Consider the following 72,089-nt stretch of genomic DNA (forward strand, 5'->3'; position numbering starts at 1 on the left):
ATATCATAAAGTAACCTATGCATCAATGTGTAAGTATTTTCTAATTACACATTGACATTTGCATTTGGTAAAAAAACCAAAAAGGAGCGTGCACCATTTTAGTTTGTTTGGCCTTTATTGTGATAATGGGTATTTCATGCAAACTAACTTTACAAATGTGTCCTCGCAGGAAATGGCTTCGAAGAAGCTTCCAGCCAAGAGGTCGAGAAAAGATGCCGCTGGAGAGGGTTCCAATGCGGCCCCACAGGTGGACATGAATTCTGATGGGCATAGGTTCTGGAGTGAGGAACACCAGCGACGCTTTGAGGCCATTAAAGGCTGGTCGTTCCTCAAAGAGAGAAGAGTCCGGCTGAGGGACGAAGAGTATGCTGAGTTTCAAGAGGAAATTGTCCGGAGGCAATGGGCTCAGCTTGTATCACCCATGGCTAAGTACGATCCTGAGATAGTCATGGAGTTTTATGCCAACGCCTGGCCCACAGAGGATGGAGTCAGAGACAAACGCTCCTAGGTGAGGGGCTAGTGGATCCCTTTCGATGAGGATGTCATTAATCAGTTTTGGGGGCATCCATTGGTCTTGGAGGAGGGCCAATGCTGTGAGTTTAGCCAGAGGAGGAGTTAGGCCTCGGGCTTTGACGAGGAGGCCATCAGCCAGTTGTTGTGCATTCTGGGGCAGGACTTTGCCCGAAGCGTAGAGGGGAGACGGGTGAGGATCATGCGCACTAGCATGACCACCCTTACATAGATTTGGATGGCGTTGTTGCTCAGCAACATTCTCCCTACCGACCATAATTCAAACCTCCCTTTGCCGAAGTGTCAGCTGGTCTACACCATCCTGACTCAGGTGAGTGTACATGTTGCCCAGCTGATCTCTGATGTTATGTATCAGTTTGCAGGGATCACGCCTTCTAGACACCCAGTGGACCCGAAGAAGTCCAACAGGGCCCTGGGATTTCCTGCTTTGATCATGGGCCTTTGCCAATTCTATGGAGTGCCGATCACTCCCACCAAGCTCATCCGGCCTCCCATCAGTAGAGCCTTCATAGAGAAATATTGCATGCCCAGGCAAGCACAACAACAAGAGGAGGGCCAGCAGCAGCCAGCCACAGGAGCACCGTCATTGCCTCTACAGGAGACGCAATCCTTAGAATCCATATCCGCTCACCTGAGAAGGATGGAGCTCCAAATGCATACGTACATGTAGCATGTGGCTAGCCAACAAGCGGCTAATCATGGTGGTCAGGAGCAGCTGAATGAGAGCTTCTACCAATACACCCAGCATCAGCAGAGCAAGGACCCCAGTCCTTTCCCGTGGTCTACCCCCAAGCAGTTCGGGGCTACGACTGCGTGGCCTGGAGATGAGCCCGATTTTGAGATAGGGGCAAGACCCATAGGGGCCACTGGGGACGACGATGGAGCTCTAGAGGATGACGACATGGCTAATGTGCTGGATTTCTTCACTTGACGAGGCAACGTTGCATGGCTGAGATCGCCCAAAAAAAATTGTGATTTCGTCGTTATTATGTTATTGCTTTCAGTTTTTATCTGTTATCTCATTTCGATAAAATTGTACTCTATGTTATCGCTTTCAGTTTTTTGTTATCTCATTGTGATAAACTTTATTGTTTCTAGCGTATTGTCATACTGTTGTGTTGCTATGGCTTTGTCTGAATAAAAAAAAACTAAGTAGAAAAGAAATAGGGCCTCGTGTATTTGTTTTCATTTACACGCCTTTTGTTCCTCAGATTACAAACTCTTTCTATAAAAAGAAAAGAATAAGAAAGAAAACTAAAAAAACCAACACGCTTTTGAAAAAGAATGACTGCAAGTTTTCTTTGGAAAATTCACGGATCAAAACACAAAAAGGTTTTTGAAAAGAATGAATATGCACCTAAGGGGTGAACACACTGAAAATTTTCCCAAAATGCCTAAATGGACTCGGATGTATGCGCAACTTGATGAAAGAGCAATTTTTGAAAACACTGGTTCGATTTGAATGGGGAAGCAAACCCTAAACCTTAGTGTTTACATGGCCACAAAAGCATTACGTTTGAGTGTCCACATGGATGTATGCAATGATTTACTTTGCATAAATTTCTAATTGTCATAATATGCATTTCATGGAAATAATTGGGGCATTCCCTTGTTCCTGAGCCATTTGCCAAACAGATACCTAACATATATCATGTCCCACCATTTGTAGGCCTTTTGAGCCAAGTGTCGATTTCTAGCCATGACCTTGACCTAGGATGGAAATTTCCAACCTTACCCTAGGAAAAAAAGATTGGAAGATTTTCCAATAGAAACTTCTCTTACCTTGGGTTAGAGATGTGCAAAAACAAAAAGAAAAAAGAAAAAAAGACAGAAAGAAAAAAAATCAATCAATCAAGATTGAAGAAAGGAAAATAGAAAAGAAGAAAAGGGGGTTCTTTGAACCAGACTATGGCTGAATAATGTGCAGAATTATAAAAAAAAGAAGGAAATATAAAAGAAAAGCAATGATAACTTGGTTAGACCCAATGGGTGTAAAGTAACCACCTATCTCAATTACAAACCGAATCTTCGTGTCCTCTCCTGTTCCACGTCGAACCAAAGAGAAAAGGAAATCGAAAAGGGAAAGGCCAGAATATCCAAAGCCAAATTCCCCACCAAAATCCCACCTCATAAAGCCCTATTGATCCATGATGATTGTGCATATTATGATTTGATGGGAAATGACTTGCAAAGTCAATTTATGACATGTCTGTGGTCTGGAATCAGGATGAAACACTTGCCTGTGTGAGATTTTATACACCTTGAGCAGTTTTCCCCTATTTGGTTCTGCCCAGTGTTTCTTCTAATGCTCTTTTAGAAATAAAATGCTAATATCTTAAATCTTATTTTGGTTATGAGAAATTCTATCTGCATGCTTTCATTCCCAAGTAGTCACATTCGTTTTTCTTCAAAAATATATGTTGTTATGACCGGTTTGGAGGTTTGTTTCTTTGCTAAGCATGTTCGCGTTTTAGTGAAAGATTTTCAAAGACTATCATGGTCTATAGTTTTGCAGAGACAATCATGGTCATCTACACCTCTACTTTTCCAAGACTATCATGGTCTGTAGTTTTGCAAAGACAATCATGGTCATCTGCACCTCTACTTTACCAAGACTATCATAGTGTGTAGTTTTACAGAGACAATCATGGTCATCTGCACCTCTACTTTTCCAAGACTATCATAGTCTGTAGTTTTGCAGAGACAATCATGGTCATCTGCACCTCTACTTTTTCAAGACTATCATAGTCTGTAGTTTTGCAGAGACAATCATGGTCATCTGCACCTCTACTTTACCAAGACTGTTACAGTTTTCTTTGCCTTCGAGACTATCAAGTCTGTTGGCATGCAGAGACAATCAAGGTCATCTACCTCTTTTCGAAGACTTCAATGTCTTTCAACCAAGACTATTACAGTCTTCTTTGGCTCAGAGACTACCAAGTCCATTGGCTTGTGGAGACAATCATGGTCATCCGCTTTTCTTTATTTTTCCAAGACTATCGAAGTTTGTCGTCAAGCAGAGACAATCATGGTCATCTGCTCTTTACATTTCAAAGACTTCAATGTCTTTTATCAAGACTATCACGGTCTTCTTTACATTTTCAAGACTAACAAAGTCTATCGTCATGCGGAGACAATCATGGTCATCCGCTTTTCTTTACTTTTTCAAGACTATCATAGTCTGTTGTTTTGCGGAGACAATCATGGTTATCCGCCTTTCTTTACCTTTCAAAGACTATCAAAGTCTGTTGTCTTGCGGAGACTACCAATGTCTTCCGCTCTTTATCTTTTCAAAGACCATCAGAGTCTTTTGTTTCAAAGACAATGTCTCCTTTTCTTTGCAAGACCTCGAGGTCTTTTATTGATATACCTGATGCCTCTTATGCTCTTTCTTTTGATAGGTTTCACTGCTTGGGCTTCCACTAGTGGCCGGTCGGATGGTAAGATCGCTGAACAAAATTAGTGTCTTTATCTTTACTTCCCTTTTATCTCCAATAAAAGATAAGTAAAGAGGGGCAACTGTCATACCTTAATTTTGTCCAGGGATGATCGTTTGCCAACATTTGGATTTTCACTAGCCGAATTGAGCTGCTTAACACTAATTGTTGCGTAATCCATAAGGTTTTGTGACATTTCGGAAGGAAATGTGCAAAATATTCAAAAGGAGGGCAAAATGGTCACTTTTGGGGCATTTTTCAGCCCCTGGTCTCACTAGGAAGCTTAGGGCTGAAGTAACCAGCTCGCCTGAGCGAGCAAGGTTACTTCTGGAGGAATCAAGCAGCTCGCCTGGGCGAGCTGCTTTGCAACCTCCTCCCCTCATTTCCTATAAATAGGCGTGAGGGGTTTGAGGAGAAGGGTCCAACATCATATATTGAGAGATTTTCACTGAAATTAGTGAGAAGAAGGAGAAAGAAGAAGAAAAAACAAAGTCGAGGTGCTTCCGTAACGTTTTCATAACGTTTCCATGATCGATTCCGTGATCGTTCTTCATTCATCGACCAATTAGTTTTAATTTTTGAAGTTGTGAATTCATTCTATGCACCCTTAGGGGTCCACTCTTGCTTTTCGCATCTTCATCTTCATTCTTCTGCCATCAGTAATTTTATTTCATTGTAAAGCAAGTTTCGATCGATTAATTATGTCGTAATCTCCTTTTTATCATTGTAAAGCGAGTTTCCACCGATTAATTGTGTCGTCATCTCACTTAATCAATGTAAAATAAGAATTCAACCGATCGTTTGTGCTATAACCTCGATTAGCCATTGAAAAATAAAGTTTCAACCGGTCATTTACTTTGCAAGTCCTCTTTTAATGAGTTTGAAAATAACCAAGTTAAACCAAAGCTAAAATCAACACATAAACAAGCTTTTATACACAAAAATCACTTGAATAAGTTCAAAGGTCCAACGCCTTAAACAGTCTCTTTTACTTTTATCAGTTAAAATGAACCTTTTAAAAGTTTAAAATCAACCCTACGTGTAAATTTCTTGCTTTCAAAGAACTACGTAGGTCTGAGTTCCTCATCACAATTAAGGATACGTAGGAGCAAGAGTCTTGCTCTTGTCGACCCCAAAAAGATAAAAACATAAAAAAGGGAAAATAAACAAAGGGAAAATAAACAAATATCAAAGTCATGAGATTTTGCACATTTGATTAAAGGGTACTGTTCCTTAAGGTAGACGCGTGGGGTGCTAATACCTTCCCCGCCCGTAAACAACTCCTGAACCTTTTATCCTTTAAATTCGTAGACCACTTTTTGGTTTTTCTAACGTTTTTCTTCTTTGGAAGACGCACCCGTGAGCCTCGCGTCGCCCTCCCACCAAAGGGTAGGTTGCGACACCATGATTTATTGTAAAAAAGGTAGCTTGATCACCTTTTTACCACTAGTTATCTTTAGATTTTCTAAATAGACTTCGTGAGTAGTTTCTTGGTCAACTTTCATTATAACTATCTTTCCTTGAACTTAGGAACTTCATTACTAAATGAGGTGATGAGATGACTACACCAAGCTCGTTTTGTGCTAGTTGACTAATCATTACACTTTAATATCAAGTGAATAGTTTAGCCTAATTTATTCTGTCTTTATATCTATCATTTTCAATATCTTTAATTCTAACTTGAATTTCAATATTTTTTAAAAGAATTTATTAATAATTAAAAAAATCTATGTTGGACAAAACTAACTTAAAAGCTAATGGGAAGTTGGAAAGCTAATGGGTAGCTAATAACTTGTAACTAGTAGCTAAAAGATGTTAAATTAACTTATTGATTCATAAGTGTTAGGTAAAAAAATCAATTGAAGTAATTAAAAAATAAAGTTAATTGATGTAAGTGTGTAATGGTTAAACAATAATAAAATATCACACTTTCATAAAGTTAATTGGTGTAATGGTTAAAATATCTTGAAGTATAACATTAAAAATAACAAAAAAATAAAGTGAATAGAGTAATAATTAAAATAAATAATTAAGATTAACATATTTACTGAAAAAATAGTAAAAAAAACAATATCAATATCTTGAACTATAAGTTTGGGATAATAAAATAAAATAAATAGTATAATGGTTAAAATAAATAGTGTAATATAAAAAATTCAAATAATAATAATAATAATAATAAATATGAATGTATTATCTATCATTATCAATATATTATATCTTATCTTATATAATAAAAATAAAAAATTGAGAAAATCCTATCTTAGTCTAAAATAATATAAAAATAATAAAATCCTAGTGGAATAAGAGAAAAGTATGATAGAGTCTTACCTTCTATGAAAAAGATTAAAAAGGAAAAATATAATAAATATTTAAGGAAAGAAAGAATAAATATACAAAGATATAACTAACATTTCAAAAAAGTGTTATTTTTTGAAAATAAACACAAAAAATGATATTTTTTTATAGATCAATTACTTTAATTATATTTTTTTTTACTTTCAATTATTATATAATTAAAATAAAATAAAATAAAATAAATATAATAAATAGTACAATGGTTAAAATAAAAAAAGGTAATATAAAAATAACCCACAAATAATAATAATAATAAAACAAAATAAAATAACTTGTTATATATCATTATCAATATCTTATATAATAAAAATGTGAAAATGAGAAAACCTTATCTTATGTAAAAGAAAGATAAAAAATATAAAATCCTACCTATATGAGTTGAAGAAGAAAAAAAATCATCCCTTATATAGAAAATATTAAAAATAAAATCTAATAAATGTTAAAGAAAAAAAGAAAAATAAATATTAAAAGTTAAAAATAATATTTTAAAAAAACTCTACTTCAACTAACACTACTAAAAAAAATTTGTTAATCAAACAGACAAAAATAATTTTGACTAGTAAAAAAATTAAAAATTAACTGAAATATTTTGTGAAATATAACCAAAATAACGCTCCAAAAAAAATTTAAAATTATTATAAAAATATTTATTTACTAAATAATTAAATTACTTTTTCATCTAGTAAAAAAAATTAAAAATTAATTAAATTATCTTATCAAATATAACCAATATCACAATATAAATTATTTTCATAAATATAAAATATAATTTATACTTATAAAAATATTTATTTATTATGAATTTTAATTAGAATAAAATTCATATATTTAGAAGTATCTATTTATGATAAAATTTAGTTATATAAAATAAATATTTATTCTGTACAATTTACAAGCTAAAATACTTTTATGTGTGTAATATATGTATATATCTGAAATAAACAAAAAATTAGATAGTTAAATTAAATTAAATGCTTTTAAAAATTAAAAAAAAATTTATTAGGTGTTGAATATTTCTTAGTAATGTACATTTTTAAAAATTAAAAAAAGTATCCAAAAAGGAAATGGGAGGAAACCGAGACCCGAAACCGGTTTGAAATGCATAGTAGGAGGGGCAAGACATAATAGGTTTTATGGAGGGTTTAGAGGCGGCTGGCTGGGCTGGATGTTTGTCTCAGATCTTTACCATAAACATAACATTTGCCTCTGTCTCTAAGGTCCATAATGTGGACGAACTTGGCCAAGCGAGCTTCCTCAACCCTAAGGAATAACTTCCGTGTTTCTTCTTTATCTCCGAGATTTTGTAAGCCCCAAACATGTAAAACATTTCAGGGTTTCCCTGAAGTCGGGGTGAGTCAGTCCAAGTTTGTGTTTCACGAGGGTTTTTCTTGTTCTTCTTCTTGGTCGTGGTCTTGGATGGTGCTGGGCAGAGGTCATGCTAGCGTTGCGGAGGCTATTGAGTCGACGGACACCGAAGATGACTACGATGAGGTTCAGAAATTGTTGGAGGAAATGGCGAAGGCAGAACACAAAGTGGACAGCAGCAGCTACAAGTACAAGTTGCTGAAGAGGAGGCAGATAGAATCGGAGACGGAGGCGTGGGCAGAAGCAGCAAGAGAGTACGGGGAACTGTTGGAGGACATGCGTGACAAGAAGCTTGCTCCCAATTTGCCGTACATGAAGTCACTCTTTCTGGGTTGGTTTGAGCCCCTAAGAAATGCAATTCTCGCTGATCAAGACCTTTGCAAGGATAGCAAGTGCAGGATGAGCCATGCTCCTTATTTCAATGACTTGCCCGCTGACATGATGGCTGTGGTCACCATGCACAAGTTGATGGCCTTGTTGATGACCAATGCTAATGGGGTTGGCACCGCTCGGGTCATTCAAGCCGCTTGTCAAATAGGTGAAGCTGTTGAGAACGAGGTATATCATTATCTTCAGTAAAAAGTGTTTGATTCCAGTTTTTATTGTTCTACTTGGACGTTGCTATCGCGAATTCACAATATCCAAGGGTTTATTAACTTAAATTCTAACCTTGTATGTATGTGGATCAGGCTAGGATATACCAATTTATGAAGAGGGAGAAGGAGAACAAATCATCTCATCTTGCACCGGTAGAACAAAGTGGAAAACTGACCGAAGAGAACGGGGAAATGGAACAAAAGCAGAGCAGACTTCGGAAAAGAGTTGCTGGTTTGATGAAAAAACAGAAGAAGCTACAAGCGATGGGAATAATCGGGAGACAAGATGATTGGAAAACTTGGGGACAAGAAGCTCAAGTAAAGGTTTGTAATGATTGTATTTGTACCAATGAACAGGGAAAGTTTCTTCTGTTTGTATTACAATGTATTTATGTATTTATTGTAAATACCAGGTTGGTTCTCGATTGATGCAACTGTTAATAGAAACAGCCTACATTCAACCGCCTACCAATCAGATTGGAGATGGTCCACCAGATATCCACCCTGCATTTAGACATACCCTTAGAACACTTTCAAATGAGTCACAGTGAGATTGATAGCACATTTTCACAATCAATGTCTATAAATTTGAACAATTTGTTTTTCTTTCTTAAATAATGGATGCTTTCTACTTGACTAGGAGGGAAACTAGGAGATATGGTGTTATTGAATGTGATCCTCTGGTGCAAAATGGCCTTGAAAAGTCTGTAAGTAACTCTAGAGAATGTTTGTACTTGAATTCATGTCCACATTTCATTAAGAGGGTTATTAGGCAGAATTATTATGGTCTTGTACTTTCAGCTATACATTTGTTTTCTCATGCTCAAGGTCATGAGATTGATGCTAACATCATAATGTGTTTATACTGACAGGCAAGGCACATGGTCATCCCCTATATGCCAATGTTGGTGCCACCTATAAACTGGACAGGGTACTGCAAATGTTTATACAATTCATTTTTTTTATTGTAAAGATTTAAATTTTTTCTTTCTATTTCATCTTAGTGCACTTGCCTTGTATAATGCCTACAATTTTGATAGTATAATTTGAATCATATGAACAAGTTCAAACATCTCATTACTTTGTTGTATGCTTTACTAAATTTATTTTTATGATGAGAACATATTGACATGAAGCTTGGAATTGTGAGTTATGACTAAGTTCTGTTATGTTTATTGCAATATTTTTGTAGGTATGACAAAGGAGCATACTTGTTTTTGCCATCGTATGTTATGAGAGTACATGGAGCAAAGCAGCAACGTGAAGCAGTTAAGAGGGCTCCCAAGAGTCAACTTGATCCTGTTTTTGAGGTTGGGATATTCTTTTCTAAAATGTATGTGCATTTGTAAGTCTGTTTGTGGTCTGCAGTTAATAGTTGTTGAAATTAATTCTGGTATTATTGTGTAACTAGGCCCTTAATACCCTTGGCAATACCAAATGGAGGGTAAACAAAAGGGTGCTCTGTGTGATAGATCAAATATGGGCTAATGGAGGACGCCTGGCTGATTTGGTGGATCGTGAAAATGTGAGTACTAAACAAACTTTCTTGCTAAATCTATCTGTTTGACTCCTAGATTCTCTCAAAACATAACCCATTATACTGGAAGAAATGATCTTCAAGTGTTTGAGTTGTGTAAAGGTGTCTGCTTAATTGTCTAAGCCAACAAAAAATCATTTTTAAATTGAAAACCTAATAAGAAGTGTTGGGCAAGTGTTGAACAAGTGTTGGTGTTCAAAACGTGTCTGACACAGTGACACTTCAGACATGGAAAGTGTCTGTGGTTCATAGGTTTTTGGATATCCGACAGCTTCAAGAGCCCAGTCAGACCTTCTTCAGAGACTTCTTTTGTGAAAGCAGAGCCCACTTTAGATCGGGAACTCTGATTCCATATGAGAAAATAAGGGAATTTTCTGAATGTGCTTGAGTGTTTTCCACTCAACTTCCTAAGAAAAGGAATTTTCAAGAGAACAATTAAAATATCATAACTTCCTAAGATACATTAAACTCAGCTAAACACTAACTAAGCTACTTGGAAGGGCAATAAACATTAAATACTCCTATTTCCAACAGATTTCTCTAATGTTTTTGTTGCAGCACCCCCCACCCCACCCCACCCCACCCCACGTAAAAATTCCAGAATCTTCCTTTGTTGGAAAGATGCTTTAATAGCTGTCTAAGGCTTCCAGCATCTTCAATGTGATGGGGTGTATTCACCACATCACCCAGATATATGACCTAAGTAGTGCTTATAATAAGGCCTAGGTGGTTCTCACCTTACAAGCTGGTATTCTGAGGTTGAGTTATTAGCCCAAATTCTAAGATCCTTTATTATTCCACAAAAGAAAAAAGAAAAGATTGAACAGGTCTTGAAAGAGACCTGAAACCTTCCCCCAAATTCTCACTGTTTCCCTATTTCCCCTAGATCTTTACACACAAAAAGGCATTTTTCAAACTTAAAATTATATGTTAAATTATTAATCCTAACATGGATGAAACAATCCTTAAATATTTTAATGAAGTGAATATTCACAATCTTATATCCTAAATTTCAGAAAATGTTGAATGCTTGTGTCTTGGTTATTTTGTATGTGCCTCCGAAATTATTTTTCTTTAAGTGCAATTTTCCATTTCAGTGGTGCCTCTTCATTTTCCATGGCTTTTTGATTGAGTTATCGTTTTATCTTAAAGGTTCCTAGCCCTAAGGAACCAGATACAATAGATGAAGCAGAAATCCGAAAATGGAAGTGGAAAGTCAAAGCTGTGAAAAAGGAGAATAGCGAGAGACATTCACAGCGATGTGACATAGAACTTAAACTTGCTGTAAGAAATCTCCTTCCCCTGAAGAGATTGAGTTATATATCAAATGCTTTCCAGGTGATGTTGCATTCTTCATTGTTGCACTGGCTTTTTTCGCTGTAGGTTGCTCGAAAGATGAAGGATGAAGAAGCCTTCTATTATCCTCACAATCTTGATTTTCGAGGGCGAGCTTATCCCATGCACCCATATTTGAATCATCTTGGTTCTGATTTATGCCGAGGCATACTTGAGTTTGCAGAGGGACGTTCACTAGGGAAGTCAGGCTTGCGCTGGTTAAAAATACATCTTGCAAATTTGTATGCTGGTGGTGTCGACAAGTTATCTTATGATGGCCGAATATCATTTACTGAGAACCACCTGGATGATATATTTGATTCTGCAGACAGGCCTCTTGAAGGAAAACACTGGTGGTTGCAAGCAGAGGATCCTTTTCAGTGCTTGGCGGCATGCATCAATCTTTCGGAAGCATTGAGAAGCCCAACTCCTGAGACTACCATTTCTCATATGCCAGTACACCAGGTACCTTGTGTGAGATGTCAGAAATTGCTATTTGGGAACAAATATATTGACTGATTTTGCATTTTATAATTAAAAGGAAAACCAAGCTACTATTTTAGATTGACATTTTTTCATCTAAACTGGAACAGTATGATAATTTCTTTCTGAAACAGGCATTAGCGGGAGGCTGAAGGCCTTTAAATTGGAGTTCTATCTGAATGGCATATATTTATATAGAAGTTTTTTTCATTTCCCTATTGGGAGAAACATGTAATATAATACTGCATTACTCACATGGTAGTTAAGAATGTGTCAATTATAATAATCACATCACAAGGCAGATTCTTATTTGTTTTACTTGTTTTTATTAAACTCTGTTTACTTGGATGTTTGCCCATGGCACATTTCAAAATTGAGTTGTGACAAATATCTAATCAATATCAATATTACATGTAAAATTATATTATAGCCGTATTTTCTTCTTGCATACTTGTCTCCATCAACATTGTGTTCATTCAATGAATAAGAACTTGAGCTTTCATTCAGTCCTACCTTGGAATATGTAATTGAAAACCCTGGCTGGTTTGGGCTTGGCTTGTTTTATAGCAAGCCTGGATGAGGTAATGCTCGATCATAATGCAAGGTTTTCAGGTATCCAATACCTTATTAATTTCAGAATTCAACAAAGTTGGTATACTTAAACTGCATCCCAAAACAGTATTGCTATGACATTTACGAGTCACTCACCATGAGCATGCATGCTGATGAAGTTGAGACTTGAAGGCCACTAATTGACGCTTTAATATTTCTCTACAGTCTCCTCATTTTAACTTTTCTCCATACTTGCTAGGATGGTTCATGCAATGGCTTGCAACACTATGCAGCACTTGGGAGGGACAAGGTAAAATGAACATCTAACTTTCTGTTTCATATTTTATTTTTCCAAGTTTTGGTTTGCATTTAGTGTATATCAGATAGGGTGGGAATTATATAGGAGTTTGATAAATGTTTAGTTGCAATGTTCTTTATGCCACAAATCTCATGATCCCACAATGACTATAACTATGGCCAAAGTGTAGAGCTTATAAAGGTTGGACAATGTTCACCTTATGAGCTAAATTTTGAGGTTGAGTTAGTCCCAACTCAAATTCAAGAAAAGTGAACCCTTCATGCGAAAATGGTTTTTTTAAAGCTCCTTTGTGTGATCTGTGAGAGTAAGACTTCATTTGTTGCATTTGATTGGTATTCAGTATAAGTTGATTGAGAGTATTAAAATATTATTAGTTTTACGTTTCTTTATTATTTTGTCTCAACTTCTTGAAAATTTCAGATTCATGCTAGAGACTGAAACCAATGAAATGCATTGAGCTAGTTCATTTTACAATTAACATAGTTCTTTGTGTATTTTATATGAATTTACATTTTATAGTGATTGCCAAAATAAAATTGACCTAAAGTAGAATTTGTCACCAGTCAAACTCAGATATTTTCCTTCACTTAGTTTGGAAGTGATATATCAAATTCAATAATATGGATTTTGAGGTAGTACTTGAAATCTGTTGAAGTTGGGACACTGAAATCATTTATGTCGCTATTGCTGGCTCAGTTCAGCATGCTACTGCTAGAGGGTTTTCTAGAAGATCGGGGGCAAATATAAGTATTTGAGAGGGAGGAAGAAAGCAAGGGAGGCCTAGGGATGGCAATGAGTAAGGTCTGGGTAGGGTCCTATAGTACCCACCCCCATACCCGTGTTTTTTTTTTTTAAATACCCATACTCAGCCCCATACCTGCACGGGTAATAATTTTAATCCCTACCCCCGTATCCACTCCGTGACCTGCACTTATGTATAAAGTTAATAAATCAATAAAAATATATTAAATAAAAAATTACTACAAGTAAATTAAAATTTCACTCCTAAATAATCCAAACATATCATTAAAAGCATTAACACATAATATACAAACAAACAAACATAACATTGATTGATCCAAACTTAAGTCATAAATAACCAACATTACAAAGATAAGTCATTAAATAGGTATAAATCTCCACTACTAATTTGAAGCACCAAATAACACAAATATCAGTTCACAATTGAAAGTCCATCTCAAAAGAACTTGTCAATAAAATCCTAAATTTATACATAAAAGTAAATAATAATTCAATATTCTTAAATAAAATGCGAAACAAATTTAATATAGGTATGTTGAATTGAGATTCTCTACTCTGTTAAATTGTTATTGTTAGTTATCAAATTAGAAAAACATAATTACTTTTTTTTGCAAAAGAGTATATATATAATATAAATTATTTACATAAGTAACATATTTTAATTACATTTTTTTATAAGCAAAACTAATTTATAATATTATAAAGGGATTAGTACAAGTGGTACTGATATATGTACTTTGTGTCCCTACTATTTGAAGACCTATGGAAACCTAATTCAAGCTATATTGCAAGAATTAACACTCCATAGGTGTGAATTAGTAAAGACATCCTTCCATCAAATACCTATCGGACAATCCCCCCTGATTACAAAACCCAACCCTTATGTTGCTTGCCCATGAGTGAAATGGAATATCAAATCCTTTTTCCAAATGTTTGAGCCAACTCCAGCAGAAGAAAATTGCATCCTCCATCAGGTTTTGACCATTAAACCTTTCATTTGCAAATACAATTCTGTTTCGATGAAACCAAATCCACCAAGTTAAAGCAGTCCACCATATTTGCCATTACTGAGAGATAATACCCTTGAGATATCCATGGCAATGTTGAAGGAAATGGTCTCTAGGTGATTTTGGGAAAACAGCCTCTATATTCAGCCAAGTCAATGATTCCCACCAAAGAGGCAATATTCTGTCACAATTAAAGAATAAGTGGGATCTCCTCCTCATTCGATCTGCAGAAAGGGCACAGGATATCATTCAGGTCCACATTCTTCCTTCTCAGATTAACCTTTGTTGGTAGTCTCTCTCGGATCAATCTCCAAATGAAATGAGACACGTTACTTGGAATTTTGAGCTTCCAAACTTGCTTAAATACCTCATCAAAATTGTCTTCTGACAATTGGGATGCTAACTCTTTGTAAGCACTTCCCACTGTGTAACCCCACAAGGGTCTAGCCTCCACCCCCAACTATCCTACGGATTAACTTGCACTGTCACAGCCTAAATATCCTCCATGAATTTTGCAAATGTATCCACTTCCACTTTCCTAAAAACCCTTCTCCACTATAGGCACCATTCCCATCCTCCTGCTGTTGCAATCCCCATCTGCTGAATTGAATTCTGTTGCTGCTGAGATATACTGTATATACGAGAGTATTTTTCTGCCAGCGACTTCCCATCAGTCAGCCAAGCATCTTCCCACAATTTAACCTTTGTTCCACTTCCAATTTTCCATTCTATGCCGCTCTTGAACCAACCCCCTCCCCAGAAGCATTACAAACATGTCTTAAATCCCGCCACTAGATTGAATCAGAGGTATTTGATCTTGATTCATCCTGACTTCTCCATCTCCCATATTTGGAATCCAAACCCTCGCCCATAATTCTCCCTTATGATGGAAAAGGTTTCAATGCCATTTCCCAAGTAGAGCGCAATTGAACTTTGTTATATCCCGAACCCCCAACCCACCTTTCTCCTTTGGAAGACAAATTATCTCCCTAAGCAATCTTCCTTTGGTCTGAATTTTCATCCCATAAGAACCATCGTTGCAGCCTCACCAATTTGATGGCCACGTTCTTTGGGACCCTGAAAAAAGAAAGAAAGAAAAAACAGGGATTGAATTTAAAGCTGACTTTATAAGAGTGATCCTTCCCCCAAAAGATAGATGTCTTTGGTTCCACTTTGATAGTTTTCTCTCAAATCTCTCAACTATAGGGTCTCATATCACACTACGCTTTGGGTTTGCCTCAATAGGGATACCCAAATACAAGAAGGGAATGGCCAATACTCTGCAACTAAGGTAATTTGCCGCATTTTGAATCCGCTGATGTGACTTGCTAATTGCCCTGAATTTACTTTTAGCAAAATTTATCCTCAACCCAGACACTAATTCAAAGCTTCTCATCAAGACCTTGATTGCTTTTACATTCTACAATGATGCTTTCCCAAAGAAAATTGTGTCATCAACATACTGGAGTAAGCTAATGTCCGCCTCATCCTTTCCTATCTTAATCCCTTCATAGGGCTTCTGTTCCTGGGCTTCTCTCATCAAGCTAGGAAGCCCCTCGGCTACAATGTTGAACAAGAAAGGAGTCAGTGGGTCTCCTTGCCTTAGACCTCTCTCAAGAGTAAATTCATCTTAGGACTACCATTTACCAGGATTGATATTGAGGTTGACTTCAAGCATCCTTCAATCCACTTAATTCATTTGGCGCAAAAGCCCATTCAATTCATCATGTAATAAAGAAAATCCCAGCTCACAGAGTCATAGGCCTTTTCATAGTCTACTTTAAAGACCAAGCAACTCTTATTGCGTCTCTTTGCTTCTTCTACAGCTTTGCTAGCTACAACCACACTATGTAGTAGCTGCCTACCCTCCATAAAAGTAGATTGATGTTCATCGATGATACAAGGAAGCACCTTCTTAAGCCTGTTAGACAGCACTTTTGCGACAATTTTGTTGATACAACCTATCAAGGAGATAGGTCTGTAATCATTGAGGCCTTGTGGGTCATTTACTTTAGGGATCAACGCTAGAAAAGACACATAGCTTCCTTTTGGAAAAACTCCATTGGCATGAAATTCATTTAGGAATCTAAGCACATTTGGTTTTAGGAGATCACAAAATTGTTTGATAAAATTAAAGTTCAGTCCATCTGGTCCAGGCCTTTTCGTACTATCACAATTCCGGATTGCTGCCCTAACTTCATCCTCTTTGAAACGAGCCACCAACAAAGCATTATGCTGCTGATCAATGGACTTGAATCTAACCCCATCCAGCCTCAGTCTCTCCCTCTCAGGTTCCTGAAATCTCCTTTTGAAAAATAGCCTAGTCTCCTCTTTAACTCGACCTGGTTCATGAATCCAGCACCCTTCAACATTCACCCCTGTAAGCATGTTATAACGCCACTTCCAATTTACAGTCGAGTGAAAATATCTAGAGTTGCAATCCCCTTCCTTAATCCATCTCATAGTTGTCAATACCGGCGTAGCAGAGCGGAGCGGCCGATCCCAAAAGCGGGATGACCGCTATTCTAATGTTTTTTTTTTTATATTTGTTAAATAATTAATAATATATATATGTTCGAAAACAAAAATATAAATATATATATATATATATATAAAAGTTTTTAATATTATAAAATTATGATATTATTATATTTATTTAATATTATTTCTATATTATTTAATTATTAACATTATTATTATATATTAATATTGTTTGGCTACCATTTAATTAGATATGTTAAACTTTAAAACAAAAATATAAATATATAAATAATTAATAATATATATATGTTCGAAAACAAAAATATATATATAAGTTTTTAATATTATAAAATTAATATTATTATATTTATTTAATATTATTTCTATATTATTTAATTATTAACATTATTATTATATATTGATATTGTTTGGCTACCATTTAACTAGATATGTTAAAACAAAAATATAAATATACAAATAATTAATAATATATATATATATATATATATGTTCGAAAACAAAAATATAAATATATATATATATACATAAGATTTTAATATTATAAAATTATGATATTATTATATTTATTTATTATTATTTCTATATTATTTAATTATTAACGTTATTATTATATATTAATATTGTTTGGCTACAATTTAACTAGATATGTTAAACTTTAAAACAAATATATATATATATATATAAGTTTTTAATATTATAAAATTATGATATTATTATATTTATTTAATATTATTTCTATATTATTTAATTATTAACATTATTATTATATATTAATATTGTTTGCCTTTACGTAAGCCAACCTTAGTGGTATATATGTTTTTTTCTTGAATCCCTTAATGGTATATTAAAATTGCGCCGCACAGAGCCCTCTCTCTCTCGCCCTCCCTCCCTCCCTCCCTCTCTCTCTTCCCTCTTTCTCTCTGGAAGAACAAAGCAGACGAAGCAACACAGAACAGAACCTCTAGTGCTTCGAAGTAGCGGCGTGAAAAACAGCTCCGCAAACCCGCACCGCTCCGCCATGCTCCGCCGCGATAGCGACCGCGACCCGAAACTGTGTCGCTACACACGTGTCCGTCGCGAATGGGTGCCGCTCCGCTCCGCCCCGCCGCTATAGCGGCCGCTATTTCCGCAACCCGCACCGCTCCGCCATGCTCCGCCGCGATAGCGGCCGCTCCAGCCACGACCCGAAACCGTGTCGCTACACACGTGTCCGTCGCGAATGGGTGCCGCTCCGCTCTGCCCCGCTGCTATAGCGGCCGCTACGGCCGCTATTGACAACTATGATCCATCTTGATCTTGGATAAAACTGATCTTGCTGCCCACCATAACTCCTCTTGTAGTTGCCTTCGTAATTTTTGATCTTCCTCATTCAGCTACCTTCCATCTCCTTTTTCCAGATTATTGAGCTCAACTTCCACTTTTTTTAATTTCTGTTGAGCATCTCCAAAGTGATTTGTATTCGAATCTTATACTCTCTGCTTTAGCTTCTTAAACTTTTCTTTTAGGACAGATGCCCCCAGCCAAATACAGAACTGTCCATCCAGCAGTCTTGAACTATCTTCCTGAAAGATTTATCTTGCATCCAGCAGTCAAGAAACCTAAAAGGCTTGGGTCCCCAGTCAGCAGAAGAGGATCGCAACAGGATTGGACAATGATCGGAGAAATTATGATCCAATATAATTTGAATTCTGTCTTACCATTTGCAGAACCCATCAGCCGAGACAAGGACCCTATTAATTTTGCTTTTTGCTCTCATTTTGTCTGTACCAAGTGAATTTTCTCCCAACACTAGGTACATCGTCAACATCCAAGTCAATAATCCAATCATTGAATTCCTTCATGCTGCCCCCATTCTGACTCCTTTCACACACTCCTACTCTTTCAGATTGCCTTCTAATGCAATTGAAGTCCCTTAAAATTCACCATAAACCCCCATTGTTGGCAGCTCTAAGTAGTTTGACTTCATCCCATAGAATTCTTTTGGAAGCTATGTCACACGGGGAGTAGATATTGATTATAGTCACTTTTCCACCATCCCCAGCCCAAGTACCTTCCAAATATATGTAACCATTGCCCGTCACCTTCTTTTCCATTTTGAAAGTTGCATCACTCCAGATACACAATAATCCCCCTGCATTATTAATTGCTGGCTGTAATTTCCACCTTCAACATCTCCCTACAAAGCTTGACATAAAGTTTTGTCTATGGCTTCCTTCTTAATCTCCTGTAGGCATAACATATCTACTTACTCTTTTTCGCACCAGTTTTCTTATAGATGCCCATTTTAAACTCCTCCCCAAACCTCTTACGTTGTAGGTTACAATCTTCATGAATCACCTACGTTGCTTCCCTTCCTCTGATTTATGCCCTGGTCCCTTTCCTCCATGTTGATCAGTGTTCCTAGAATCGTTCCCTAATGTTTGCTGAAATTGACTCCTATGTTTTTTGCCATTTCCAAGGTATTTACTGTCTTTTTTAGTAATTCACAGCTTCTTGATGTTGAAGCTGAAATTGTTGATGTTGTGGCCTTTTTATCCTTGGAGTTTCCTTCCCACATGACAACTTCCTTCAGCCCGATACCTGTTTTCTGTTTAGGGGATGCTGAGTGGGTGTATTTTAAAGAGTTATACCCAAGCCTCTTGTGTACACCTTCCATTTTTTATTGGGCCCATTCAGCTGGAGGCCCAAATCCTTGAACTCCTTTTTTATCCCCAACAAAATTTTTTTCGGTGTTGCCCGAGCCTGCTTTGTCTTTTTTGCTATGCTGTATTGGTTCCCACTTCTCCCTATGCAGCCCTTTTAATCCAAAATCTTTCTGGCTATGTGGGACCCGTTCGTCCCCTTTCTTGCTCTTTTTATTGAACTTTTGTCCCTCCTCACCCTAAAACGCTGCACCTGCTTCCCCTATATGGTTACTTTCTGCTGCCATATTTTGCTTTCTGCTATTCTCCTTGTCCCCCTCCTGCTGTTCTGTAGTGTCAACCTTCTTTGTACACATATAGTCTCACCTAAATCGCAGTGGGTGGGTCCACGAGTTGGTGAATAGTCTCTGCTGTCTACATTGTTGACCGTTGTTGCAGAGTGTGGGTAATACCCAGCAGACAATAATTGCATTCCACAGTCCATAGCCCTTGCGTCTCCCTCAGCATCCGAGACATTGTTTGATGCTGGAGTCTTGCCGTCCTCCTGATCTTCCTCCGACTGGATGTTGAATCCTAAGTCGCTCCACTCTGATGATATTTCTTCAGATGATTCTTTGTAATCCCCTCTGTTACAGTTGCAGCTGTGAGACCCACAACTTATCTCCTCTACAATCTTAACCGTGTGCGCAACCCCATTGATGAATGCTGTAATTGTGATTTATCATAGGGAGCTATGGTGTTTTTATTAGGACACTGCCCTATCCAATCTGTGGAGCTCTCCTACATCTTCATCAACATCCATCACTTCCCCAATCCCCTGCACGATCTTTGTGATGGTTTCCGGATCCCAAGCATGAAGAGGAATCCCCCAGCACATCACCCAAACCAGTTTGAAACCAGCCCTCAGAGAGGGACTCCATTTCTCCAGCGTGTGGAACATCGACAGGCCACTTTCGATTCCTTTTTTACACATCTGTTCTGCTCGAGTCAGAGAGTCCCATAAGAAACACCATGTCTCCACCAATGTATTTTGGTTTTATCTCTTCACCTCCATCCCATATAAATTCTAAGGTAGATGATAACAGTAAGAGCTAGAATTTAAAACTTCTGGCTACTGAACTGTAAGACTTACTGCCTTACCAGATATTTTAATTACATTAATATATAATATATATGACCTGTGCGGGGTGAGGTGGGTTATAGTACCTGCACCCATCCCTGCAAAAAATTGTGGGTAAATACCCGCTCCCATCCCTAGCCCCAATAAGCGGGTAATTACTCTCCCCTCTTGCGGATATTTTTGCGGGTAACCGTTGGGTCTGGGTCCACTTTGTGAGCAAACCAACTAATTTCAATTTACACTAGTTTAATTTCCTGTTCATTTATCATGTGTTGTTGTATATGTATAATCTAACTAGAGAATGAAACGGTTTGGATTTTTTACTTAGTTTTCGTTGTACTGAGGATAGTATGTTTTTGCTATTGTTTGATATCAGATTTAGAGAACAGAGAAAATAAGAGAAAAGAAAACATTGAGAACAGAAAAAGGAAAAAATGATATTATTAATTCTGAAAAAGTTAATCTTTAATGCAGTTACAAAGGAGGTATTTATAAAACTCTAGACCTTGAAGCTAATCACAAACTAACTAACAGAATTCTGTTAAGTAACAAACAACTAACTAACAGAATTCTGTTAGTGAAAGAAAAGTAGTTAGTTGTCTAACTGTCCTGCAATAACTGTTTTTAACAGTTATTTTTATACATTCATTCTAATAGATATTCGGATGCTTCGAAAATTGGGACCATGCACACTTAAGAATAATCACTCTCTTTATAAATATTAATGACAGCACCTTTCATTTTATTGATTCCTCTTAAATTAATCACTTTAAATTCAAAATTATATCCACTCTATCATATAGTAGACATGTAGACTAATTTTTCTTTTTGTAGTTTGGGCATGGCAAAATTGTCTTAGTTCAGTTCCCTCTTTTCCTTTTTTTTTTAATTCTGCCTCACCATCAATTTGCTGCTCTTATTTTTTTGAAGTTGGGAGCTGCTGCAGTCAATCTTGTTGGTGGAGACCAGCCTGCTGATGTTTACTCAGGAATTGCTGCCAGGTAATTATCACTAACGTTTCTAAAGCTAGTCTGATCATTGAGATATAGGCATTGGTGGTTCATTGTTTATTGGTTGAGCTGTGATTGAAAGGATGATAATTACACACACACATGTAAATTGTTAAATAAAAAGCAAATCAGAGGCATATTGTGCTGAAACCGTGTGTATGAATACACCACATATGAGAGTTTATATAGGCTTATTGTATTTATTATACATAAATAGAGGATATTCAGTTTCCTCTATATAAGAAATTATATGCCTATAAACTACATTTATTGCAATGAATTCATAATATTATATTTTGATTCTCAACACTCCCCTCATGCTGGAGCATATAAGTCATATGTGCCCAGCTTGTTTCAAATATAACCACTTATTGGTCCCCTTTGAGACTTTGTGAAGATATTTGCTAAATGATCACTAGAGTTGACAAAACTTGTGGTAATGTCCTTTGGCTCGATCTTCTCTCTAATGAAATGACAATCAACCTCAATATGTTTGGTCCTCTCATGGAAGATTGGATTGGAGGCGATATGTAGAGTTTCTTGATTGTCACATATGTCATTGCGTAGTTTCATTGACCTCTCTACAAAGCTGTTTCAGCCATGAGTTCACGAGTTACTAATGCCATGGTCCTGTATTCTGCTTCAACACTTGATCTTGCTTTCCCAAGATACTAAGTTTCTACCAATCAGCACACAATACCCAGATATGGATCGTCTATCACTAGGTGAGTCAGACCAATAGGCATTTGAGTAGCCAACTACCTGAGCATGTCCCATATCTTCATAAATGAGGCCTTTGCTTGGAGCATTCTTAATTTCAGGATTTGGATAATTGCATCCTGATGATCCTGGCTGGGAAAGTTCAGGAATTGGCTTACCACACTTATGCAAAGGCAATATTTGGACAAGTGACTAAGATAGTTCAACTTTCCAACCACAACAAATGAGTTAATACAATCATCAAGTCATAGGAATAATGGTTCAAAACACTAAATTTTGGATGCAATGTCTTGCACATGTTGTGCTCAATGGTGGTATGGCACTTAGTGCCATCTTCCTACTCTTGATGCCATTGATCTACGCTTAGCACCATTTGACAGTCTTGCGCTAGATGCTTTGTGTAGGTATGACACTCAGCCCTACTTCCTGGCACTCAACCTAACTCATTAGGGGCTCAACCCAACTTGGGTCAACTTCTTCCTCAATTTTGCTCAAATTGAGGAATCGTGGTTCCACATCCTCCATGGACATTAAATGCATTATGGGTGAGTTTCCCTTCCAATTCCTTTGTATCTCTTGGTTCAAGACCTTGGATGAGGCTCTCCAAGGTCTTGCAATGCATCTACAAGTTTATCCTCAAGGCCTTCCTTAGCAAGCCTTCTTAGGTCTCTATCACAGAAGCACTAGAATCTATGATGGACCACCCTTCAAAGCCATGAGGAATCAACTAATAAATAGTTATAGAGGGTCGCTAGAGAGATTTTTTTTGGGGGGGGGGGGGGGGGGGATGTGGTGGGTGTCGTTGGAAGAGGCTTCTTGCATCAATTTAGTTGTTTCCAGTGAAACGCACTTGCCTAAGATTAGTGGCAAATTAGCATTGTGATGGTCGTCAGAGGACAACAATGCAGATTGACTAGGCACACCAATGAAAGGATTCACGATGGCAGGGGAAACAAGGCAAACACTGGTTGCAGGTACTATTTGTCTTGTGGTAGAGCATAGGCGGAAAAAGGGAACCTGAACTCCTAATACCTTATAGAAAAGATATATTGAATGTTTGTTGTATGCCCACACATTCTCTTTATTTATAATGACATATTAGGGTACCATAAGATCAATCATAAATTCAAAAGAATCAATCTAAATGCCTAATTTGTAGTGACGTATAATGTGCTTTTCTAACACAATTAGTGTCATCTAATCTAGGAAGCAATATCAAGAGTGGTCTTTCTTGATTTTGGTTTCATTATATTTCCTAATTTCTTTCCTTAATTAGGGTTTGGTGTCCTATTGTGCTTGTGGCCATGGGCTTGTCCTAATAGTGCCACATTACTACTTGATCTAATTCTTGGAATTACAATTGACGAATAGAAAAGCAAATTGTATTATTGGAAATGAAATTTTAAGTAGTTGAATTACCAAGAGTTAAGATCAGCTATTTATAGCTATACTAAGACAAGAAACCTAACTAAGTGTAAGTAAGTTTGTTACAGTGTGACAGCTGCCACCTAACTGAAAAGAGAGAAAAAAACATGAGTGAAGTATACTCTAATACTTGGTGTAAGTAGGTTCTTGTGCATTACGTTTTCATCACGTTATAATGCTAATCAATTTAATATCCTATTATTCAGAGTTTTTATTGTCTCCTTTTACGTGTTACTTAACTAGAACTACACCATAAAAGCTAGTTGTTTTAGTTGGAAACCCAAGGCCTTAGAAACCTCACCCCGAATCCCATACTTTCCATGTGGGACCTCAAGTCCTATACCAATTGGATCATCCCATCCCACCACGCTTTGTATCTCTGGTGCTCATGCGGATTGTCTATGCACTAGCCCTTTGACTAATCTAATCTTGAGTGAATACTGCAATCCTGGAATCACCAGCCATGTCACTCTTGCAGTTGAAAGGCATGATGAAAAAGTTATGGCACCATTTGAAAAGAACTTTGGGAGAATCACACCACAAAAGCTAGCTATTATAGTTTGAGAGTTTAAGGCCCTATAAAAGGGAGCCAGCTGCATTGTAATTATGAAATTAATGGGCTACATTGTTAAGAGTCTTAGTTGCTGGACAAGGTCTGAGTGAGTTGAGTTACAACACTCAGCCACAAGGCTTTTATATATATAGACACAAGGTCATTGAGTACAAGAGATGAAAGAGGTCTGATTACAGAGAGAGAAAAGCAAGATTACATAGGGGAGAAGTGATGTGATCCTGGCTAGGGGTGGATCGCTTGATACAGGCTACGGAGATTTGGATGCAATGTTGTTAATGGCGGATGGCGGTTCATGGCGAAAAGCCAAAAATCTGCCATAAAAATATGGTGGATGGCGTAGCGGAAAATGGCGGATGTCATGGCGGACCAAAAAAAAAAATATACATATATATAAACTCATTGAAATTGAAAATAACAAAAGAGGACTGGACAGAAAAAATAAATTGTGGTGTCAAATAGGAAAAAAAATAAAAAATGGGACTGTCAAAAGTAAAAAGTGGGTGTCAATTAGCAAAAGGAAAAAAAGCTGCAGACACAAAAAAGGGGTGTCAAACAGCAAAAACAAAAAAAGGTATGAATATACACAGGAAAATATCGCAGTGGGAGGTTAGATCTTCCTTTCTTCTCAAAAGCTCATTCCGAACCTTTTGTAGACTCATTGTCGGCGCCTTCCGCTCTAGATCTTCAAAAGGAAGATCTGATTCGAGAGAATTTGCACCTTAGAAAGGGTGACCTCGCACAAGGCCAATCGGTCGCGGAAGTGCGAAACTGTCTTCGTGCGCATTGTCACCGTCGTTCGTGCCGGTGCTTGTCGCCGCCCTTCGTGCCAGTGCTCGTCGCCGCCATGGGGTCCTTGTTGTCAGCCCAACTCCCGAAAAAAACAAAAAGAAAATGCTATTTTCCGCCATGCCGCCATGGCGCCGCCATTCGAAACCCGCCACGCCACCGCTATTCGGTGGCGTTTTCTCAAAAAACCGCCACGCCTTTCCGTCATGGCGCCGCCGTGGCCGCTTTTTAACAACACTGTTTGGATGACGCCACTTCCAAAGAGGAAAGATAAGTCAGGGTAGACGCCTCAAGGATTATCTTGATAAGTCTGAGATTGGTTCAACAAGGAACCCAGAAAGAAACTCTCACCAAATTTTATGAAAATGCCAAAAGTTCCTTTTATTGAAAACAAAAACCATTACTTATAGCGTATCTGAACAAAAAGATAAAAATAGACATGACCCTGCAAAACAGTTTGGGCCAAAAAAATTTATAAATAAAAAATTAGAACATATTTATTATGGGCTTTCAGCAACAATTAATAGTCTTGATAGTGTCTCTGCCTCTGGGCCTTCATCCTTCTCCACTTGGGCCTTCATCATTCTCCACTCGGGGGCTTTGTCCTTCTCCACTTGGACCTTCGTCCTTTTCCACTTGGACCTTTAGCCTGTATTTGGTCACTTTCAGGATTCTCATCATTCCCTCCTTCTTGGAAAACATTTGCCCTCAAATGTCCAGGATCATCATCGGGTTCAAGTACCACTTCCTTCCTTTCCTTGTTGGCTTGCTTGTCATAACTTTCATTTTTCTTTGCAATTTGCACCTTCACTTGGTAATACAATCTTTTCACATACTCAACTTTGGCCTGTGCATCCTTATGCTGAGTCTCTTGGGGCTTGTTGTTGTAAGTTGGCCTGTTAGGCAAAGAAGCTTCTGGAAAGAGATCAACTTGATGCTCTATGCTTCTTGAAGGTGACAGTCCATGAGGAATCTTCTTGGGAAAAATATCTTTAAATTCCTACAATAAGGGTTGAACACTAGGAGAAACATAAATAGTTAACTGAACAGAATTATCACTCTCTCTTTTGTGTATGACTCCATCTCTCAAGTGTATCACTCTTCCTTTTTCTATTCCTCTGTGGTGCCTAACTATTGTCTCTCTCTTGTTCTCTCCTTATGATTTGGTCATCACACACTTCTCTAAGGGATAGAGGTTTAAGAATAATTTTCTGGTCATGGTGCTGGAAAGAAATTTTGTTGGTGAAGCCATCATGCACTGCTTTGGTGTCCTCTTCAATGTTGGCCCTCACTAGTGCCATCTCCATCTCCTTGTCCTCAACAATCAAACTTTTTTGGGATAATCTCTGGAGCTTCTGTCGCATGGTTCTACTGTAGCTAGTTGGAACATACCTCTTTTGCATAACCCTTCTCATCTCAGTCCATGTATCTATCTCCCGCCCTTCTTCTCTCTTCATTTCTCTTTGATTTTTCTTCCACCAAACAAGGGTATAGTATGAGAATGTAGTTGTTGCTAACTTCACCTTGTGCTCTTCAGAATAATCATTGTAGAAGAATGCATGTTGAATCTTCATCTCCCAGTCAAGGTAGGCGTCTGGGTCACTCCTGCTTTTAAAAGAGGATACATTGAGTTTTACTCCCTCAATTCTGTCTTGCCCCTCTATTCGGTTTGATTCATCATTGACCCTTTTGTTGCCACCATAAGGTCTCCTAGCATTTGAATTCATTTGGTGCTCTAATCTTTCTATTCGCCTGTAGAGCTCTTCATTGTTACGGTTCAACAAACGTTGCATTTGTGTAGTCATCGCTTCCAGTAATAAGCGCTGAGATCCGTCCAGTTGATGATATACACCACCATTGTCACCAGCTCCTGCCATGATTAAGGAACAAAGAATTTTGCAGTAATTTAAAAAAAAGATTTAGGACCTCACCACACTCTACTCGTGTTTCTCTTTTTGATGGTAGTTCACTCGTGTTTGATGTTGTCAATATCGGCTTTTGTGTGATGTTTTCACTCTTGGCTTTTACCACTCACTCCCTCTTAAGTTCCTGGATGAATAAATTTAGACACACAAGGTATATAACAGGAAAGACAGTTTAATTATCACAGACTGTGTAGCAGATTTAATTTGGATAACAAATCAGATTTGATTTTGGTTAACAGATTAAATTTGATTTGGATTTAGATTTAGATTTGATTTGGATAACAGATTAGACTTAATTTGGATAATAGATTGGATTTGATTTGGATAACAAATTTGATTTAGATAACAAATCTGATTTGGATAACAAATTTTGATTTGATTTAATTTGGATAACAGATCAGATTTGGATAACAAATAGAATAAATAAGGAAGATAACAAATAAGATAATAGATAAGATAACAGATAGAATAAAAAAGATTTGAATAATAGACTTGCCAAACAAAAAAAAAACGCCTTTAACTGCCTCAATTTCGTGTTCAAAGATCAAACACCCACTTTTTTTTTCTTTACTTCTCTTTTTTTTTTCAAAATTTCTGCAACTTTTTTTTTTAACTTGAAACAGAACTCAAACAGATTTTTTTTTTTTTGACAAAGTCTGAAAGAAACAAGGAACAAGAACAAAAACGTGACAAGAACAAGAACGAAACAAAGACACAAACAAGAACGCAACAAAACGCAAACAAGAAAACAAATAACAGAACAAGGACAAAAAACCAGAACGCAACAAGACCCAAACAAGAACGAAACAAGAATGCAAATAACAGAACAAGGACAAAACACGAACCTGGACAAATTACAAAGAAAAAAATAGGATAGGATAGAACCTGTATCAAGAGCCGAAGCTCTGATACCAGATGATGTGATCCTGGCTAGGGGCGGATCGCTTGATACAGGCTACGGAGATTTGGATGACGCCACTTCCAAAGAGGGAAGATAAGTCAGGGTAGACGCCACAAGGATTACCTTGATAAGTCTGAGATTGGTTCAACAAGGAACCCAGAGAGAAACTCACCAAATTTTATGAAAATGCCAAAAGTTCCTTTTATTGAAAACAAAAACCAATACTTATAGCGTATCTAAACAAAAAGATAAAAATAGACATGGGCCTTCAAAATAGATTCGGTAAAAAAAATTTATAAAAAAAATTAGAACATATTTATTATGGGCCTTCAACAACAATTAATAATCTTGATAGTGTCTTTGCCTCTGAATCTTCATCCTTCTTCACTCGGGGGCTTTGTCCTTCTCCTCTTGGACCTTCGTCCTTCTCCACTTGGGCCTTTAGCCTGTATTTGGCCAGTTTCAGGATTCTCATCAAGAAGCCTAAGTGAGTATATACAACTATAACAGCTTTATTGCTGTCACTAATACATCAGATAATATAATCTAACAAGAAAATGTAACATACTCTAATGCTCCCCCTCAAACGGGAGCATATAGATTGTATGCTCCAAGCTTGGAACATATGAACTGAAACATCAGAGGATGAAAACAAATTCAAGGTAGAGAGTTCCAGTGTACAAAATACAACACCAAATACTGAAAATTCTTCTCCTGAGCCATGATGCTGACCAGTCCAATACTTCATCTGAGCCATGATGAACTTCTTCTGATACTTCCTCAGACAGTGAGACCAAAACAAAGATCCTCAAACTCAGGTAACAATACAATGTCTTAACTAAAAAAACAATTCTTATTGAACCCCAAGGACAGTAACGAAGTCCATGATTGAGACAAAGACCGAACCATTGGATCTGGGACAAGGATGGGCCAGTGCATCTAAGACAACTCTAACAGTAATCTTTGCCCCAATAGTGACCCATGTGACCCTATTAAACACTAGTTATACTCTCTGTTTATTCCTTTATCTATGAATAATCTGTATTAACTTTATTTTCTGTTGCTCGTTGGAAATAAATTTACTTGTTTTGATTTCTTTGACCCTGGTAATATGGTGCAGAGTACTTGAAATCATGAAAAGGGACGCAGAGAAAGATCCCCGTACTAATCCGAATGCATTGCATGCTAGGCGTTTAATCAGCCAGGTTTTTCTTTATTTCAAGTTTCAAAATGTTATTTTCTTTTTTGAATGTTTCACTCTGGAATATTTGAAGATGGAATGATAGGAGCTCTTAGACCTATTATGGACAACATTGTTGACTTATCTGACATGAGTTCTAAAAGTGGCTTTTATTTTTTTTTCTTTGTAATATGGAATGACATACATATGTGCCAGCCTCTTATATCAACTAAACACTATCATATTTAACATTAGGTGGACCGAAAGTTGGTGAAGCAAACAGTGATGACATCAGTCTATGGAGTGACTTACATTGGGGCCAGGGACCAGATAAAGAGGAGGCTAAAGGAGCGTTGTGCCATTGAGGATGATGTAGAGCTGTTTGCTGCTTCCTGCTATGCAGCAAAAGTAAGAAAATTTGATTCAATAGAGTTGTATGTTAACATTTCTAAATCTATTCTATTATTTAGTTTACTTTTACTTATTAGTCATTATTTTATAGACCACTCTCACCGCTTTAGAAGAGATGTTTGAGGCTGCAAGGAGTATTATGGGTTGGCTAGGTGATTGTGCAAAGGTATGCCTAATTTTGTGGGATTATCATTGCTAAAAAAATTAGTGACTGATTTAACTGTTCATCGCTGCAAAATATAGCTAATGTGAACAGATGACTTGTGTATAATTTGTTATATCTATTATATTTGTCTTATCATTATTTGAATTGTTTGTTTATCAAGTTTATTTAAATTATGTATGTGTAATCTTATTCTCAAATATTTATGTTCATTTTTCAGATACAATTTGTTAGAAAATTTTGATAGACTATCAGGTCTTTTAGAAGTTTGTGGCTAACAACACTCACTCTGCCCTTATTTTTTTTTTTTCACAATTGAAGATTTTGTTTATTTTTTTTTATCAGCAAAGATAATAGTATATATATTAATGAGAAAGAAGTACCAGAGGTACTAAGTACATAGGTAGGTTACCATACACATGGTTCCATAGAGAAACTAATATAGTTTGTTTAGGAACCATATTATGGCTACATAAGTAATACATCTGCTAGAAATGCAATCGAAACCACCCACTACTGATACAAAAAACCTTGCCGGATTTGACTCGACTATTGATAAAAATGAATATTAAAATCTTTCTCCAAGTTTCTTAGCCACGACCAGATTAAGAACATAGCATCCTCTAACAGTTTGTTGACATTGAAGGATGCATTGGAGAATATAATACTATTTTGCATCTGCCAAATTGACCAAACTACAGCCATCCACCAGCTTCGCCACCTCTTAATCCTTATACCATCCACCTGTACATATGAGTGTTGGAGGAAATGATGTATCGGATTTGCCGGGAACACACTTTTAATGTTCACCCAAGCCATAGTTTCCCACCATATGGGTTGTATTTTCAAGCAATGAAAAAATAAATGGGATGCCTCTTCCTCCGAACAGCCACAAAAAGGGCATGATGAGTCCATGATCTGCACTTGTCTCCTCTGCAAATTTTTCTTTGTAGGTAGTCTATCTGAAAATAATCTCCAGGCAAATACAGCAATCCTACTAGGGATCTTCAGCTTCCATAACTCCACATAGCCCTCCTCCTTACTACCAACTGCTTTCCCCTCCCATAATAGCTGATAGGCACTATGGGTAGAATATGTGCCTGATTGATGACATATCCACTCCCATGCATCCTGTCCCTGCTGCTGAATATTCCTGTCTTGAACCTCTCCCAGGAAGTTGACAGCCGCCTCAATTTCGCATTCAAACAAAGGTCTTCTCTAGATAAAGTGCCACTCCCACCTATTGTCCATGTGAGATCCCATTTGCCGGATGGTCTGCTGTTGCTGTAATGAAATGCTGTAAAGTCGAGGGTATTTTTCTGCTAGAGATGTCTCCTGACATAGCCATCTATCCTTCCAAAATTTAATTCTGTCTCCAGCTCCTACCTTCCATCTAAATCCAGCTTGAATAGCCCTCCCTTGATATGATTGTTGTGTAGTCTTTTTTAAATCCCTCCACCAAGTTGATTCATTGGCTGCCCTTGCTTCATCCTCCAAACCCCTCCACCCGCCATATCTTGATTCCAATACTTTAGCCCAAAGCTCTCCTTGATTTTGTAAGAGATGCCACTTCCATTTGCCTAGTAGAGCCATGTTGAAAGTGTTGATGTCCTTGATACCAAGCCCTCCCCTTTCTTTCGGTAGGCACACCTTCTCCCATCTAATCCACAAAATCTTTTTTTGGTCAGACCCTCCTCCCCATAGGAATGTACGCTGTATTTTCACTAGCTTATCCACCACTGATTGAGGAACCCTGAAAAAAGAAAAGAAATAAATAGGTATTGATGTTAGTACTGACTTTATTAATGTCACTCTCCCCCCAAATGAAATGTGCCTTTGCTTCCATTTCGATAACTTTCTCTCACATTTACGGATAATTGAGTCCCACATGTGAAATCGCCTCAGGTTGGTCCCTATGGGTATACCCAGATATACAAATGGAAAAGCCAACAAACTACAATGCAAATAATTGGCCGCCTCTTGCTTCCATTGATCTGTCACTCCAAAAGCACCAAAACAACTCTTAGCGAAGTTGATCCTTAAACCAGAAACCAACTCAAATGACCTACGGATCACCTTAATAGCTTCTACATTCTCGTTGGCTGCTTCCCCAAAAAAGATCGTGTCATCAACATACTGTAAGATGCTGATGGGCACTCCATTTGCACCAACTAGAAAGGGCTTGTACAGATTTTCTTCCACTGCTCTCCTCATCAAACCATTCAAACCTTCAGCCGCAATATTGAATGAAAAAGGTGCCAATGGGTCTCCTTGCCTAAGACCCCTTTGCGGTATGAACTCAGCTGTTGGGCTACCATTCACTAAAACAGAAATAGATGTAGATTTGACACACCCTTCAATCCACTTTATCCATTTCAGACTGAAATCCATTCTCCTCATCATATACATCAGAAAATTCCATGAAACCGAATCGTATGCCTTTTCATAATCCACTTTGAAAACGAGGCATGATTTGTTGCTCCTCTTGGCCTCATCTATCACCTCATTTGCTATGAGTGCACTATGAAGTAGATGTCTCCCTTCAATGAAAGCAGATTGGGTCTCATTTATAATAAATGGCATTACCTCCTTCAATCTTTTAGCCAACAATTTTGCCACAATCTTGTACATGCAACCTATAAGGGAGATAGGCCGGTAATCATTCAAGGTGTGAGGATAAAGCACCTTGGGGATTAATGCTAAGAAAGATGCATTACAATCCCTAGGGAAGACACCGTTGGCATGAAATTCATCCAAAAAGCAAAGGATATCGGGTTTGAACAAGTGCCAGAACTTCTTTATGAACTTAAAATTGAAACCATCAGGACCCGGGCACCGCTCACTCCCATAGTCCCAAATAGCTTGCCTCACTTCCTCCTCCTGAAAAGACAGCCCCAGGATATTGTTCTGATGTTGGCTGATGGTCTGGAAATTAATACCATCCAGCCTGGGTCTACTGTGATCAGGTTCCTGGAATCTTTGTGAAAAGAAATCCCGGACCTCCTCCTTTACCTTTTGTGGTTCGTCTATCCATGTTCCATCAAGCATGACCCTTTTGATATAATTATTCCTGCGGTTAGCACTCATCAAAAGGTGGAAATAGCGTGAATTGCAATCACCCTCCTTGATCCATCTCGATCTCGCTTTCTGCCGCAACAAAGATTCATGAGCTTGGGCCGCTTGTCATAGGACTTCCTGTAATTGTTTCCTCTTTGTCTCTTCTTGTGAAGATAATTGTGTGTGGATTGTATCTTCCTCCAATTTATTTAATTCCAACTCTATTTTCTTGAACTTTGTAAAAGTGTCACCATACTTCTCCTTGTTCCAAGTCTTCATCCTCTGTTTTAATCTCTTGAATTTTTCTTTGAGCACATCCGCCCTAGCCAGGTTGTTGATGAGATGTCCAACTTTGATGAACAAGTTCCTTAAAGGAATTGTCTGATAACCAACAATCCAAAACCCTAAAAGGTTTAGGACCCCAGTCAACAACCTTGGATCGCAGGAGAATCGGATAATGATCTGAGAAATTCCTAGCAAGAGTAGTTTGGAAGCTTGCAGGCCATCTTCCAAGCCATTCCGGGGATACTAGAAACCTGTCCAATCTACTCCTTGAAGCACCATTAGATCTGTACCAAGTAAACTTTCTGCCCACGCACGAAATCTCTAAAACCTCCATATCATTTATCCATTCGTTGAATTCTTTTTTTTTTTTTTTTTTGCTCAGCAAAGATAATATTATATATATTTAACTTGGAGTACCAGAGGTACTAAATACAAAATAGAAGACACCATACAAAAGGTTCCACGATCAGACCTATATATTCTGAGGGAGAACCTTTTTATGCGTGCAAAATGAAAATGACATTTAATATCCCACAATGATCTATCCCCTACTGAAATAAAAACCCTGTCTAAAGCTACTAGACCATTGGTTAAAATGAATAGAGAAATCCTTCTCAAAGATTCTAAGCCAGGTCCAGAGGATGAATGTTGCATCTTCAAACAATTTATTAGCATTGAAGGCTGCATTAGAAAAGACTATGGAATTCCTTAGCTTCCAAATAGACCACATTAGTGCCATCCACCAGCATTGCCATCTCTTGATCCGAACACCATCCACTTGAATATCTATATATTGCTGGAAATGTTGTTTGGGGGTGAGGGGGGTAGCACCTTTTAAATTCAGCCAAGACATAGTTTCCCACCAAAGAGGCTGGATTTTGCTACAGTGTAGGAATAGGTGAGTTGCATCCTCCTCTTTATTTCTGCAAAAAGGGCATAATATGTCTGTGAGCTGCACTTGTCTCCGCTGTAAATTTAGCCTTGTAGGTAATCTATCCCTGAGTAGCCTCCATACAAAGACAGTTACTTTGCTTGGGACCTTTAAGGTCCATAATTTTGAATAACAATCATCCAGTATTCCAGATTCTAGTCCTTCCCCAAGCATACTATAAGCAGTATGAGCTGAATATTGACCAGTTGGATCTCCAAGCCACTCCCATCCATCAAAACCTTGTTGCTGAATAACCTTGTGTTGGACCTCAGTTAGGAAGCTGACTGCCCTATCAATTTCACTATCAAACAGCGGTCTTCTCCATGTAAAGTTCCATTCCCAGCCACTGTCCTTGTGACTTCCCATCTGTTGTATGAGCTGTTGCTGCTGAAGGGAAATTGAGTATAGTCTGGGAAGTTTTTCTGCTAGTGATTCCTCTCCACAAATCCACCTATCCTCCCAGAATTTAAATTTATCACCGCTGCCAACCTTCCACTTCATACCTTTCTGAAGAATCTGCCCCTGTTGAGAGTGAATTAAAGCCCTTTTTAGATCTCCCCACCAAACTGATTCAGCCCCCGCTCTTTTTACTTCGAATAAACCCCTCCATCCTCCATATTTGGATTCAAGGACTCTAGCCCATAATTCTCCTTTATGCTGCATGAGATTCCACATCCATTTTCCAAGCAATGCTAGATTAAACTGATTAATATCCTTAATGCCCAACCCGCCCTTTTCTTTTGGTAAACAAATTGACTTCCATGTCACCTATGCAATCTTATTGTGGTCCAAACCACCTCCCCACAGGAACCTACGCTGCACCCGCACCAATTTCTCCACCACTACTTTAGGAACCCTGAAAAAAGAAAAGAAATAAATCGGGATCGACGTTAGCACTGATTTTATTAATGTCACTCTCCCCCCCAAGGATATATGTTTTTGCTTCCACTTTGTTAACTTCCCCTCACATTTATGAATGATAGGGTCCCACAGCTATCATCGCCTCGGGTTTGCCCCTATTGGTATACCCAGATAAAGTAAAGGAAGGGCCAGCAATCTGCAGTTCAAGTAATTCGCTGCCTGATGTTCCCATTGTTGCGACTGGCCAAAAACTCCGAAACAACTTTTTGCAAAGTTGATCTTTAAACCAGAAGCTAGCTCAAACACCCTTAGGATAGTCTTGATTGCAATAGCATTCTCCATACTAGCCTCCCCAAAGAAAATTGTGTCATTGGCGTACTGAAGGATGCTAATGTTCACATTGTGTCTGCCTACTTGGAAGCCCTTGTACAGATTTTCTTGCTTAGCTTTCTTTAACAAGCCATTCAGACCTTCCGCCACCACATTGAACAAGAAAGGGGCCAAAGGATCCCCTTGTCTAATACCCCTACTAGGAATGAACTCAGCTGATGGATTGCCATTCACCAGAATTGAAATGGAGGCTGATTTCAAACACCCTTCTATCCATTTTACCCATTTAGAGCAGAAACCTGTTCTTTGCAGCATGTATAGTAAAAAATCCCAAGACATCGAGTCGTATGCCTTCTCGAAATCGACTTTGAATACAAGGCACGATTTGCTGTCCCTTTTTGCCTCTTCGATAACTTCATTCGCAATGAGCACGCTGTGTAAAAGGTATCTTCCCTCAATGAAAGCAGATTGAGTCTCATCAATGATGAAGGGCATCACCTTCTTCATTCTATTAGCCAACAGCTTTGATACTATTTTGTACATACAGCCTACTAAGGAAATAGGTTTGTAATCACACAAAAATAGTGGATCAGCCACCTTGGGAATGAGAGTTATGAAGGATGCGTTGCAGCCTCTAGGGAAGACACCATTAACATGGAATTCGTCTATGAAGCGAAGGATATCAGGTTTCAGAAGTTGCCAAAACTGTTTTATAAACTTGAAATTCACTCCATCGGGTCCTGGACTCTTGTCGCTTCCACAATCCCAAACAGCTTGTTTTACCTCCTCTTCTAGGAAGCGGCCAACCAACATGCCATTGTGGTGCTGAGATAGAGACTGAAAACAGATTCCGTCAAGCCTAATTCGGTGGGCATCTGGTTCCTGAAATTTCTGTGCAAAAAAGGATCTCACTTCCTCCTTCACCTTAATTGGATCAGCAATCCATGTTTCACCCGTCATGACTCCCTTAAGTAAGTTGTTTCTGCGATTAGCGTTCATCATCAAGTGAAAATACCGGGAATTACAATCACCTTGCTTGATCCACCTTATTCTTGCCTTTTGTCTCAACACCGATTCATGAGCTTGGGCAGCTACCCATAGAGCTTCCTGCAAATCTCTCCTTTGAGTCACTTCTTGGATAGTTAGCTGTCTATGAATTGTGTCCTCCTCTAGTTTATTTAATTCCTCTTCTATCTTCTTAACCTTCTTCAGAGTGTCTCCAAACTTCTCCCTATTCCAAGTCTTCAACCCTTGTTTGAGTCTCTTAATTTTTTGTTTGAGAACAAAGCCACCCCAACCTGTTTGCTGGTGGGGATAGTCAGCAATCAATCATCAACAAATTAAAAGAAATGGAGGTTAGAGACAAGAAAGAAGCAGAACGGAGGGGAACCAGTGATAATTGCCCATGAATATTATATCGTATAATGTTAGGGGACTAGGGAGGGGGGTGAAATGGGCAGGTATTCGAAGAATGATCAAGATGGAGAATGTCGATATGCTCTGTTTACAGGAGACAAAGAAGGAATTGATTGATAAAACTATGTGCCAATCATTGTGGGGAGATGGTGAGGTCAGTTGGGAGATGCAACAAGCTACTAATACAGCTGGAGGTATTCTTTGTTTATGGAGTGAAAGAACCTTTAAGCTACAGAATAAGATCATCGGCCATGGTTTCATTTTGCTAAGTGGGGAATGGATCAAAGAAGCATTGCCAATCAACATAGTCACAATATATTCACCTTGCGATATCCAAAATAAAAGGGCGCTGTGGGAGCAGATCAAACAGCTGAAAATAACACAGAATGGAGATATATGGTGCATCTTAGGTGACTTTAATAACATCAGGGATCCAGCGGAAAGATTTGGTACATGCCAAAGAGAGTCAGGGTTTAATAGCATCAAAGAATTCAATGATTGGATAGATGAATTGGAGGTTGTGGAAGCACCATGGGTGGGTCGCAGGTTCACTTGGTTTAGACCAAATGGGGCATCTCGGAGCAAGCTTGACAGATTCTTGATGTCTCTGAAATGGCTTGACAGATGGCCAGCAACTACCCAAATCACTCTTCCTAGTAATTTTTCGGACCACTGTCCAGTCATGCTTAGGTTCTCATCTATAGATTGTGGCCCGAAACCATTCAGAATTCTAGATTGTTGGTTGTCAGATGCCTCGTTGAATTCAGTCATGCTGCTATCTGTGGATGGCCTTTGGCCACACCCGAATCTCTCATTCGTGTCCCTGATTGAGTTGAAATCTCCCAAGATACACCACAGCCCCCCCAGGTGCTGCTTCTTTTAGCTGCCTCACAGAATCCCATAGAATTCTTTTATTATGGATATCGCAAGGTGAATAGATGGTGACTATATTGACTTGCTGCTCTTCTCTGGTCCACTCCCCCACCAGTAGTATAAAGCCATTTCTAGTAACTTTTCTCTGAAGCTTGAAGGATTTCTCACACCACATGCATAGTATATCACCTGCTGTGTTTGTAGCAGGCTGCATCTCCCATGACACTTCTGCATCCCCCCAAAGCGCCTGGCACAAAGCATTGTCGATGACTTCTTTTTTTGTTTCTTGAAGACACATCATGTCTACAGCCTACATCTTTCTCAACCTTCTAATGGCTGCCCATTTTACACCCCTCCCCAAGCCCCTGACATTGTATGAGACTATATTCATTAACTCCTTACATTGTCTCCCCTCCTTTCTGCTTCTGTCTTATCTCTTTCTTCCATTTGATTAATTTTTTCAAGGATTATTTTGTGGTCCTCCCCTCCTAAAACCCCCAATTGTTTAGCCTTACTCCATATATAAGCTGCCTCTTGATTGTGTTGACTTTCGGATTCTGAGTTTGTAGCTATGCCACCATCGCAATCAGCTGTTTCTTTGCTGTGAACCTGGCCGTCACAATGATGTAACCTTTGTTGTGCCTTGTATTGTGTGGACTGATTCTGTGGAATATCACCTAGCATATCAGTATCTGATGTTGGATCGTAAAGGCCCAAATGGGATTTCTTTTGGCCCCTCCTTCTTGAGTAAACCTGCCATCCATTTTCCCCTTCAGCCTTGCTGTTTTCAGAATTGAGACCCATGTTGTGTTCTTTTCCGTTGGGGGTGTGAAATAGCAAAAACTGTTGTTCTGGACTGAGGCCCATCCCTTTAGCTAGCCCACTAATTCCCTTATTATCCTGCTTCGTGAATATTTGTACACTTCTGTCTACCTATCTTTCTTTGTTTTTAAATTTGTCACATGGCTGCCAGCTGTCATCACCTATAGACTCATCACTTGCATGCATTGGGTTAGCTGTCCCGATAGTTCCCCCCTTCTCCACATTTCCTTTTCGGTGAGAATTCTGAATCCCTGTCACAGCTTTAGAGTCATCCACGCGTTGTGGTTGCCAGTGTTTGGCTGCGGAGTCACCATTGTCAGTGACCGTTGCTTTCCCCCTTTGGGTATCCTGCTGACCCACCTCAGATTGTTGCTGGTTTCCGCCTAATGTCCTCCAGTTTTCGTCCATACCCAGTGGGTATGTGCAATTGCTTCGTCCCGTGGATAAACCAGTTGTCCACTGGGTTTCGAATGCCTTTGTCCCCGACCAGTCCCCCTTCTGACGGTGTTGAAGCTCCTCGAAACACCCCTTTTCCGGCGAGGCGAGTGTGTTGCAGTCCAGGTGGATGTCGTCGGAGTTGATCTCCTCCGACGATCCTCCTATGCTTCGATCGCGCCCGTTATGGTCACGGCAAACGCCCCTGCGCTCTTCAGCTACATGTACCTTGAAAGTTTCGCCACGAATGACTACGTCAATGGTGTGTTGTATCATTGGCCGCCATGGGATCTTGATGAGCACCCTTGCTCTGTTCAATCGCCGTTTATCCTCCACATCGTCGTCCAAGTCAACCATATCCCCCATTACCGCCAGCATCTTCTGAATATGTTTCACACTCCAGACTTGTAATGGAATTCCCCACACATGAACCCAGGTCAGCCTACTCCCAACTTTTACATTCGGGCTCCATCTCTCCATGGAATAGAATAACGGTGTGTCTCCGTTCGTTCCGTCCTTCATGATTTGTTTGGCGACCTCGTCAGTAAGGCCGAAGAGTAACACTTGGTCGTCTCCTATGTATTTGGGCTTTAAGTCCATCCCTATCCACCACCATACCTCATCCTCCAGTGTCTCGAAAATGGCTGGGTTTTTTAATCTCCCTATCCACGCATCTTCCAACCAATTTGTGTCTTCTGGCCCGATGTCGATGTGAATCGAGGAAGTTGAGGGTCCACGACTATGTGGTAGACTGTTGGGGACTGTTCGATGCCTCAGTACCCAGTTGGTATGTGTTAACGCGTGCAGGTAGGATACTGGTGTTGTTTGGTCTTGTCTGGCGCGAATACCCTCTGTTTGAGGCTTTACTTTTTGATTCAGCGATTTACTGCCTACATCTTCCTTCCTTGGCTTCTCCCTTCCGTACTTAGGGATATTGACATATAGCTTCAATTCACCTATTACAACCTTGTCCAGCTGCCGTGCCGTGTATTGTGTGTCTCGTATTTCTTTGAATCTGACAAAACCATACCTTCTGCCGTTGTAATTTCTTTGATTTGGTATGAAGATCTCCCTGACGTCCCCCCATTTCTTAAAGTGGTACCATAAATCCTTTTCTGTAATGTCATCTCCAAAACGAGTAAAGTAGAAGGATGTGATATCCTTGTTATCTCTCCAATTTGTCACAGCATAGTGTTGCTGGGCTTTTCCTCTGTTACCGGCGTAGACCTTGTTGAATGTTTTTGTATTTTTATCTATATTTGGTAACCTAGTTGGTAAGCTTGTTCAGAAGGGCAGCAGTGAATTGTCACTGTCATTGCCCTTCTCTCTCTCTCTTGTACTCAATATATATGTAACCTTTTGAAATGAATAAAGCAATGTGAGAAAGGAGGCTGTTTTCCCTCCTTCAATTTCAAGTTGGCATCAGAGCGGGTTCGTCCGCCATCCGTCGTTGCGCCGTCCGCCGCCGCCGGCCGTCGCCATCTCCGGCCAGTTTTCTTCGGCGATACCAGGGTTGAAATCACCTTGGAAAGCACGACCTACCCCTGGAAGTCGTGCCGCCAGAGGAGCCTCCACGCGCCATCACGCGTCGCCTTTCTCACGCGCGTGAAGCCCACGCGCCGCCGTGCGGTCACCGGAATTGCGCCGCGCCGCCACCAGTCTGCTCGTCGGCCTCTTCTGAGTCCGTTCCAGCCCTTAGTTTCCAGTTTTGTCGCTTGGAACGTATCACCCCACTCTTCTCTCCTTTTTACTCCTTTTGGGTTTCATCTTGTGGGTCAAAATGGCTGCTTCTGGACCCGTTTTCTCCTTCTTTGGGACTCCGACAATCACTATTGCTAAGCTGAACTGGAAAAATTATCCCTCATGGTCTGCTTCCGTGGAGCTTTGGTTTCTTGGCCAAGGACATCATGACCACTTGGAGAAACCTTTCGATTCCGTTCCAAATGACAAGAGACCTGAATGGGAGAAGCTTGACTATCAGCTCTGCGCTGTATTATGGCAATCAGTTGAGCCGGATATTTTGGAAATACTTAGATCCTTTAAAACGTGTTGTTCTTTTTCGAAGAAGGCTCAAGAAATCTTTGCTAACGATATCCAAAGTCTGTTTGACGCAACCATGAAAGTTACAGCCCTCAAGCAAACTAGTCATGACATGATCGCTCATGTGGGTAAGGCTCGAGCTGCCATAGAAGAGCTAAGAAAGTTCCTTGTAGCTGATTCATTGGAAGAAGTGAACAGGAAACTTGACAAGTTCTATATGGTCCTTATTTTGAGGAGCTTACATTCAGACTTTGATCATGTTCATGATCAAGTACTTGCTGGGGATCAAGTTCCATCTATGGATTCCCTCATCACTAGACTTCTCCGCGTGCCTCATTTATTGAAGGATGAGAATCCTACCGATGGTGTGGAGACGTCAGCCATGGTTGCGTCTCGAGGAAAAGGAGGCAGCCGCAACAACAGAGGAGGTTGGAGTGAAAGGGGTGGACGTCCTCATTGCACTTATTGCAAGAGGATGGGTCACACTCAAGAGAATTGTTATTCGTTGCATGGGTTTCCTGACAAGGTCGCACAAGTCTCTAAATCAAAGAAGGTAGAGTCTAGATTTTCTGATGAGGAGTATCAAGAGTATTTGAAGCTTAAATCCGAGAAACCCAGTAACCAAGCTCAATCCTCATCTGTACCATGTTTTTCAACAGCTTGTATCTCTGAATCCATTGAAGGTTCTAGTCCTTGGAAACTCGACTCAGGTGCCTCTGATCATATTTCTGGTAATAAGTCCTCCTTTTCATCCTTCTCTTTTCCAAAAATTCTTCACCTTGTTACTGTAGCCAACGGTTCCAAAGTTGCGTCTCAAGGAAGTGGTCAAGTTTCATTATCTCCTTCTATGAAATTGAACTCTGTGTTATTCATTTCTCAGTGTCCTTATAATCTAATTTCATTAAGTCAGTTAACTCGTTCGTTAAATTGTTCAGTAACCTTTACTGCTAATTCGTTTGTTATTCAGGAACGTGGAACGGGGCGACTGATTGGAGAAGAACATGAATCACGAGGACTTTACTACTTGGAATTGAGTCCACCTGGGCTTGTTTTGCAATCTCAAAGCCCAAACTTTTGCATGATCGTCTAGGTCACCCAAGTTTACCAAAATTGAAGATGATGGTTCCTAGTCTCAAGAATCTTCGAGTCTTAGATTGTGAGTCTTGTCAACTAGGAAAACATGTCAGGTCGTGATTTCCTCAAACTGTACAAAGATGTAACTCTCTCTACCATTCATTATGATATTTGGGGACCAAGTCGTGTTACATCTTTTGGTTTTCGATATTTTGTAACCTTCATTGATGAATTCTCCAGATGTACTTGGGTTTATTTAATGAAAGACAGATCTGAACTTTTGCCTATATTCGTGTCTTTCTACAATGAGATTGAGAATCAATTTGGAAAAACAATTAAAATTTTCAGGAGTGATAATGCAAAAAAATATTTCTCTCATGACCTTTCTTCTTTTTTGTCTTCTAAAGGTATTCTACATCAGTCCACATGTCCTCACACACTACAACAAAATGGCATAGCAGAAAGGAAGAATCGTCATCTTCTTGAAACTGCATGTTCCCTAATGCTAAATTCAAATGCTCCTACACATCATTAGGGAGATGCAGTGCCTACTGCTTTTTTCCTAATCAATAGGATGCCCTCTTCTTCTCTTGAAAATCAAATCCCTCACTCAATTGTCTTTCCTCATGATCCACTATTTCATGTCTCTCCTAAAGTGTTTGGTTGTACTTGTTTTGTCCATGATTTGTCTCCTGGTTTAGACAAACTCTTTGCTGGGTCAGTCAAATGTGTCTTCTTGGGTTATTCTCGTCTTAAAAGAGGGTTACAAATGTTATTCTCCAACCATGAGACGATACTACATGTTTGCAGATGTAACCTTCTTTGAAGACACACCCTTCTTCTCACCCTCCGCAGATCATTCTTCGTCTCTCCAGGAAGTTCTTCCTGTTCCTTCTCCTTGTCCTTTAGATGACTCAGACCAAAATGTCAGTGTTGTTCCATCTTCCTCACCAAATTCACCTGAAGATGTATCTTCACCTTTGATTACATATCAACCCAGGACAATGCAGATTGGATTTTCAGTACCTGAAACTTCTCCTCGTGATTCTCGCTCTTCTTCAACCAGTCCTCCACTCATGGATCCTTCCACTTCTTCTCATTCTGACTCACATTGGCCCATTGCCATCAGGGAAGGTACTCGCTTTACTCGTAATCCTCATCCTTTTTATAATTTCTTTAGTTATCACCGTTTGTCTTCTTCATATAGTTCCTTTGTTTTCTCATTGTCCTCCATTACTATTCCTTCTACTGTCCGTGAGGCACTTGATCATCCTGGCTGGAGATAGGCTATGATTGATGAGATGCAGGCTCTTGAAAATAATGGTACTTGGGAGCTTGTTCCTCTTCCTCCTGGTAAGACCACTGTGGGTTGTAGATGGGTCTACACTGTTAAAGTTGGGCCCAATGGTCAGGTTGATCGGCTTAAGGCTCGCTTGGTGGCTAAGGGCTACACACAGGTATATGGCATTGTTTACTGTGATACTTTCTCTCCTGTAGCCAAACTCAACATTGTTCGTCTGTTTCTTGCTATGGCTGCTATTCGTCACTGGCCCCTTTATCAACTTGATATTAAGAATGCCTTCCTCCACGGTGATCTTGACGAGGATATTTATATGGAGCAACCTCCTGGGTTTGTTGCTCAGGGGGAGTATGGTCTTGTGTGTAAGCTTCATCGATCTCTCTATGGGTTGATGCAATCTCCTCGTGCTTGGTTTGGTAAATTTAGTCATGTTGTTCAAATGCTTGGACAGAAACGAAGTGAAGCTGATCACTCTGTATTTTATTGTCATACATCTCCTGGAAAATGTGTTTATCTAATGATCTATGTTGATGATATAGTGATTACAGGGAATGATACTACTACGATCACCCAGCTAAAAGAACACCTATTCAGTCATTTCCAGACCAAAGATCTAGGTTCTTTGAAGTATTTCCTTGGTATTGAAGTGGCTCAATCAGGAGATGGTGTTGTGATCTCTCAAAGGAAGTATGCTCTTGATATTTTAGAAGAAACAGGTATGCAGAATTGTAGACCTGTTGAAAGTCCTATGGATCCAAATCTGAAGCTCATGGTAGATCAAAGTGAAGTTTATCTTGACCCCGAGAGATATAGGAGGCTTGTGGGAAAACTCATTTACCTTACCATTACCAGACCTGATATCTCCTTTGCTGTGGGAGTGGTTAGCCAATTTATGCAGAATCCTCATTTGGACCATTGGAATGCAGTCATGCGTATCCTGAGATATGTTAAAAAAACTCCTGGTCAAGGGTTGTTGTATGAAGACAAGGGTAAGACACAACTATGGGGATATTGTGATGCTGATTGGGCTGGTTGTCCCATGGATAGAAGGTCTACATCAGGCTATTGTGTCTTCATTGGAGGAAATCTTATTTCTTGGAAAAGCAAGAAACAAACAGTTGTTGCTCGATCCAGTGCACAAGCTGAATATTGGTCTATGGCTATGGTTACTTGTGAGCTCATGTGGATTAAACAATTTCTGCAGGAATTGAGGTTTTGTGAAGAGTTGCAAATGAAGTTGTATTGTGATAATCAGGCTGCTCTTCATATTGTCTCAAACCCAGTTTTTCATGAAAGGACTAAGCACATAGAGATTGATTGTCATTTCATTCGAGAGAAGCTTTTGTCCAAGGAGATTGTCACTGAGTTTATTGGTTCTAATGATCAGCCAACGAATATTTTGACTAAGTCCTTAAGAGGACCCAAAATTCAAACTATATGTTCCAAGCTTGGTGCATATGATGTATATGCTCCAGCTTGAGGGGGAGTGTTGAATGTTTTTGTATTTTTATCTATATTTGGTAACCTAGTTGGTAAGCTTGTTCCGAAGGGTAGCAGTGAGTTGTCATTGTCATTGCCCTTCTCTCTCTCTCTTGTACTCAATATATATGTAACCTTTTGAAATGAATAAAGCAATGTGAGAAAGGAGACTGTTTTCCCTCCTTCAATTTCAAGTGACCCGTGGGGTTTCCTCCCCGTGGCTCACTCTCTTTCCTCTATACCTATCTCTCTACCACCCAGTGTTTCTCTCTCTACTTTTGTTTATTTTTGTTGGTGTTTGAATTTACGATTCTACACTTCCCTCTTTTATTAGGAGCTTAGTTACCTTCTACATGTCAGCCAAAGAACATTCTAATAGTGACCTTGAAGATAGTGCAAGAGTTAGAGAAATTTATGCAATGTAGGTTATTTTCTTTTGTTAGAGATTTGCACCTTGCCAAGCCATGCCATTTCATCCATGATTACTTTTGGCATGTTTTGCACACACTATTTTTGGACCATTTTTCTATGTGTTGAATTGAGAGAGATAGAATGGAATTGCTTGAGTAAATGACACTTATTGTGATATAATTTACTAGGCTACGAATAAGTGAGTGTTATTTCCTAGACACTAATTCCGGTGAAAGCTAATTGCACATAAACTGCATTTGATTATTCTAAGACTCCCCCTCCAGCTAAAGCTTACAATGCATTAACCACGTCACAAATAAACCTTTCAAGAACAAATGGAAATATAATATGATCTACACTAAACATGCTGTAGAGGCAACACAGATGGAATTAGACTAGAAAATAACCATTGTATACTCTATTAAAGTCTCTGTTAGAAAAGGCAGTACAATTAAATGGATAGAAAATTGTCTCAAACCAAACATAGTGCACTGCTGATGAAAGAGGTCTCAACTGGTAACTACACAGTGTGTGAGAATAGAGGGAGCAATAAAGCCTTTGCGGAATTCTATTGAAGGGTGACAACATTTGGAGGATGGTGTAACTAAATTTGAGGTAGCAGTTGGAGATTGAATCAGCTGATAATGTGATGCCAGTTGGAGATTGATGCAACTCAGAATGAGGTAGCAGCAAGAAATTGACAAAGCAGGGTTGTGTTTGGTACTATCTTCAATAGACAAAAAAAGAAGGTATCTCATAAAGAGGTACTAGGAGGACTATCTCACCAGAAAAGGGGTATGGTAGATGAAGGTAATTGAGTGGAAGGTAGACTAGATTGAACAGCTATAAGGCTGAGTATGGAAAGTGTGTTTCATTTAAGGTAACATCCTTAGAGATACTATTTTTTTTTTTTTTACTCAGCAAAAGTAGTATTGTATTATATGATAGTCAGTACAAGTTGTACTGATAAAATTACACATTGGGCCAAAATAGCAGGACTATGGTTCCCTAATATAGAATATCTAAATTGAATTAGGAAACCATAATTCTGGCAGTTTGCTTGGCCCATAACTACCCAACATACATATAGGTTCCCCCCCTAATCACCTAAATGCCTCTTTCATATTGCTGGACCAGTGTTGAAATGATATGTCAAAATCCTTATTCAGATTTTTTTGCCAAGTCCAGCAAAGAAAAACTGCATCGTCCAGTATCTTGCTACCGTTAAAGTTGTCCCCCTTCAAAAACAATGTTATTTCAATGCTGCCAAATACTCCTGGTCAAGGAGATCCACCAGCATTTCCAAATCTGAGAGCTATAGCCTTTTTGATTCCAAAGCACGTGATGGAGGAAATGCAATCTTGGGCTCTGAGGAAGTGGTCCTGAGGATTTTGTCCACGATATTGATTCCCACCAGAGTGGCATTACCTTGCTGCAACAAAAGAATCGGTGTGTTGCATCCTCATCTGTATATTTGCAGAAAGGACATGTGGGATCATTTATTTTCACATTTTGCCTGCACAAGTTCATTTTTGTTGGTAATCTGTCCCTGAGTAGTCTCCATGCGAAAAATGCAGCTTTACTAGGGGCCTTGACCTTCCACAACTCAGTAAAAACACCATCCTGATTTTTATCAGTTTGGGTTGACATAAGCATCCTTAGAGATACTATAATGGGTGCATTTTATACTTTGCGATAAATGATTATTGAAATCATTAAATCATTACACACACACACTTCTTGTTACAACGACAAAGCTATGAATAGTGTAAAGAATGGATTGAATCCAACTTAATCTCAAAAGTTAGCTTAAGGGAGGAGGACTACCTAAGTTGCTGCATCTGTAGTAAAGGGCATAAAAGTGGAATAATCCACAATCAAATGATCAAGCTTACCAAGATATGTCTGCATGTCTATGTTTTCCAACTTAATATTCATTAAGCTAGTGAGTACACTGTAGAAACGATGGACATTGTTGGAGGAAACTTCCTTGGCCTTTCTCCACACATCATAGCAGGTTGTAAAAGCCTGGTACTGTGCCTGAAGGTTGGGAATACGAGAGAACCATAGCACGCTGCATAAAGAGGGTCAATTTACTTCCATCCGGCTTGATTTTAGATTGGAACATCCATCAGTTTGTTGGTTAGGTGATCTGCACGACCTTGGCCTTGGAACCACAACTAAACAGAAGCGGCCCAAGTGCTATAGTTCACTATGCCAGTTGATTTTTCGCACGGGATTAGGGGAACAATGGTGAATGTAACGGGCAGCTGAACTGAGAGGTCATGAGAAATTCACTGAAAAAGTGACAAATAGGGGGTTGGGAAGGTGCCAAATAGTCGCTGATGAGTGGGAATACCAGAAGGTGGCTCACGCGCCGGTGAAGAAACGGCATGTGGCGATGGACAACGGTGGGTTAGGTGGTGTTTTGGTCGTCAGAGGGAGGCAACTTTGGGGGTGTGGTCGTGTCGGGGTAAGGGGGTCTCGGTGGAATAGAGACCTGTAACTATTTGTGTTACTGTTCACACAAACAGGAGAGAACACACGTTGAGAAAGAAAAATAGGGAGGAAAAAAATTTAACCTAGCTCTATGATACCCCATAGAAGGGGTTTATTGTAATTGTGTGTTGTGTCACACATGTATACTCTTATTTATTATTGAATAACAGTACAATTTAGGGAAACATAATAAAGACTATTAATGACAATAATCCCTAATTATCAGCTAATGATAATTACTTAATTATAGTGATCAAATTGTATCTTCAATAGACATTTGTTGGAACAAAGTATGGAATGAGTAATACCTTGTGAACAAAGTTGGAATCATGCAATGTATGAGGAAGAAAGGAGTTTCTTCAAAGAATGTGACATCTGCAAACATATAGTATTGTTTGTTGACTGGGGTGTAACAGCAATACCTTTTTGAAGTCTAGAATATCCCATGCAGACACATTTGCTAGCTCTAGCAGAAAGCTTGTTTAAACCTAGAGAGACATCACAATCAATGCAAGTATAACAAAAACAATGAGGAGGAATATGAAACAATGGTTCTTTAGGATATAAAATAGAACGAGGAACTTTATTATTAAAAGATGAATAAGGCATTCGGTTTATTAATTGGTAGTTAAACTACAACACCCTAATGATATACAAGAACATTTGCTTGTAGTAATATTCTAGCAGTTTCAACTAGGTGCTTATTTTTTCTTTTTGCTATTCCATTTTGTTGTGGTGTAATGTAAGGGGATGAGACAAGTAGATTCATGCAAGATACATTAGTAATAAAGGAAAGCTTAGAAGTTAAAAAAAAAATATTCTTTGGCATTTTCACTTCAAATAATTTTGTTTTCTTTTTTAAATTTTGATTTCATTAAAAAGTTAATAAAAATTAATATTCTAGATTGTTCTTTCATCAAATACACCCAAGTGCATTGAGAAAATTCATAAAGTGATAGAATATTTGCCAAAGAAGATACATGACTTGGACCCCATATATCTGAATGAATAGAAGGAAAACAAAATTAAATCTACTTTCAATAAGTTTTGGAAAAGAAGAGTGGACATGTTTGACTAATTAACAAGACTCAATCTATCATTTGCATTTTCTCAAGACTAGAGACCATTTGTTTTAACTGACAAATTTGGATGACCTAGATGATCATGAAGAAGCTTTAGAGATGGAGTAGTACCAACAAGACACAAAAAGTTGATTCTATATAGTAGATACTTCATGATTCATCTCCTACGTAATCATTTGACTTGTATCATGTTCTTGTATATGACAAAGGAGTTGACATCTAATGTTATTGAGCATTTTAGAGATCAAGTTAATTGACTGAAAAATATAAATTAAAGAGACAATTAGTGCTGAATAGGACTTATGTAAAGTTTAAAAAAGGAGAGGGGGAAACTTGACCATTCCTTCTAGAATCCTTATTTGAATAGATGTGTAGTTTCTAACAATCACCATGGCATGTTGGCATCATTTAGTTGAAACTTCTTTTCAATGATTTTTTGGCAAAGATCTTGAAAAACTTCGTATTTCATAGAATGGTGGTGGCACAATCCACGATGGTGTCATAATTTCTAGAGAAATTATACCATGGACATCCTTGAGGAATCAGGCCTATTATATGGCAAGCTTGTTGATACACCTATAAATCCAAGTATCAAGCTTTTTGCCAAATTAGGGGATATTGCCAAATTTCAATTCAAATGGCAACTAGCGTATATATTAACTAGGTCATTGGGTAAGTTACATGTGACAGGCACGGTTCATATGTTTTATATGCTCTGTCTTGTCTTATTATTCTCCGCATCTACAATTGAGTTTTGCCATGTAGTTTAGCTACACATTTTACCACATGCCATTTTTTTTATTTCTCTCAACAAATGCTAAAGGCATTGAATGTGATACAAAAATTGTATGTGGTTATTCAAACACTATGTTCTCATGTTTTAATATTCATTATGCTTTGACCTGTTTACATCTCAATCATTGTAATGATTGAAATTTTGAACATGGAATAGGTGATAGCTGCCACTAACCAAGCAGTCCGATGGATCACTCCACTTGGTCTTCCAGTAGTACAACCCTACCGACAATTTGGAAGACATCTTGTAATTTTCTCAACTGTCGGCCTAATCTTTTTTCATTCTCTTCTCTCTCTCTCTCTCTCTCTCTCCCCCTACTAATCAAATAAACCAGAAGTAGTTGACAAATTTCTTTGTCACTGATATGGTAATTGGATATGATGTACAGATCAAGACTTCCCTTCAGATATTGACATTACAACGGGAGACTAACAAGGTATGTCTTGACTTTGGAACTAATTGTTGTTCAATTTCATGTCTGAATAAGATCCCATATTTTACAAGATGCATGACGCATCACCATATCAACTTAGAGTGGTTCATGTTTTCAATGGGCTTAGTTGCACTATCCAATTCATTTGCGTACTTAATGCTGCATCACTATGTTTTTTTTTTGTCAAAACCTGCACTGCCCTTGGGGCAATATAGAAGTAAGTGTTTTGCCCTAGCCATACATTTGAAAGAACCATTTATTTTATTTTATTTTCTTTGTCTGTGGATAAAGTAGAGCCTTTTTTGGTATAGTGGAAGGGAATAGAGGGAGTAGAAATAGGTAGGAGAGAAATGGATAAAAATTAGAGTGGAAGTATGGGTTGTTTGGTTTAATAGAAGAGAAATAGAATGAAAATAAAATTGAGATTGTTTGGTTTGAAAAAGTGGAAAGTAAAGAAATTAGATTATTACTAAAAATACCATTTTACCCTTTAAATATGTAATTGTTACTTTTCGTCATTTTTCACCCATAGCCCCAGCGGGTTGCCATATATTCAATTATATTATAGATATAATGAATTATTTGGCTCAATAATCAATTTTACTTTAGTATAATCAATTATATTTATATGGAGCAATATAATCGATTATACTTCACTATAGTCGATGGAGTATAATCAGTTATGTGTCAGTATGATCTATTTGGTAGAACACGAGTAGCATGAGAAAGTGAGGGAGTTAGTTTAGTAAAACATCAATAATCCATGCTATTTCTTCTCATATGAAAGGGGAGAAACACTTGTGTGGGGCCCACCATTTTTAATTCTTTCCTCTGTACTTCTCACCTACTAAATGATCGAAATTCGCTGCCTCACCCCTATTTCTCTTCCCTCTCTGCCATTTCTTTCCTATTTCATGCATACCAAACAAATTGTAAAGCAGAGCAGTCTTCATTATACATGGGTCATTATTTTATTTTATTTGCTTGTATTAGATTAATTATTGAGAAATATTTTAAGCTAAGCTAAATAGAACATCCATACTATTGTTACAGGTCATGGTTAAACGGCAGAGAACAGCTTTTCCCCCAAATTTTGTTCACTCTCTTGATGGTTCTCACATGATGATGACTGCAGTTGCTTGTAAAAAAGCAGGGTTGAACTTTGCAGGTGCTTATTGGTTTAATATAACACATATACAGTCATATGTGACTGAAATTTGTTTGTGTTCTTGTTTATGTATGTCAATGTTGACTTTTGATTAGGAATTTAAATTTGTAAGTCGATGCTTAAATGCAGGGGTTCATGATTCATATTGGACACATGCGTGTGATGTTGATGAAATGAACAGGATACTCAGGGAAAAGTTTGTTGAACTCTATGATGCTCCAATATTGGAAAATGTAAAGTATTTTGTATCTTTAATTTATACAGGCTTTTTGATTGGGTTAAATGTGCCTTGTAAGTTGGTGACTTGGACATACCTTAGGACTAGATTGCCAAGAATGAAGCATTTTCTTCAAATCAATCCATTCTGGCTTTATCCTTTTCCTTTTATACTCTAAACTTTTGGTCAATGCTTTTATGTTGTCTTTAATTCCGGTCAAACATTCTGTTTTTTTATGGGATTCCTGTGCATTGAAATTAATTTCGTAGCGGATTGTATTCATGTTGAACTGACTGAATGCTTATGAAAGCTTTTAATGTATTTTGTAATTATGTCAAGTATTTATGGTTTATCGTGTATCATCTAACCTACCTTTCTACCAGACCAAATTAATCAACGTAGCAGCCTCATAATTTTTTGGTATCTTTGCATTCATGTTACTTTTGAATTTTATTATTTTCCATATATTGTGTACAAGTAAACTTGTCATTGGATACCAAATGATTTGATTGTTTAACTTTTTTTTTTTACTTGGTTATTTAATAGTTCCTTGTTTACTTGTGAATGCAGTTGTTGGAGAGCTTCCAAAAGACTTTTCCCGCATTGAACTTTCCTCCCTTACCTGAACGAGGAGACTTTGATCTTCAGGAGGTTTTGGGGTCTGCCTATTTTTTTAACTAGATTCTCAGAAACTCAGGTTACTTAATCTTGTTCTATCTTCTCCTGTGGTCCTGTGGAGATAAAGTCCAATAGCATGGAATTTGTATATATACATGTATATCTACATGCATGGGATTGTGAAAGCCCCAACCATGGAGAAGAAAGAAGTGTGTGAAGCAAGAACTGGGTTGCCAAATTAGTACCTTCAGGAATCTTGTACTTCTTTTCTACGCCTGTTTTAAACAGGCATATTTCCTTGAAGAGATGTCCCATAGTTGGTACTCCAGTTGTCTTCCAAATCCACTATTTTATAGAGGATACAAGGAATGAGGTGATCTAACTTGGATTTGTCATGAAAGAAAGAGGGCCTCCACATATGGTTTTACTGTCAAAGCAAGAAGTGTATAGTGCAGGCAATCTGTTTTATTTCATGGTTGATGTAACATAGACTAATTAAGGATTGGAGCACTGGTAATCATTTCTGGTGATTTCTCAGATCTGGATGCTTCAGTCCGCTTTGCAAAGCAGCCAAAATCAAGTTTGTTGGCAAGATCTTTTGTTTTGCTGCTTTTATACATTGTATTTTATTTCATTCTTTTTGGGAAGGGATTAAGAGCATGTGTAACACTTATGTCATTGTTACTGTCATACTTGTTCTTACACTGCTTTTTCCATTATTTGAATTGAATATAGTCAAATAAATAAATATCAAAGGAAAAAACACATTTTACTTGCGGTTTCCAATTGTACATGGATTGTATGCCGTTTTTTGTTCCTTCATACCCTCATTGGTTTGGAGTTTTGTGCTTTAAATGGACGGCAAACGAAGCTAAATGGAAGTTAAACCGTAGTTAAAGCTTAAAAGACATGCTGCAACAGATTGATAAGAGTTTGATTTTCCATCAGGAGTATGATGGGTGAGACTGTAAAAGCATGCGAAGAGTTAATCTCGATCACATGTCACGCATGCATATTAAAAATTGGATTAAATAAATTATCCTATGTATGCTAAAATTTTAACTGATTACATCATTCACTTGTTGTGCAAAGAGTTTATTATTTATTTGATACTTTTATAACCGGATTCCATTGAAAAAAAGGTCCTTTGGGTGATCATTCAGCAATGGAAATTATCAATTTAGTACCTAAATTTGTAATTGTCAGTCAATTTTGTTCCTAAAATTAGCAAGTTGGTAAAATAGTCTTTGAAATTAATCAATTTAGTTGCTGAAATTATAATGGATTGGTCCTTGAAATAAATAAAAAGAAAAAAATAGTTCCTAAAATTGTAAACTACTAATCAATTTAGTTTTTGGGATTATGATGATCGATCAAATTGGTCCCTAAATTTAGAAGGACTTGATTGCATATTTTGCCCCACTTTCAAAAGTTTGCAAACTATGTTCAATATTCTTTTCTTGAATATTTTGACCATAATCTTACATAATTTTGCACATTTCGTCCATTCTAACACTAGTGGAAAAAAGAGATTTCCGAAAAGCTTTTTAGAACAATAATAAAAGTACTATTTTAAAAACAAAACGCAATGACATTTTTTTATTATAGGAGAATAGATTTAAAAAGTAACTTTTAGAACAGTTAGAGGTAAAACTATTCTAAAAAGCTTCCTTTTTAAGAACAGTTATAAGTTAAATCATTTTAACAAGTTTTGTCCTCAATAAAACCCCAAAACACACAACAACAAACGCTGCCCTCATCGCTTTGTTCTCTAACTCAGTCTCCCTTGTAGTCTTTGTCGTGCCAACCATTGTTCTGCTGCTATGTGCCTTCGTGCTCCCTAGCTTGCGGTATTATAACCAAACCATTACTGCTCGTCGTGTTAGCCATATTAGGGTTGGGTGTTTCTATTCTTATCAAAATCCTAACCTTTGCCGTCGCATTCTCCGGCTTCAACCTTCGTCTTTGTCAGGGGTTTCATCAAAATCGGCCTTGGAAACCGCATCGCATCGTTCCCGTAACTTTTTTTTTACTTTAAATATATGTATATATATATAAAGTTAGTAAATAGTAATTTAATTTATATAAGATAATTAGACATTTAAATTAATAAAAGAAAACTCATATTAAATTAGTTTATTAGTAGAATTTTTTTTACGTAAATGATTTAACGTTTGGGAATGTAGAGAATTATAACAAAATTAAAGTGTATATAGAATTTTAGAATATAAGATTAAAAACAAAAAAATGCATATATAATAGGAACACCTTAAATTTTTATTATCAGAATAGAAATGAGATTAATAAAAATAGTAATAATAATAATATATAGATATAGACTCATGTAGGACAAAATAAGAATCTAGAGAGTGTATATAGCCATGTTTGATGACTTCTCTTCTCCGGCGATAACCCCTTCACATCATACATCAGGCTTCTTCAGTACTATAATTTTAGCCTTATTAGTTAATTTTTTTAAAGAAATTTTTTACTTTCCTATAATATCACTGGATACTCCCTTTTCACTCACAAACAACTTTCTTTCTTTTTTTATAACTCTCCAGCAGTTACTTGCCTATAAATATCACTGTATCCTCCCTTTTCACTCACAAACAACTTTCTTCCTCTTTTATAACTCCAGCAATAGTTCTTCTTTGAGAAGTTATTCGGTAAAGTTCACTCTTTCCTTATTCTGAAATTCTGGTTTTATAGATATAGATCACTTATTTTACTTCTTTTGATGGGACTTTAATATGTAGCTGGTAGGAACAGTAAAGAAGGAGCTTTTGTCAAAGAGAAGAAAGAAGCATTTTGAGGTACGGTATTGGACTTTCAACAATGGTGGTAGAGTAAGCTTTGATATTTGAGTCAAAGGGTGGCCCTAGCCCTTTCTAAATCCATTAATTTTATAATCCGATACACCGATTTCATATTAGTAGAAAGATATTCTCTCTAATATTCTTATTTTGTGATTGAAATTATAGTATATCCTATTTAAAAATTCTGCAGAGTGATACTATGTTGAAAGTGGTAACATGTTGATGTTGGGAAATTATATAAATTTCTTATATTTAGATTTGTGAGAAACAAAATAAATGCAGAATAATCACACACAAAATTGATAATAGAGTTCAATTAATTATGTCTACCTTTTCGGGTTGTTACATTCATAAAATATATAAAAATTATTTCTCTCTCTCTCTCCTTTTGTTGTAATTGATTGTATCGTAGTTATAGCACGATGGTATTTATACATGCACGCTGATAGGTTGCCCCAGCATTTTTCAGCCGAAGGCCATCACTTTATAGCAGAATGTCCCCCATAGGGTGACGAAAGTGGTCTTCTCTACATCCTCGGGTGCCATCTTTATTTGATTATACCCCGAGAAACCATCCATAAATGAGAAAAGGGCGAATTTGGCTGTATTATCTACCAATATATCAATGTGTGGCAGGGGAAAATTATCTTTAGGACTGGCTCGGTTCAAGTCCCGGTAGTCTACACATATTTGAACCTTGCCATCCTTTTTCGGGACTGGGACAATGTTGGCCACCCACTCCGGGTACCGTGCCACAGCTAAGAATCCTGCATCAAACTGCTTCGTTACTTCTTCTTTAATTTTTAAGGACATCTCGGGTTTCATTCTTCATAACTTTTGCTTAATCGGGGAAGACCCAGGATTCAAAGGCAACTTATGCTGCACAATGTCGGAATCCAGACCGGACATGTCTTGATATGACCATGCAAAGACATCTTGATACTCTTGAAGAAGGGTTATCAAGCCTTGACGGATAAGCGCGGTCATACCGGTTCCTACCTTCACTTCTTTCTTTTCCTTCGGGGTCCCCAAGTTTACCAATTCGGTTTCTTCTTGGTGAGGCTTCATTTCACGTTCTTCCTGAGCGACCAACCTCTCCAACTCTGGTGACAGGACGTCCTCTTCCTCTTCCTCGTTTACCGCTTGGCTTATATCTCGATCGAAATCGATTGTCAAACCCTCGTTGTTAGGTTCCTCAAAGAATCGACCCTCACATCTATACCAAACAAGAACAGATGAAACAAGATCTCTTTGTTTATTTAATAAGGTAGGTTTCACAAAACAAAAGAGAAAAGAAATCTATAGGCTCTAATTACATTGAATCAGCGGTATAGACTTCTGACTGGCTTATCACGCGCCAGTTCCCCACTTGGGAATCGGGGTGGCATGGTTGCACAAAACTTGGTGGATCTTGAGGGAACTCCTCTTTTATTGTGGCCACCTCCTCCCCGGACACCATTCCAGCGCTGGTGAAACACTGGCTAATACAGCCGGGCCACACCCTATCCGCCCGAAATCTTGACGGCACGTTCCTCCTCCCCGGCATCCCGGGTTCATACCCTAAACCATACTTGTATGGATTTCCCTTGATATCGACCACGTTGGCATTCCCGAGGCAGTCCTTGCCCAGACCCATTCTGGGCTCAAATCCATTCTTGAGCATAATGGGCGCCACCATTATGGCCGCTTTGGAGAGAGAAGGTAGCGACGAACTTGGTTCCACAAAGGCGCAGCTCACCACTTCAAAGGATTGGAAAGCTGTTTCCAATGATTCTTCCGCCGCTTCTACGTATGGTGCGGAGGAGGGGCAGCTCACTAACATGTCCTCTTCACCCGACACTATCACTAAAAGTCCACCCACTGTGAACTTCAATTTCTAGTGAAGCGTTGAAGGGACCACTCCCAGGGCATGAATCCATGGTCTTCCCAAGAGGCAGCTATAGGCGGGATTTATATCCATTACTTGAAACACCACATTGCAAGTGTGGGGGCCTATCTGAATGGGAATGTCGATTTCCCCCATTACTTCCCGCCGAGTACCATCAAAGGCTCGCACCACCATCGAACTCGGTTTTAAACGTGACGCACTAAAAGGAAGCTTTTCCAAAGTGGTCTTCGGCATTACATTTAAACTCGATCCATTGTCGATAAGTACTTTTGCGACAACGTTGTCCATACATCTCACCGACACATGTAGAGCCTTGTTGTGTCCTCTCCCCTCAACGGGAATCTCTTCTTCCGCAAACACGATGTAGTTGTTGGTGGTTATATGATTAACGATGCCTTCGAAACCCTCCACCGAGATATCATGTGCTACATGGGCATCGTTAAGAACCTTCATCAACAGCGCACAATGAGGCTCGGAGTTTATAAGTAGTTCAAGCAAAGAGATCCTTGCTGGAGTTTTATTCAGTTGCTCGACTACCTTAAACTCGCTTTGTTGGATGAGGCGGAGAAACTCATGGGCCTCTTCCAAAGTCACTGTTTTTCCTTGAAGTCCTTCTTTCTTTTTGGCCCCTCTTACCACTGGAGGATCTACTTCTTTCGAGGGGGTGGCTACGTCTGTGGGCTCTTGGACCATGGGCGCTTTCCCTTTGGAGGGCAATTCCGCCGGGTGAGGGGAAGCGAACACCCGACCACTGCGGGTTACGCCACTGAGGCCGATGATGTTGGTTACCTTAGCTGATAGGGATTCAACTTCGGTTGCAACTCTTTCACTGGACGCGGGAAGGGTATACTTCCACGGAACGGCCTTATTACTTTGATATGCAAATGGCGTTGGCTTGGGCGCCGCCCGGGGGTATATGGGTGTAGAGCCGGTCCCTTTCCTAGTAAAACATATCACTAGGGCCTTGGAGGTTAGAGGAACCCTCTTCTCTTCCGACTGCATGCAAACTTGTGGTTCTTCCCTCCCTCCTATGGACACTTCAAGCTGCCCCCAGTCCATGAGCCGCTGAAGCAATTCTTCTACCGCGGGACAGGTTTCCATGTCGTGCGACTCCCCGAGGTGAAACAAACATTCATCCCTTTCGTCTCCACCACGGGAGACCATGCACGCTGCTTGCAGTGATTGATAGATAAAGCGTCTAGAAGTAGCCACCTCTCCTAATCTCTTTGCCCGCGATGGGCCATCCTCTTCGACGGCGTTCACGCTAGCCCCTCCATGACTAGCTAGCGGGTTGGTTTTAACATTTGGGCCTTCCTCCTGAAACGATAGCCAGCCGGCACTAATCAGGTGCTGCACCTTATACTTGAACGGGATGCAGGAGTCAATATTGTGTCCGGGAACTCCACTATGGTACACACACTTGGCACCCGGGTCATACCACTTGGGGTAGGGTGGCTGGAGAACCTTCCCGGGTATGGCCACCACCAAATGATTCTCCAATAATGAAGGCCATAGCTCAGAGTATGCCATGGGAATAGGAGGGAAGTTGTCTTTTGGGTGCTGTGCATATTTATAGGTCGCGCCGGGGGCTGTATTATTAACTGGCCGGGGTGCGGTTGGAGCTGTGCGTTGGGCCGGTGCTCTTTCTGCTGCGGGTGGTCCTTTTACTTGAGTCGGGAGGGAGTTCCCGGCTCGGATTAAAAAATTTGGGGGATTGGGCTGGTATGAGCTTTGGACATTTTGGGGTGCTTTCATCCATGTTGGGGCGGTGGTGACCGCGTGGGAATCTCCTTCCTCTTTCCTCGCGCCCACTACTGGGGCTCTTTTGGGGGCCATATTGGCAGCATATTCGAACTTGCCTTTTCGTAGCCCGGATTCAATCCTTTCTCCGGCGAAGATGAGATCCGCAAAGTTAGCTGGCATGTAGCCTATCAGCTTTTCATAGTAGAATGTGGGTAACGTATCTACCATAATTGTGATCATCTCCCTCTCCGTCATGGGCGGTACGACTTGGGCTGCGAGATCTCTCCATCTTTGGGCATATTCCTTAATGGACTCATGCTCTCGTTTAGTCATACCCTGAAGCTGGTTCCGATCGGGAGCCATGTCCGTATTGTACTGGTACTGCCGAATGAAGGCAGTTGCCAAGTCCTTCCATGATCGGATCTGGGAAGCTTCCAGATTGGTATACCATGCTACAGCTGCCCCGGCCAAGCTGTCTTGAAAGAAATGGACCAACAATTTTTCGTCTGCAGAATACGCCGTGGAGCAGGGGGCCAAGATGGGTATCTCCTTCCCCCTTGTCTTGCCCGGGATAGTCTTCATAAGGTGGGAGTTGCCCCTCGAAAGTAGGGGCTTGGCTTAAATCTTCCGGGGTGGCACGGGGGGTGAAGTCCGGAGGTAGGCCATAAGGATAAGCTTGTGGACTATACCTTCGACCGAACACGGCCGTGTTTCTGTCTAGGCCCGGATTCAAGGCGGGCTGCAGCCCCGGCTCCGCTTCCCTAACTGTACTGGAGGCGGTTGCCGTGGCTTTATCCTCTATGGTTTTCTGGAGTTTTAACATGACCTCCGAGATGGAAGCCATTTGATCTTTTAAGGCCGATAGATCGGCCTTCATCTGTTCCTGCACGCCCTCTTCATTATCCATTTTTCTGGATCGAGTGTTATAGGGGTGCCTTGGTGTTTTCTTAGTTATGATGAAATTCCTAAAGAAATAAACAACGGTGAGTATGCCACCAAAACATGAGTATGCAAATGGATGATCGGAGCACTTGGATCCACCCCAAGGTTTTTAGATAACGTAATGAGTCCAGAACTTCTCATTTTATAAAAAGAACAAAGCTTTCATCTAGCCAAGATTATACAAAGGTGTTACAAGAGAACCTAACGATTCCTAATTATATGGGCCATCAAATCTATCATGTGCTGACAGTAATTGATTAGCCCATGAATCTCCTCAGGGGCAGTACACACTTCGGCCATGGCTTTTGCTTTGGCTAACAGACGCGGGAGGTCTTGACTTCCATTCAAGGTCAAGGCGAACCTATCCATCCACAAAGTCGCTTCTTGATGCAACGCATCAATCACCCTCCCTCTTGCTTCTTTTTTGGCATACACTCGTGCAAAATCCTCCACTAGCTTTTGTTCATGGGCCACGGACTGGTTCAATTCTTCCTTGTATTGCCCTATGATAGCTACCATGCTTTGCTCCGTGGCTTCCAAGTGTTGAGCCAAACTCCTTTTGGACCTTGCGCAAGCAACTAATTCTTCTTTTAAGATCATGCCATGCACCCATGACCGATCTCTCTCCTCTCTTCAGAGCTTGAGCTCATTGTTACTACCCCACAATGCTCCTCGGAATTTCTCTCGACCATATTCCTCCTTTCGGGCCCTTTTGGTTTCTTGTTCAAGGGCTTTTGCAGTGGCCGCGTTTTCCTCTTGTAACTCGGTGCACTCTTTCCGGATGTGTGTAGCAGCTGACTTGAACTTCTGCTTGGCGAGTCTTGCCTTCCCTAACTCTAATTTTAGAGCTCGGACTTCTTCATCTTCCTCCGGAGCTTCAAAGTCCTCCTCATCGATAACTTTCAACTTGGAGAGCCAATCTAACCCCCGCGTGTGAATTCTTAGCCATCCATGATAACCTCCGATGACGCCATTACGGATGCCCCTAAGCTCCTTGTCTTTCCTCAATGGGCTTCTCCACGCCTTGTGGACTCTTTGTATCGCCTTGAGACTTTGTGCGCCTAGATTCCTCACAAGGAAAGGCGAGAGACTTTCTTCGGTTGGCGCTCCCCTCATGGGGTACCCTAGTTGTCTTATGGCGAGTGCGGGATTATAATTAATACACCCCCTAGTCCCTATCAATGGAATATTAGGGTAGTCCCCACACGAGCAAAGAACTCCTTCCTTGCCTTCCTTCCAATGAGGAAACCAATTGATCGCGCTGCCCCCTATCCTAGCCAAATGTTGGTCCCAATCGACTCTTCCTTTTTCGGCGCATGAGCGATAGCTTTGAAGCGGACACGGGTGTCTCGTGTCTTGATGGAATAGGTGTGAAATCAACCACACACACAGAGCGGGTAAATAACAGACAATCCACGCACTGTTTTTCTCACACCTCCGGTCAAAGGTGTCAAACAAATCTGCCAAGATAGCCACCCCTGGACTTTCCTTGCTATGGTGATATGCGAGGAAAGCATCAATGGCGGCTAAGTCTACCAAACCGTCGAAGTTCGGGAAGAGAACAACCCCAAAAATCAGCAAAGCTAAAATATCTGCAAACGGACCCCACTTCTCTTGGCTCGCCATATCCCTTGCCTTACCTTCCAAGTATTTCCGAGGTAGGCCCACTACGTCGTTCCGAGTTTGCTTCGTGCGATCCAACTCTTTTGCTGAATCACCAACCACAGCTGCAATCTTGCTCAAGGAAGGAAGAAAGCCGGAGAAAAGATACGGTTTTCTCCCCCCAAGAGGGCATCCTAATATTTCCTCAAACTCTTCAATAGTTGGTACCATTTGGAAGTCCCCAAACGTGAAACACCTCAACGGCTGGTCATAGTATTGGGCGAGGGATACGACAGCTTCCGTAAATACCTCCGCTGCGGCCAAATCTAGAATCTTCCCGTACACTTTGTGGAAGGCTTGCCTTTGGAGAGGTCCCATCAATCGTCCTAATTCCTTGAGGCTAGTGACATCTAGACTTTTAACCTTGACTTGATAAAACCTTTTGCCGTTTTGATTTGTCCCCATCATTTACCTAAAAAAGGGGGTGGATCAAGACTCCGACATGAATGATGCAATGCGTATGCATGAAACAGGAGGAAAACAACACAAAGGAGTAATTTATACATACGGGACCATAGAGATCCAATTTTAATGCTACGTTTTGGGCATGATGGCGCCTTAACGTAGTATTAAAAAGGTTACGTGTTACTCTAAAGACACCAAACATCACTAGCAAAACTATAAACTAGTGCTATTTACCAAAAATGCATGAGAACAAATGGCACGGAGCGTGTTTGCTCTTTGCCCCTATTTGGGAACCTATGGGATAATATCTAGGGGTTGCTCATAACTAACTTCCCAACAATTTACAACTCACACGGCCGTTCTCTAGAGGTATCATCACTCAAGATAATAATATTGTGGCGGTATGGAATACCAGCGACAACACATTATAAAGAGAGAAAGCTCTAGACGGGGTTTCACTATTATCAAGCAAGTCGGAGACCTAGCATGATGATAGATTCACCTCCACTCCTTAAATTCCCATGAACCCGGGTGTAGGGCCCCTTTTTTTTACTCAAACCCGTGGGTGCTTAGAATGCAGTGTAAAGAATGCGAAATAGACAACAGTTATTTACATTTTACACAGTTCAATAAAAGCACACACAAAGTTTCACAATTCCACAACTCCTAAAATAGGCCTAACTCACAAAATCACTCCCCAGTGGAGTCGCCAACTGTCGCAACGTGCCCTTCGCGGGCGAGCGAGGGCGAGGCTCACGGGTGCGCTTTCCAAAGGAGGAAAGATGCGTGGAGTCGCCACCAATGTTTATTTGTGGAAAACGTCGGAAAAACCGAAGGAAACCAGTCAAAATGAAAATTCTAAGTTCGGGAGTTATATTTACGCTTGAGGAAGGTATTAGCACCTCTCACATTTGTCTCGAAGGACAACAGTCTATTTTTTAGAATTGTGGAATTGTGTTATCTTAACTTTTATTTCTTTTTATTTTTTGAGGTCGACAAAAGCGGGGCTTTTGCTCCTACGTACCCTCCTTTGGAGAGGAAATCAGACCTACGTAGTTCTTTCTTATGCGTGAATCAAGTGGTTCTTTTTTACTTGAAAGGTGATCATTTTAAGGCGTTGGACCTTAAAAATGATCCATTTTACTTGGTAAGAAACAGAAATGATAAACTTTCAAAATCCTATTTTTGTGGACGAGCTTGACTAGGCGAGTTGATTTTAGCCTTAGTTTCACGTTAGTTATTAGTCAATTCAATTAAGAATGAGAAATTCCAAAGAGAAAACGTTCGATTGATCTTTCGCTTTTATTTTACTAAAAGATATTTTTTGATTATTATATTATTATTTTACCTCTTTTTTTATTTCCAACGTGGTTACGGCACGACCGAACGGTCGGAATTCATTTTAACCAAAATTAACGGATGATACAATTTAAACGATCGGTGGAAATTTATTTTATTTTTAGATTAAGCGAGAAATGACTTAAATAAATGGCTTAAGCACGTCAAAAGGGGGTATAAAAAGCAAATGAAAACGAGAATAAAAATACATGAAACAAAATGTGGACAACCACAGGTACATAGAATGAATTGAAAAGCTTGGTTTGAGGTACTTACCCGTTGAAGACTGAAGAAAACGAAGAACGAACGATGAATCTTGAAGAACGGTCGAGAATCTTCGCGTAATTCCTCACGGAAATGTTACGGAAGCGCCTCCGCTTGGATTTTCTTCACGGAAATAATTTTCCTCAGCAATTTCGAGAGAGAGAGAGAAGTGCCTAAGAGGCTGAACCCTTTTCTTCTTCACTTCTCCCCCTATTTATAGCAAAATGGGGGAGAAGCTTGCCACCCAGCTCGCCCAGGCGAGCAAGGTTGCTTCCTCCAGATTGCTATTTGCACCTCCCTTTTTACTAAGTGCACCCCCTTCTATTTTTTTGGTAATTCTTTTTCCGTAATATTACGAAACTTTAAGAATTTCGTAACGATACTTATTTTCCTTCCGCAAGGTTACGAATCCTTACGGATTATGTATTTACTCTTTTTTAGCTTTCGAAGATGTTACGGAAACTCACGGATTGCGCAAAAACACCTCTTTTCGACTTCCGCCACATTACGGAATTTCACGGATCGCGCAAGCCTGCTTCCTTTTGATTTCCGAGACGTCTCGGGACTTCATTCATTGCGCAACAAAGGACGCCAAGTATCTCAAAGCGGCTAACCAAAGGTTGCATGTCATCAAGTAATAATCCCCGGACGAAATTAGGGTATGACACCCCCTAATTCTGGAACCTAATGGAAAGGATCCAAAAGTTCACTTCAGTGATAATTCCCAAGGGCGGTTTCATGTAACTTTACTAGCTTCTACCGATATCATCCTCTTCGGTAATATATTGTGGCGATAAGGACTATAAGCTACAACGCATCACCAAAAGAGGAAAACTCTGGATGAGGCTTCACTATTATCAAGTGAGTTAAGGACCCAGCATGACCACGGATCGACCTCTACTCCTTATGGCTCACATAGACCCGGGTATAGGGCCTCATATCTCAATGTGTGTGCAAGGTGTAGGTGCCATGTGTGATGTAGCTCCATGTGGAGCTTGTAGGCCTTGGATCTTCTTTATTAATGGAGTCATTTGCTACTTAAATTTTAATGGAAGTGGAATGAAGAAGTAAGAAAGATGATTGGAGGCACGACTTCAAGGAGAAGATGAGTCGAGAAGAAGCTCACCACCATAGGAAGCCATAGATAAGAGCTTGAAGGTAGGAGAAGATGAGTGGAGAGCGAGGGAGAGAAGAAGCACGAAATTTTGTCATTCAAAAGAGGTTTGAACTTTGAAGTATAATTCTCAAATGATCAAAGTTGAAAAAATGCACACACATGGCCTCTATTTATAGCCTAAGTGTCACACAAAATTGGAGGGAAATTTGAATTTCTATTCAAATTTCACTTGAATTAGAAATTGAATTTGTGGAGCCCAAATTTCACTGATTATGATTAGTGAATTTTAGCTATGGTTCATCCCACTAATCCAAGATCAAGTCCAAGATTCTTCACTAATCATAGCTATGGATCTTGGATTAGTGGGATGAACCATAGGCCTAAAATATAATCTTTTAGATTAGATTCTTCACTTATCTTTTGTGGAGCCCATACATTATGGAGACTTAAATACAAGGCCCAAAAATAATGAAATCCTAATCTAATATATACAAAGATAAGTGGGCTCATACTTAGCCCATGAGCCGAAAATCTACCCTAAGGCTCATGAGAACCCTAGGGCCTTCTCTTGCATCTCTGGTCCAATCTTCTTGGAATCTTCTATCCAATGCCTTTGGGGGTAGATTGCATCAATGTGTGCGTTGAAAAAATATTTCTAAATATGAATGTAATCGATAGACAAACACACACCAAACACAACTACATAGCAAAGGTTATATACAAATATGGACAAACAAAAGATAAAAGGGAAAAGGGAACATAAATAAAGAAGAAGTCATGATAAGAAAAAAATTGCACACTGACTGAATGGCCTAACTCTCTAACAAGTCCCCAGTGGATTCGCCAACTGTCGCAACCTACCCTTCGACGGGAGGGCGAGGCAAGATAAAACAGAGCCTCTTCTCATGAAGAAAACGCGTGGAGTTGCCACCAATGTTTATTCGAGGAAAACATTAGAAAAACCAAAAAGAGGGTCTGCAGATTTTGAAAATAAGGGTTTAGGAGTCGTTTACGCATAGGGAATGTATTAGCACCCTACGCACCCATCACAAGGGATGGTAGCCTTTAATCGAGTGTGCAAAACATAACTTCAAAATTGTGTATTTTCCCTTTTTATATTTTTTATTTTTTGGGGTCGACAAGGGTGTTACCCTTGCTCCTACGTATCCTCAGGTGCGATGAGAAATTCAGTCCTATGTAGTTCTTTAAGTCTGAAAGTTTGTATGTTGCATTGATTTTTAATTTTTTAGAAGATTGATTTTAATTGTGAACAAAAGTCGTTAATGCGTTGGACCTTGAAACGATGTCAAGTGATTTCAATGAAGAGAAAATCAGTTATACGTTGATTTCATCTTGGTTTTATTCATTAACTTTCAATCTCTTTAAAAAGATGATTTACGGAATTAACGATCGATTGAAACTTACTTTACAAGAAGAAAAGTGATTACTGATGATAGAAGAAGGAGATGAAGATGGACAAAACAAGAAAGAGGACCCCTAAGGGTGCATAGATCACATTCAAATCCTTAAAACAAAAACTAACTGGATAATGAACGAAGAACGATGTAGAAGTCGATTATGGTCACAATTCGATAACGCTTTGACCTCGTTTTTCTCTTCTTTCTTCTTTTCCTCTTTGATTTCTCTCAATGTTGGACCCTGGAACACATCACTCAGCCTCCCTCGCGCCTATTTATAGCAAAAGATGGCATTAGGGGTCATGGCAGCTTGCCCAGACAAGCTGTTGCTTCATCCTGAAGTAACCTTGCTTGCCCAGGCGAGCTGGTTACTTCACCCCTAAGCTATTTGGGGGCCCAGGCGAGCCAGAGGCTAGCCTGGGCGAGCTAGGGTTCAGAAAAAAGCTTAGAATGGCCATTTTACCCTCCCCTTTGGGTATTTTTTGCATTCTTGATCAAAACATCGAATGATCATCTGTTTCGCACTATAACTAGCGTTCTACACCATAAGTCAACTAGCAAGGATCAAAAGATCAACAAACGATAGTCGTCGGGCGAAATTAGGGTATGACACATACATACATACACACACACACAAATATATATATATATATATATATATATATATATATATATATATATATATATATATATATATATATATATATATATAAGCACTATACATCATTAACTTGTCAGAACATAATTTAGTTTTTACATATATCTAAACCTGGGACTTACATGCCCAATAAAAAAAGTCAAGGAACCAACTAAGAAAGAGTTGATAACAAAACACAACTCTCTTCCAAAATAAATTCCAACGTTACCACGTCGACTTATCGGCTCCAACAAAAGGACTTCCGTCCAAGTCACCTACTGCTACTCATCTGCTCTCATGAATGAAAGTTCGAGATCATCACATGCACCAACCACACGGTACAAAAATTAAAAGGGTGAGTTTATTATTAAAAAAAATCAACAAACACCAAATTACAATGATTAGCAAGAAAACAATAACAATGACCACAATTATTCTCAATAATCAATCGATTCAACATAATACCTCAATTTATCCAAATTAATCAAGTAATCAAATAGCACAAGAAATACATCAAATATCATTTTTTCACTTATTGAAATTTCTGGGCATTACAACTAATCTATCAAACACGACGCTACAATACGGACATAACATAACCTCCTTCTATGTTTTCTATTTCATCGATAGAAAATCTACCAATGATTTACCTGCTTGTGGAAAGACAGGCTCTTCTTCTTTCTCAAATTCTCTTAAGGCATGGTTCACCTCCTCTTCACACAAAGGTGTGCTCACTTTCGATGTCCTAATTAAGGCCTCAATCATCATGACTTGCATGGGTTCCATATAGTTAACTTGAATGTGAAATGGGCCAGTGTCCGCCTCCACGAAAAAGATGATGGGACTCACCAAACCAAGAGGGGGTGAATTAGTTTTAAAATCAAATGAAAATAAAAATAGACTTTTTGAAACACTTTTTCTCCACAAGGATTGTATACACTTTTTGTTTAAAACAAATATTGAATCAATCACCCGTACACAATATCCTTTTGTTAAAAAGCATCAATTTTAAAAACCTTTAAACCTTGGTAAATTGATAAAGAATGCAATAAAGAGAGATAAAATTCAAGAGAAGATAGACAACAAGATTTATATTGGTTCACTCTCTATTTCTAGAGAAGCTACCCCAGTTATCTAATTCAACCTAAATTAGATTTCTACTATGCAATGTGAGTTTTACAAACAATCACTATCAATTTCAAATTCTACCTAGAAAATGAAACTAAGGCACCTAACCCTAGGGTAATTTGTTAATCTAAGCCTAAGAGAAACCTACCCTTAGCTTCAAACTAGAAATGCCTATTCTAGCATGTTGTAAAGACTCATGCGCGTGCAGCAACAATATGTAAAAAAACATATGAAAACAGAGTCAAGGAGAGATACAACCTTTACATTCAAATGCAAGCACCAAAGGCTTGATTGAATGGATCTCTCTTGATCTCAAATGATTTTTACAACTCACTTTAACCTTTGAAATCTTTAAGAAACAAAAACTAGAGTTTGAGTCGTAAAAGCTCATTCTAAATCATTCTTCGAATGCTTGAAAGTAAGCACACAAGGTGGCTATATAGAAAGAAAATAGTTATAACCACTTGCAATCAATTAAAATGGCAATGTAATCGATTATCTCGACAAAGTAATCGATTAGATTCTCTTTTTAATCTATTAAAGTGTTCTTCCCGAAACCTGTAAAGCTTTCAAGAACAATGTAATCGATTATATCCTTCATTTAATTGATTAAAATGTTCTTGATCACTTCCGGGGAAACTTTCACGAACGATGTAATCAATTACTATAACCTTATAATCGATTAAAGTAGAGATCCAAGAAAATAGACATGGTCTCAAAAGAACTATGTAATCGATTATAGATATGTGGTAATGAATTGCAAGCTTCTCAAAAGACTTGTGTAATCGATTAAGAATAGATGGTAATCAATTAAAACAAAGAGTTATGCACTGAAGATGTTTCTTAACTTAGAAACTATCTTCCTACTTCTATATGGTGATGCATGATGTACACATAGATAGATTAAGACTAAAAGGCAACAATCAATACAAATGTCACTCAGTAAGGAGTTGGGCATGTAAAAAGACAAAACTCTTCATAGCTTGATCTTCATGTTGCTCCCCTTATCTCTAACAATCTCCTCATTTTCAACTTTGAAGATGCCAAACTCTAATTTCCATTGAGTGCATTTGGAGAGGCTTGAGAGTAGAGACTTATCTTATGATAGACCTGAAAATGACTAAACACTATGGTGAAGAGAAGTGTTAAATCATATCATCATCATAATAGAGTGGTCAAATAAATGAGTCAAACTGTATGTATAAATGCAATACTTCTCCCCCTTTTGGCACAACAAGGCCAAAAAGTCACAAACACACAGAGTAAGAACAAACAAATGTAAGGAGTGACAAGGGAAAGAGTAGTTGACATATCATTCATATCCTTAATCATTACAATCATCATTTAAAAAAAAACTATCACAATAAAACATAACAACTGACTAGAGGAATAGAAACAAAATTAAAACAGAAATGACAACCAAACAATGAAAACAAGCACTAAAACACAGCTAAGCCCCATCCTCATTTGGGTTAGGGAGGTCACTGAGGTTGAGCCTAGCTTATATATTTTCCAGCCTAGAAGTGATATTCTCTAAAGAGCTATGAACTTTGGTTGAGTGCTCTTGATAGAAGTGAAGGATAACATCCATCTTCTGAATCATGAGAGACTCAAAAGGACTCCATTGAGCTGCAGGCTCATGTTGACCTTGTGCTTAATCATCTTTTTCCATCTTTTCAATGTTTCCCGCAACAGGCTCTGCAACCATTATCCATTCATGATCAACATACCTCATACCAAACTTCCTGAGATGGCTTTCAGTTATCTCACTAGAGGCTTTGGTGTAATCCACAATCTCATTAGAGACATCGACCTTAAAATAGTCAATGAATCTAGAGGCAAGCACAACATATGTAAACTCATAATCCACAAGGCGACGACATTTCAACATAATATCTTCAATCAGTAGAACCCAATTCATATGAATTCCTAATTTCAGGCCATAATCAATTTGCAGATCATCATTTGTTACCTAAGCATCATTGCTTAACCTTGGTGTAAGAATGTAGGTGATAAGGTAGATCAACATATTGTCCTCAACAGTTAATCCGTCATCTCTAAGGCAACGTCTCAATCTCCTTCTAGGATCAAGAAGCATTCCCTTATAGGCCTGCATCTTGTTGTAGCCATCTGCAGTTTCATCAAACTTGCAAACTCCACCCATGTCCAAACCATCAACTTCCTTCCACACAACAACATATATGACCATATCTACTCCATTAACAGTAGAGAAAAGCTTACCTTCAAGGTCAACACGAGCACATGTGTACAAACACCTTGACCAATTTTGGATAAAACGTCCATTTCATCTTAACTAACTTTGTCAGCCTTTGAACTTCCAGCAGATTAGGAAAGTTGAACCCTTGCTGAGAAAACAATTCCAAGTCCAAATACTTTGAAACCCTCACGTTTCTTATAGCATAAATCACTTTGTAGTCACTCTTTTTTCCTTCGTCCGTGAACCATGTGTCCAAGCGATTGATAATTGCTTGGGAGCATTCACCTTGCTTCCTTTTGGAGGACTTCTCCTTTTTATGAGCTCTTGATGGGTTACTTGCCATTTTCGAAGAGAAGGAAAAAGGTTGGAGAAAAGAGGTTTGGGTTCAAAGAAAGGGTGGTGGTAGATTCTGAGAAGTGATGATGGAGTGATTTGTGGGTTAGGTTTAGGTTTACTTTTAAAGAGAGACTAGGGCCTTTTGATTTGCTGAGGTGGCTGGTGGGAGTAATGGTAGTTATTGGGTGGTTGATGAGGTGAAGACGAAGAGGTATAACGGATTACAGCACACAAAATACACATAAGTAATCGATTAAGCTGGCCCTCATTTTACCCAAAAACCAAAATTTGACATAAGTAATCAATTAAAACATTGTGTAATTAATTAAATTTGTTAGAAAAACTCCCCCTGAGGCCTTTGGAATTGATTAAAACATAAAGTAATCGATTAAAATAGAACTCAAACACTAAAGAATCCATAAAATGGATCATGTAATCGATTAATACAAGGCTGTAATCGATTACCATAGACAACTTTATAACAAAAAAAAAACCATAACCACACTTATGTAATCAATTAAAATGATAAGTAATCAATTAAAATAGAAACTTTAAAACAAATAATTACAAAGCAATATTGTGCAATCGAGGCAGAAATTGATAGACATAGAGAACACATATCAATATGAATACACTATAGCAAAACATCATTCAATGCTAGATCCATCTAGGATTCCTAGCTCATTTCTAATAAAGAAGAACCTATCTCTAGCAAGAGGTTTTGTAAAGATGTCAGCTAGTTGATGTTCACTATCAACAAATTCAATGCAACAATCACCTTTACATACATGATCTCTTAGAAAATGTTACCAAATTTCTATCATGCATTTTTTTTATTACATTTCAATGGAATGTGATCAAGAGTTACCCCAAAGTCTTCAAGTTGTTGCTTTATCCAGAGACTTTGGGCACAACAACTTCTGGCTGCAATATATTCAACTTCTATAATTGATAGTTATACACACGCTTGTTTCTTGCAATAACAAGATTCAAGAAAGCTTCCCAAGAGGTGACATGTCCCACTTGTGCTTTTCCTATCTAGCTTACATCCTGCAAAGTCAGAATCTAAAAAACCAATTAAACTCAAGGAGGTACCTTTGGGATACCACAAACCAACATTGGTTGTGCCCCTAAGATACTTGATAATCCTTTTTACAGTAGTTAAATGGGAAACAAGTTCCCCGAGAGTTTGATACTCGCTATTCACTTACCGTTTTATACTAATTGCTCGATCCGGTGCACTTGTCGGCCTTCGAATAAGTTTATGGCGCTGTTGCCGGGGAACTTCTTTCTATTTGGAAAAGTTTAGTTCAGTTTTAAGTGTCTATTTGTTATTTTTTTCTTTTATTATTTGTGAATATTTGTTTTTGTTTATATTTGTTTTCTTCTTGAATTGGATAACCATTGTTTCAGTCAGTGTTTTGTATGCATAGATCTCCTACAGGTAATTTAGTTCCTCTGGACTTGTAAATTGAAGCCACTTTAAGAAGGAACCGAGCCAAAAGGAGAAGGAAATTGTTGCAAGACAGGACAATAGCTTCCATTTTAAAAGAAGGAGCTCAATCCTTTGATTCTACATCATCTTATTCACCGTCATCAAGGGAATCCACTATAGACTTACCAGAAGCCTCTGTCATGGCTGAAGAACATCAACATAGGGTTACCCTTGAGGATTACTCCAGTAGTTTTGTGCCACAATTCTTTACAAGTATTGTGCGGCCAGAAGTCCAAGCACATAATATAAACTATCCTCATTCTTTGATTCATTTGATATAGGGGAACCTATTTCATGGACTACCAAAAGAGGACCCCTACGCACACTTAGCAACATACATAGAGATTTGTAACACTGTAAAGATTCCAGGAGTGCCAGACTATGCCATCAGACTCAGTTTATTTTCATTTTCTTTGGTAGGAGAAGCCAAGAAGTGGCTCCATTCATTCAAAGGCAACAGTCTTAAGACATGGGAGGAAGTTGTTGAGAAATTTATGAAGAAATACTTCCTCGAGTCAAAGACTGCAGAAGGGAATGTTGTTATTTCATCATTCCACCAGTTCCCTGATGAGTCATTGAGTGAAGCATTGGAGAGATTTCGGGGTTTGTTAAGAAAGACTCCCACTCATGGATTCTTTGAGCCAATTCAATTGAACATGTTTATAGATGGGCTGAGACCGCAAACCAAGCAGTTGTTAGATGCTTCAGCAGGAGGGAAGATAAAGCTGAAAACCCCTGAAGAGGAAACTGAATTGATTGAAAATATGTCTGTTAGTGATCATGCTATCCTATGTGATAGAGTACATCAACCCACCAAGAAAAGCTTGTTGGAGTCATCATCACGAGATGCTTTGTTGGCACAAAATAAGTTGCTCTCTAAGCAACTTGAAATCTTAACAGAAACACTTGGT

General features: G+C 38.8%; 2 protein-coding genes and 1 long non-coding RNA gene across 3 annotated transcripts; all 3 read left to right on the forward strand.

Moving 5' to 3' along the window:
- Positions 1–7,449: 7,449 nt before the first annotated feature.
- LOC114391283 (DNA-directed RNA polymerase 1B, mitochondrial-like) lies at positions 7,450–52,559 on the forward strand. The gene is made up of 19 exons (XM_028352370.1): positions 7,450–8,249; positions 8,381–8,611; positions 8,701–8,834; positions 8,928–8,994; positions 9,160–9,218; positions 9,480–9,597; positions 9,699–9,812; positions 10,977–11,108; positions 11,208–11,624; positions 12,454–12,504; positions 21,477–21,547; positions 29,008–29,092; positions 29,323–29,475; positions 29,570–29,644; positions 49,489–49,578; positions 49,721–49,768; positions 50,819–50,933; positions 51,063–51,166; positions 51,721–52,559. Exons 1-19 carry the CDS (start codon positions 7,551–7,553, stop codon positions 51,829–51,831), a joined length of 2,874 nt encoding a protein of 957 aa, XP_028208171.1. The 5' UTR covers positions 7,450–7,550; the 3' UTR covers positions 51,832–52,559.
- Positions 40,418–41,812, forward strand: LOC114391284. The gene has a single exon (XM_028352371.1). The coding sequence runs from the start codon at positions 40,432–40,434 to the stop codon at positions 41,779–41,781; it is 1,350 nt and encodes a 449-aa protein (XP_028208172.1). The 5' UTR covers positions 40,418–40,431; the 3' UTR covers positions 41,782–41,812.
- Positions 52,560–54,067: 1,508 nt separating the features above from the next.
- On the forward strand, positions 54,068–54,864 carry LOC114389502. The gene is made up of 2 exons (XR_003661785.1): positions 54,068–54,437; positions 54,528–54,864. It is a non-coding gene; the product is annotated as an uncharacterized LOC114389502 (long non-coding RNA).
- The last annotated feature ends 17,225 nt before the right edge of the window (positions 54,865–72,089 follow it).

Source organism: Glycine soja, chromosome 16 (assembly GCF_004193775.1).
Source record: "Glycine soja cultivar W05 chromosome 16, ASM419377v2, whole genome shotgun sequence".
NCBI lineage: Eukaryota > Viridiplantae > Streptophyta > Magnoliopsida > Fabales > Fabaceae > Glycine > Glycine soja.

Excerpts from the sequence above, each read along its gene's own strand:
- LOC114391284 (XM_028352371.1), top strand. The coding sequence starts at position 40,432 with ATGGCTGCTTCTGGACCCGTTTTCTCCTTCTTTGGGACTCCGACAATC.
- LOC114391283 (XM_028352370.1), top strand. The coding sequence starts at position 7,551 with ATGTGGACGAACTTGGCCAAGCGAGCTTCCTCAACCCTAAGGAATAAC. Across the intron at positions 9,598-9,698 it reads AACTTGATCCTGTTTTTGAG|GCCCTTAATACCCTTGGCAA; the intron begins GTTGGGATATTC and ends TTGTGTAACTAG. Across the intron at positions 29,093-29,322 it reads CTAGGCGTTTAATCAGCCAG|GTGGACCGAAAGTTGGTGAA; the intron begins GTTTTTCTTTAT and ends ATTTAACATTAG.